This window comes from Xenopus tropicalis, chromosome 7 (assembly GCF_000004195.4).
Source record: "Xenopus tropicalis strain Nigerian chromosome 7, UCB_Xtro_10.0, whole genome shotgun sequence".
Lineage (NCBI taxonomy): Eukaryota > Metazoa > Chordata > Amphibia > Anura > Pipidae > Xenopus > Xenopus tropicalis.
In genome coordinates, this window is record NC_030683.2 from 109,089,582 (window position 1) to 109,161,670 (window position 72,089).

General features: G+C 41.9%; 1 protein-coding gene across 1 annotated transcript; it reads right to left on the bottom strand.

Annotated features, from left to right (window-relative positions):
• Positions 1-1,744: 1,744 nt before the first annotated feature.
• bcam (basal cell adhesion molecule (Lutheran blood group)) lies at positions 1,745-39,965 on the bottom strand. The gene is made up of 16 exons (XM_031905341.1): positions 39,727-39,965; positions 22,705-22,829; positions 22,272-22,488; positions 20,888-20,958; positions 20,603-20,699; positions 20,010-20,192; positions 19,041-19,165; positions 18,224-18,380; positions 17,777-17,892; positions 17,123-17,264; positions 14,150-14,277; positions 13,055-13,187; positions 12,550-12,585; positions 12,276-12,411; positions 5,008-5,116; positions 1,745-4,916 (listed from the first exon to the last, which is right to left on the bottom strand). Exons 1-16 carry the CDS (start codon positions 39,764-39,766, stop codon positions 4,911-4,913), a joined length of 1,821 nt encoding a protein of 606 aa, XP_031761201.1. The 5' UTR covers positions 39,767-39,965; the 3' UTR covers positions 1,745-4,910.
• Positions 39,966-72,089: the final 32,124 nt, after the last annotated feature.

The following is a 72,089-nucleotide window of genomic DNA, read 5'->3' on the forward strand; positions in this document are numbered from 1 at the left end:
TGAAATTGCTTTCATTGTTTAACCCTTTTAGTGGGAGCAGTTGGCTCTGTGATCTATGACGTGTGTTGCCATGTAAATGTCCATGTGGAATACCATAGAGAAACGGTAGAACCTACGGCACCGTCACTATGGTCTTTTTATGCAGCTGCTTTGAGTCTGCATTCTGAGACTGAACTAGCAAATATAGGTACGACTTCTAAAGTCTGGGTCTGTGCAGCTCCAGGTTGGCCAGTGGCAGGCCCTGACTGGCAATCTGTGGATTCTGGCAAATGACGGAGGGGCTGCTGTAAGATGCCATAGACCAGGGGTCGGGAACCTTTTTGGCTGAGAGAGCCATAAATACCACATATTTTAAAATGTAATTCCGTGAGAGCCATACAATATGTTTGGCCGCGGATGCTGTGGGGCAAGGTAGGGTGGGTCCCAAGGATGCCAGATGCAATGCAGAGGAGGGCATGGCCTGCACTCGGCGTATAGAAGACGTGTTCCAAGGCTTAGAACATGTCTTCTATCCGCTAAGCACAGGGGGAAGGTAGGGTGGGTGCTAAGGATGCCGGATGTGGAGGAGGGTGTGGCCTGCGCTCAGCGGATAGAAGACGTCTTCCAAGGCTTAGAACACGTCTTCTATCTGCTGAGCGCAGGGGGAAGGTAGGGTGGATGCCAAGGATGCTGGATGCGATGCAGAGGAGGGCGTGGCCTGCGATGGGTGGATAGAAGACGTGTTCTAAGCCTTAGAACACATCTTCTATCTGCAGAGCGCAGGCCACCGCCCCCCCCCCCCCCCCCCGTTTTTTTTTATTAAAGATTTGGCAGTGAGCCAGATGCAGCCATCAAAAGAGCCACATCTGGCTCCCGAGCCATAGGTTCCTCAACCCTGACAGTCACTATTTATTGGCTGGTGGGGGGCTGTTAGGACCTCTCTTGTTTGAATCCCTGTCGGAGCTTGGCCAATCAGATCTTTTGGCTTTTATCCAATGAGGCTGATCAAAAAAATCACATATTAGGAAGACTACCCGCAGATATATGTTCATAAAGTTGCATTTAAATTACAAAAAAAACACCTAAATGCACCACTTTTTTATGGTAAAAATTCCAGCATTTATTACAGATTTATCCACTCGCTCCCATAATATATTTGGTTGGTTGTCATTGTATCTGTCCAAGTTTCCTATATACAAGCTGTGGTCTCATTGTTACCAGCTTGGTGCTATAAGCAAGCATGTTTTTTCTCTTATAATTATATCCCATTGCGTAACTAGTTCAGTTGTTACTATGTCTGGGATAAGCAACCATACCTTTATGTTTACAAGTTCCTCTGCCAGTTCACCACCTTCCATCTATCCAAAGCCCTCTCTATTGAGCAAATATCTTTTTTAATAACTTTGCAAATATTTCCATTATGTGCACTTACAGACGCGTTGGATAAAGGCCCAAGTAGGAACATCTCTGTTCTCAATCTTCTGGCTCTTTAATCAGCTACCATCAATATAAGGCTTATAGGCTATTTAGCTTTTCCTTACTTGTCTGGGTTAAAACAGAGGGCATCACGCCTGGTTGCTTCCCACTGATAACAATGGCAAATGCCCCAAGCTTTATGGCACTCTGTCTGCTGATTTCCATTGTCACCATTAGAACCAACATGTACATTCATGTTATACTATCTATTATATATCTTGTGCTGATGTATCCGTAGCTAACTGGAATCCTTCAAAACATCAGATGAAAGAAAACACTAAACTTTACAAAAAAAAAAAAGAACACAAAGTTTATTGCTTGATGACTTTGCTAAATGACTCTCCTTTGAGACCATTATCTTAACCCCCCCCCCAACATTTCAGTGCCAAAAGCAGTAAAATAACATTTCTCTTTCCTATATATGTCACACTGACTGTATATATAACTGCATGTGCGTGTCCCTATCCAGCGGCATGTCCCCTGATGTTCCCTCATCAGAAGTCAATAAAAGGGTGCCCACGTTATTCTTCTTTTAGGCAAATTTCACTACTTGGGGATTTGTAGGGATGAGAAATAAAGGTAGCAATCGCAACAGTTTTTCTTACTGCACTGCTCCAGGATGAATATTTTAAATATTCAATCACATTCACTGGCTATCAATTGCCCCAAAAAATATATTTTGGTAGCTCAAAGTGGTAACTGTAATATTCCCTCCATACCAGTTACTTACTCCCTGTCTCATGGTTTCCCCCTCTACTAACTAAAATACAGAAATTGTGCGCAATGTTCATTCTCTCATTCAACAAATGGAGTTGGAAGAGGGAGGCAATAAGCAAGCTGCTTTGCCGTACGGTGGCTTGATCACTACGGGGGATCATTTGTCTTACTAAAACATGGTGCAACTACAGGGGATCATTTGTCTCACCAAAACATGGTGCAACTACAGGGTATCACTTGTCTCCCAAACCAGGGTGCAACTACAGGGGATGATTTGTCTCTCAAAACAGGGTGCAACTACAGGGGATCATTTGTCTCCCAAAAACAGGGTGCAACTACAGGGGATCATTTGTCTCCCAAACCAGGGTGCAATTACAGGGTATCACTTGTCTCCCAAACCAGGGTGCAACTACAGGGGATGATTTGTCTCTCAAAACAGGGTGCAACTACAGGGGATCATTTGTCTCCCAAAAACAGGGTGCAACTACAGGGGATCATTTGTCTCCCAAACCAGGGTGCAACTACAGGGGATGATTTGTCTCTCAAACCAGGGTGCAACTACAGGGGATGATTTGTCTCTCAAAAACAGGGTGCAACTACAGGGGATCATTTGTCTCCCAAACCAGGGTGCAACTACAGGGGATGATTTGTCTCTCAAAACAGGGTGCAACTACAGGGGATCATTTGTCTCCCAAAAACAGGGTGCAACTACAGGGGATCATTTGTCTCCCCAAAACAAGGTGCAACTACAGGGGATCATTTGTCTCCCAAACCAGGGTGCAACTACAGGGGATCATTTGTCTCCCCAAAACAGGGTGCAACTACAGGGGATCGTTTGTCTCCCAAACCAGGGTGCAACTACAGGGGATCATTTGTCTCCCAAACCAGGGTGCAACTACAGGGGATCATTTGTCTCCCCAAAACAGGGTGCAACTACAGGGGATCGTTTGTCTCCCTAACAGCTGTTTGGAACAGACCATTATTCTGTAGCATATTTTTTTTCTTAACCAATATACCAATGCTGATTCATAAATTGTCCCAATATGGCATTGTAAGATCACAAGACTTCCCTTAAACGCAGGACACATAATAAAACAATCATTGTGCCAAACTGCACGGAAATACATACAACCCTGCAGTAAGCTTTTGGGTTAAGTGTGATAAAGAATACATTCTGTGAGTGCAGATTCACCCACATGCCCCCTGACTTGGATGGATTCTGTTCTCAAGCTAGCCTTACGTCAACTATAGTCTTGAAGACAGAACCACCTGTTTGGCAAAGACCTTGTTTTCTGTGCTGAGAACAGATATTTTATGTGCGTACACTGGTAAACTGGTAACGCCTATGCTCATACATTTCTTATGACATATGCTACTGTCACAAAGTCTATATAAACCCTGTGCTGTCTTTGTTCTGACTAAGTGTTGCTCAGAACCCATATAATGTACGTGTCTAATAAACCTTACCTAATTACCTCAAACAACTATCAGTATCTGAAATTTCCATAACAAGTGTTATTATCTAGTAGGTTTATGGATGCCATTAAGAAACCTAGCAGATACTCTTTATGGCCAAAAGTATGTGGAGACTTTATCCTAAAGCCAAGGGTATCAATATGAGATTGGTCCTTGCTTTAATGCTGAAACAGACTTTACACTCTACTCTTCAAAGAAGGCTGTTCACTAGATGTTGGTGGGATTTCCTTCCAGTTATATGTAAGAGGTTGGGCACTGATAGCTCACAGAGGCAGGTGTTCAGTTGGGCTGAGGTACTGGCCCTGTGCAGACCATCAAGTTCTTCTTCTTCCATCTCAGCAAAATCCTTCACTATGGACCTTACTTTGTGCATGGGGTTATTATCCTGCTCAAAGAGTGCTCCCCAAAACTGCTGGCACAAAGTAGAAAGCATGGAACAGTCAAGCATGTCATTGTAGGATGTATTGGTACCTGTTAGGGCAATGCCGGCTGTGGCTTACATAGCCAGTTCTGGTAATTAGATGGGGGGGCAATTTAATTTTGGCCATACAGTATATAAACCGCGTAAAAATAATTCCGGGTATGTTTCTGGGAGATTGCAATGACAACAAACATAGAGACAAACTGAGGATCTAACCAGTGTACTGACAACAGGTAAATACATTATATACAGATAGGCCCAAACAAGGGCAGGCCAAGACCAGTGTAATTCAATAAAGTCCGCACAGTGCTACTCCCCCAAGGCATGCTGGGAAGGCAGCATCACCCAGCGGGCTTATGGAGATCTTTCACACAGAGTCTGGGAAATAAAAACAGGAATAAAATAAACTGAAAGCAACAAAAAGGGAAAAATAAGGCAAAATGGATAAAAATGAAGCAAATTGACAGAGGTCTGTAGTAATGCAGCAATGGCCAATAGACATTAAGGCAATGTGGGGGGCCGAGGGTGATTCCCCACAACAGACCTTATTAAGAGACCCCCACAACGAGTCATAATAAAAGTCAGATATCCTGAGGTTGGATGGGGGGCTCTCTCCTTTAGCATCACACAAGCGGTCCATAGGGCTTTCAGGAGCATCTCATTGAACTGAGTCCTTGCATTGATTTTTTCTTTTGTAACATTCTGAGACAAGTGCAGGGAGCAGAGAAAGCAGAAATCCACAGGCTGAAGACATGGAGGCAGCAAGTGAGTTCCAGGGCAGGCAAAGATAGAGCTGTCCATCCAAATGTCCTTCCATGGCTGAGCTCAGTGCTCCTTGTTGTTAACACTTCAGGAAAGGAGAAATGCATATGAGTTCATTTTAAATCTTTTATTGTGGAAAAGAAACCAATACTAGGCAATTGCAGTTGACCTCTTACCTCTGACGGCTGGCCACCTCCACCGCGGGAACCAAGAAGTCCTCGTTGCTCGTTACCTTTCTCTGACTTCAACTCAACAGCGAGCTCAGCTGAAGCAGGATCCTGGGCTCTGCGGTGGGACAGATAAACAGCTTCCATTAATCCCTACAGTGTAATGGTCTGCAATTGCTCACGTTTAGCCTTTATCCAATAAGTATATGGCTTCCTGAAATTCACTTTAATAATATATACTAAATCATCATTCACTTTCATGCACCAAGTGGCACTTGGATCAAATATCGATTAGAAATATGCCTAAAGGATGGGGCTTTCCACTATTTTAGTTGCTTCGAGAACATAGTGGTCGTTGACCCCCTAGGTATGGTAGTTAGAATCACTGACTTGATGGGATCACTGACTAATGAAAGGACATGTTTGAATTGTAATATAAACAGATAAACAGCTTGAGTGTTATAAAACACGTGTGCTGCATTAGACCACATGGAGTCAGAGACTTGAGCAGCAGACACCAATGCAGCAGGAATGGTGTTAGTGGGTAATGCAGTCTTTAATTGAATGAAAATTACATTAATTACACATTTTCAAAACAATAAATATTTTATATAGCTTTTCATGTTGAGTTAAAGTGCACTCCCAGCTCAGATGTAATTGACTGACAAAGTTAATGAAGCATTCTACCATTTTTTTCAGTTTGCCCACTAGGGGTTACTGAAGTCTATGGATGTGTTACCAGTTATCTATGAATGAGAACTAGTTACTGGGGAAGAGAGATACATGGATAGGCAGAAGAATGAAGAAGAAGGGAAGTACAGAAGAACACGTGCCACTAAACTTTAATGAAATCAATTGAGCTTATAAAGAGAGTGAATTGGATTTACTAATACACTGGAAGTCTCTGTAACTACCTTGTATGCTCCTCTATGCTATAATAGATGGGTAAACTTCACCAAAGTAATTCCCTGAGAAGCCTTTCAACCGCATTTAAGGGTATAACCAGCACTGCCCACTGCATGCAACCATAGCAGATGCTGATGTAGCTAGCTCCCAATGGCAAGAAGCTACATAACACAGATAAAACTTCTTTCCAGACACATCAGATGTTATTTAACAGCATCATAAAGGCACATACAGATGAGCATTTCTTCTGCAAAATAATGCATTCGGTGCTTACATGTGTCTATGTTGGTACAGCCCCATTAGAAAGAATGGAATGCGTTTCGCCCTGCGCTCCCCTGTGGTGGAGTTCTACATTTTACCCAGGAAGAAACACTTGTCTGTACAAGCCCTTAGAAAGTCTTTAGAAATTGCCTCCTGGGTACCATATATCCACCAATGGTATAATAGCAAGATTGAAATCAGGTAAAATGCCTTTCCAAACCTGTGCATGTATGGATAGAAAAAAAGAGGCACACTCTCTCCTTACCCAATGCAGCATATTTATCAAGGAGTCAGACAGTTACATATTGCTAGGCAACTAGGTTACAACTATGCTTCACTACAATACTTATTTGGCAATACTTAAATACCCATAATATCTGCACTGTAATCCAGCTTTCTACAGAATACAATGTGCAGTGATTTTCCACTTTCCACTGTAATGTGCATAATTCAGCACTAAAATGAATGCTTTATGCACATAGGAACATAGGCCAGCAGCTGGTGGGTATTTACTCAACGACCCCCATGCTACCAAACCATAGACTTTGGAATCTTGTATATGTGTTAATCCTAAGGATTCTTTCATAAGGGATAAAAGCCTTTCCCAGTAGGTGGTTATTTTGTCATGTGAATAAAGTCTGCTGCCGGAAACCTCCATTAGGAGCACAGTTGCTTAAGATAAAACCAATGAGCATGACTTTTGGGGTGGATAATTCCCCCTGTGAAAAATGTTTCGTGCTATTATGAACCTTAATGGGCAATAACCAATTAAGGGAAATATTCTTTTAAGGGAACCCCACTACCATATATAATTTAACCCAACAACTTTATAGAGTTATTACAGGAAGGCCATCTCCCACAGACTCCATTTTAATCAAATTTTAAAAAAGATCTCAACTAAGATATAATGAACCCTTATTGGAAGTAGAACAATACTATTGGGTTTAATTGGGTGTATTTTTTTTTTTTTAGTAGACTTAAGGTATGGAGATCAAATTACATAAAGATCCCTTATCCAGAAAGCCCCAAACATTCTGGATAACAGGTCCCATACCTGTGCTTATAAACCCCTCTACACCCCCTTCATCTCCTTACACCCCATACATCCCCCTGCATATTTTACACCTACAAGATGATTTACACCAGGTGTGTTACTTATTTGCATCTAAAAAATCCACCATTAATTTACACAACTTCAGATCACAACTACAATAACACATTCAAGTCAATTCGAGAAATTCAGGTGGCAAAGAATTTCTGGTGTGAAACTTTGTGAGACTTTTAAACGCCTTTTCAGTAATGAAGTTAGTAACAGAGCTGGCAGTCGTAGCGTCAAACCAGTCTCAGGTTAGAAGATGCGGATCGGCTTTATATAAATTGCCTTCTTTTTTTATTCAAATGCAGGGGCTTTGGGGTTAAAGCTACTTTCTGAATCCTGTCGCTCTATCAACTACAACATAATAAAGAGCTTGACAAGAAAGGCTGAGCTCAGTCAGCGCAACTGTGACCATTCCCTGCTGTGAGTTTATCAGAGGATGGAAAATTCATAAAGCCAACAGACAAATGTCATGTAAAAACTGCTTACACGTGACTGGCATGGAATCACACGGAGCATAAATAAACGCTGTTTTGAGTATAGTGAATGTAGATGAAGTATGTGGTATACAGGTATGGGATCTGTTATCTGGAAACCCAGTATCCATACAGCTCTGAATTACGGAAAGCCTGTCTCCCATAGACTCCATTTTAATCAAATAATTCAGAATTTTAAAGGAGAAGGAAAGGCAAAGTCACTTGGGGGTGCCAAAATGTTAAGCACCCCCAAGTGACTTTAACCGCTTACCTTGTACCCCGGGCTGGTGCCCCTGTTCGGAGAAAATAGCACCAGCCCGGGGTACCTGGAGCGCAGCACTTCCTCCTTCCACCTTCAGCTTCCTAAACTGCCGGTGGCCGGGCATGCACAGTAGAGCGAAAAAGCCGACTTAAATGTTTAAGTTCGGCTTTTCACTCTACTGCGCATGCGCGCGCAGCGAAGCCGGAAGGAGGAAGTGCCGACAGCTACCCCGGGCTGGTGCTGTTTTCTCCTGACAGCGGCACCAGCCCGGGGTAAAAGGTAGGCGGTTAAAGTCACTTGGGGGTGCCTAACATTTTGGCACCCCCAAGTGACTTTACCTTTCTTTTTCCTTTAAAATTGATTTTCTTTATCTAAGGTATGGGATCCCTTATCCGGAAACCCGCTATCCAGAAAGCTCCAAATTACGGAAAGGTCATCACCCATAGACTCCATTTTAGTCACATAAGGGCTCTGGTACACGGGGAGATTAGTCGCCCGCGAGCAGGGAGTTTTGCCGCGGGCGACTAATCTCCCCGTGTACCAGAGCCCTAATACAGAATTTTAAAACTGATTTAATTTTTCTCTGTGATAATAAAGCAGTACCTTGTAATTGATCCCAACTAAGATATAAATAATCCTTATTGGATGCAAAACAACCCTGTTGGGTTTAATTAATGTTTTATTGATTTTTTAGTAGACTTTAGATATGGAGATCCAAATTACGGAAAGACCATTTATCCGGAATACCCTTGGTCCTGAGCATTCTGGATAATGGGTCCCATACCTGTACTCCAAAGATGTAAAATGTAATTTTAGGGCAAGCCCCACTCTAAAGCTTTTACCTAGAACAAGTTCCCCAGAGGGTAAGAAGACTGCACTACAGAGCCCCATACAATGAGGGCTACAGCTCCACTTGAAGAACAGCTTTCAGTCTGGTTAGATGGGAATGGGATTGAGACAGATCATAATAGAACAGAAGCAGATGACTGTTTGCTGAGTGACTGTTTGCTGAGTGACACGTCACAGCCCAGTGGCATTTGCTTCCATGGACGTGACAGAAGACTATCGAATTCCAAAAGGGAATTTTGAGGCGAGGCCATGTCTGTTCCTTGCATACCAGCATTCACCTCTGCAGAGACTCTGTATAGTACAAGCCCTTCCTCAGCACAGGCCACCCTGCTAGGCTTTTTAAGGGATACTGAGTCCTTGAGGATGGAGGGTTGACCCTAAAACATAGCTGAGATATGAATAAAAAGCACCAAGGTTGCTGCTCATGTGAGTGCCATTTGATTTATTGGAGTTATGCATTCCTACTATGAGCAGCAGGAGCACCAAACACTGCACCACTTGTATGTTTAGAGAGTTATATGGCTACTTGCATGGACTTGTTGTGGTTGTGTTTTTAAGGGATACTGACACTGCCTAACTCATGACAGGATGAAATTCCTTACATAAAACTCCTCTAAATTGTGCCCGTATTTATCTTGTTCTACTTTGATTCATGTGCAAGGATGATTTAACACCATCAGTATGCTTTCTGCTGTATGGTGTTCCTGGAGGTGGGACTATCTCTAATGCAGATTGTCAAATGCAACTGTCAGTCAAGGATGAGCACACCCCAGAGAAAGAAAGTCCCGCCCCCATTACACAGTCCAGGTATAGGACGCGTTATCCAGAATGCTCGGGACCAAGGGTATTCCGGATAAGGGGTCTTTCCGTAATTTGGATCTCCATACCTTAAGTCTACTAAAAAATCAATAAAACATTAATTAAACCCAACAGGATTGTTTTGCATCCAATAAGGATTATTTACTGTATATCTTAGTTGGGATCAAGTACAGGTACTGTTTTATTATTACAGAGAAAAGGGAAATCTGTTTTAAAATTCTGAATTATTTGAATAAAATGGAGTCTATGGGAGATGACCTTTCCGTAATTCAGAGCTTTCTGGATAACGGGTTTCCGGATAAGGGATCCCATACCTGTGCATGGCAGGAAGCACATTATTTATGAAGAAGGGTGTGGAGACCATTAAAAACTGAGTAGTAAGGCTACTCATTTATTATCTTGGAATAGCAGCCTTTGTATGTTTGTGGTAAGCCACAAAAGCTGTCCGGGGGGGATAGCTACAAGTTATAGTGCAACAACCCTTGAAGGCTGTAGGTTTCTCAGTAATGCACTAGACTGCCCAATTCAAAAACATTCAAGGGAAGAAATCATTTGTCTTAAATATATCCCAGCTTCCTGATAAGAAAGAGTCATACAAAAAATAAAGAATTCCCAGGAAAACTAAAATTAACAAAGGCTATCTGAATTTGCCCTGAACAAGTGCAACATTTCATTTACATTTTTAAATTAGTCAAAATAATATTCTGATGTAGCTTTTACTTTAAGGTAGAACATAGAGGAAAGGAGGGCTCACAGCTGTTTCTACCAAAGTTATTTTTGTCCCGAACCAAGCGGACATAGCGGTCTACTGAGACACATGAAGGAAACACTAACATAGGAGGAGAGAGTGAAGCAGCGAGGGGAGGAATGAGGAAGGGAAGAGGCGCTGGGAATGTGAGGGAAGAACGAAATGGGAGACTGGAGAGAAATACTGAGCTTCTGTCCTCTTTAATTGGCCATTTAATTGCATTTCCCATTTGGTTAAATAAATAAAAAGGACACAATAAATTCTTCTGGGAGTCTGGGAAATTTCCGCCAACATGCACTTTTGGGCACTGATATGGATTTAAGATAACTTTCTAATTATATCTGTTCTCAAGACAGAGCTGGAATGTCAGGAGGGTGAGACGGACGAAGGTGGTGGTTACAGTAAACACACGCACAGAAGCCAAAGGACGAACAAAGGATAAAGATGTTAGGACTCTATAGGTGCTGTAAGTCAAGAACTTCCATAAAGGCAGAGCATGCTGGGAGTTGGCAGCTAGAGTGGCTAACCATGGCAGAGAGTGGCAGAGTAATCTGGAAAAGTGTAGGCAATTTACTAACATTATTAATTAATAAAAAACAATTGTAAGAACAGTATATTTTTGTATGAAAACCGTTGCCTTTATAGCAGGGGTCCTTACAATTTTTATACAGAGACACTTTTATTAAGTCAAAATTTGGTCAGGCCCCCTTAACTCGTATCACGGTTATGGATATGTAAAAACAGGGCTGTAAGGGCCACCCTGCTTTAGTTCCATGGACACCTAACAGTAATTCTAATAAGAATTCATCCCTACATCCCGCACTGACTGCCCTTAAGAGTTGGGGCCCTTTCCAATGTATTTGACCTGTGTAAATGTTGTGGAATTTACTACAGGCCATATAGTTATTCAACTTTTATGATGTTGCTGTTGTGACCTCATGATTATGATCAGCCTGTGATGTCAACAAACCAGCAGATATATATATACAGAATAACTGAAGTTACTCCATTGAACTAAATTGATACGACTCTTGTTTCTTGTTTATAAGGATATATATTACAGGCTATTTAAGGTTCTTCTGTATTATAACTGCAGCTTGTAGCTTTAGCACCTCTACTGTAGTTGAAAGTATATCTAGGCCAGCAATGTTTTCACCCCAGTTGGCCCTTAAGTTGACTGTCCTGGAATATCTATGGTTTAAAATAAGGATTCATTACATTAACCTAAATAGGCTAACATTCAAGGCCTCAAGTTCCAAAGGGGTATTTGCTACCCCAGAGTCTAGGGCCATAAAGGAAAATTAACCCTATTTTAAAGCAGAATTTATGCTCTATGACATTTTCCTTAAGCAGACAACTTGAAAAGCGTACTGAACATTCAAGCTATGCATATACAGTTGTACATATAAGTGAGAGCTGATATATTTTTGCTATAGCTTAGTGAATCTTTTTAGGACCCAGCAGAATACCAATATTTCTAGACTAGAGTTTGAGATTTATTGTGTTTGGCCCCCTCATTGGGGGGTTTCTCTGTGTCTTCCTTACCTCATAAACATGTTATAGATTTTGTTATATAATTACAAAAACATCTAGGCCAGGGAATGAATTTTCAAATTAAATACAAGTTTATCTGGCATTCAGGTGTGGTTATTAAAAACTGGAAAGTGTAAGCATTCATCCAATATATTGTCCCAGGTGGCCTTCAGGCTGGGCCCCCAACTACTACTATAAATCTATTATTCAATACACGTTTACTGCTTCTTCCATCTCCCACTCCATCTCCACTTCTCATCCACTATGAACTACACTACAAACCACACACTTGCCCTTCCCTAAAGACCAAACTAATGAATCTCTTACAATGACTGCTTCTCAGATGATCCACACGTTAATTTTCCTTTCTTCTGTAAGAAATAGAAGAGGGCTACGACCAGAAGGAGGAGAATGACACAAACAACCACTGCGATGACGGCTGTACTACTGCCACCGGTCTGCTCTGTAATTAAGAAAAACATTATAAGTGTGATGATAATAATATATGCCATACCTGTCCCTTGTTAATTGTTGACTGCACATTTGTTAAGAAAGGCACTAATTTAGCATTGATTCAGCCTTTCAACAAACCCCCAGTTACCTTGGGCCGGTCTTGCACTTGGTGACACCGGATTCACTGTGTAAAAAAAAAAGGAAAAAAAGAAATATTTAATTAAGGACTCAAAAAATCATAAGAAAGCACTTGGCCAGACTTAATGGCTATTTAAGGTTGTATCACACTCACACCACTCAGGCCTCAACCCTATGCATAACATACAGATGGTACATTCACACTCAGATGCTACACAACCCTTGGCAAGACTTAATAGATGTATGGGGTTCATATTACAGTTACCCCCACATGGTTCTGGTCCTTAGCTTAGATTAAACATGGTTAGAGTTTTTATCACACTTGGAAAGACTTACCTGATGGCAAGACCTTGCCTAACTGAGAGATGTTAAGAAGTCCATATTACACACAACACAGCCCTTGGCAAGATGTAAGAGTCCATATCACACTCTCCTGACACACAACCCTTGGTAACGCTCACTAGATGTTCAGAGTACCTATCACACTTGCCTACACGGCCCTCAGCCAAACTTACTGTTCAAAGTGAATTTTTTCTCAGCAGTCCCAATATCATTTCTTGCAGTGCAGGAAATATCATTCATCAGCTTAGATGAGGCTTTCATGGTTACAGTGCTTATCACGTGTTGCCCGTTTACTGTTTGTGAGCTCTGAGAAGGAAGAAAGAAGAGCAGTGACCATAAGGCACACAGTCTGTTTGGGTCTTTGTGAGTGAGCGCGGTGACCAATCGCACACCGGACCATGATTAACAGCACTAACAATGGCAAATCTCATTGTTTAACACAAAGACCAGGGACTGGTCAAACTTCCTGAGAGGCCAAACAAAGCATTTCTGACCTTGTTACTCATGAGCTATTACTGCACAAAAAAAAGAAGAGAGACCAGTATTCATGGCAGAGAGACTGCTTGGAGACAGCTCTAACTGTGGGGAAATGCTGAGTTCAATGAATGAAAAATCCACAATAGTCCCCTTTTTGAAAATGAAACCCTCCTACATTTTTATCACTCACAATTTACATTTTCCCACTATGGCAGGAATTGTAGCTTCTAATATTGCAGTTTTTGGCAGATCCAGCTGCCTTTACAGGCTTAAGGGACAATTTTCATGGAGTCATGGACTTTTTAGGGCCGTGACAGACGGGAAGATTAGTCGCCCGAGACAAATCTCCCTTTTCGCGGGCGACTAATCTCCCCGAATTGAAAATGTAAATCGCCGGTGGGATGGCAAACGCGGCGCCGTGATTTCCCAGATACCGCGGAAGGTGCCTTGAGAGGAAACTTGGGAAACTCGGAGAAATCACGGTGCCACCTATTCCATCGGACTGGCGATTTACATTCTCGCCGGTGGGATGGCATTTCGGGGAGATTAGTCGCCCGCAACAAGGGGGATTTGTCATGGGCAACTAATCTCCCCGTGTGCCAGAGCGCTTAGAGACTTTCATGGAAAATGTAATCAACAAAAAATGGGAGCATGACAGGAAGGAAGGATGAATAGATAGATAGATAGATGATAGATAGATAGATAGATAGATAGATAGATAGATAGATAGATAGATAGATAGATAGATAGTAATACTCTACAAATATACTATGATGCGCACAAATGAGTACCTTTAATTCTGGTGGGTTCCAGATGATCTCTGGTTCCGGGAATCCCTGAGCGGAGCAGGTTAGCGTCACCATAGAACCTTCAGAAAGTACTTCAACTACTTCATCCCCACGTTCCATCTGAGGGACTCCTAGAATTTTTTTAAAAAAATGTTTTTTTTCCCCTTAGATAGGAAGGGGTTGTGACCCCCACACATCCAACATATTTACCTCTGCTGGCAGTCTTGATCTAAATAGCCTGTAGGCCATTGGTCTAAGCTGTACATGTACATATGATTGCTATTTACAGAGATCTACCAAAACAATAATAACCTACCAGTAAAATACCAGTAAAATATGCTACAGACTTAAGCCGATGTAACAGCTACTGGAACCACCTTCTATTTATTATAATTATCCTTTACCCTAGCAGCTATAAAGGATTCCGGCAGAACCAGGAGAGCTATTAAATGGATTAACCAATCTACTAAAACAAACCTTCTTCTCCATTAAGCACCCAAAGGACTTCATCAGCAATTGTGCATCAAACCAGCTATACATAGAATAATACTCCTGAAAAGATGCAGTCAGTCATTGGTCCTAATGTACATAGCAACTAAATCCATTTACTCTATCAACTTATTATCTTAAACCAACCATTCAATCAATGTAAAAATGCACTCCTGCCATTAGAAGGCCACAGTTATCTTTCAATGGAACATTAAGGGATGTTGGCATTTCTGAGGCTGAGGCAGATATCAGTAATCTTAAAGGGACCACACATAGAGCAAAGGTAAGCCAACTCAGTACGTGTAGCCAGTGTTAGTCTGGGAAGCACCACAATACGACCTACAGGTGCAGCAAGCTTACACTCTACAATCTTGTACTTATCTCATACAATAAAAATGCATGGTCCTCTATTCTCCAACTTCTTGATTTTTCCTTTTGCAGTAAAACAGTACCATATGGGCAATTCCAAGCATTTTGTCATCCAATTGGTTTGTAGCTTACAGCTGGGGACAAAACACTCATAATACCTGACCACATCCTTTAGAATGGCAATCACCTAAAAGCACAGATTTTAGTTACCAAACCAGGCCTGCTAATAGCTGCCTCCCTTCAGAAGAAAAACGTTTCTGCATAATCCCATTTTTTTCCTACCCTGCAGGCTGATTGGCACTTACATGTATTGTTATTCCAAAGGCAAGTATCAAGAGCTGGCTCATACAACCTTCCTGCTTTGGAATTGTTTGTAATGCCGAGCCTTTCTCTGCATGTACACAAATCGTGCTCTTCAAATTTTCCTTTAAACTATACTAATTTACTCAATATCATGTTGTTTTCAGACATAAGCGTAGCATTACATTTAACCTTCCTACTTCAGTATTCCTATAACACATTCAGAATGCCACTTTCACTCTTCTAATTAATCCCATCCATTAAAATAGGAGACCTTGCAAGGCTGTCACCACCTTCCCCATATCTTTGGTGATCACTTTGTTGACTTCTTATACCCTTATTATTCCGTTAGAAAGGACGTAAACAAAGAGAAGTTAATAGCATCCCTTGCTCCAGCTGCTCTACAGCTTTTCACATATCCATCCCCTGAGCTGAATGGCAGCCATTATCATAGAATGGCACTTGCTATTTTACAACAGAGATAGGTAACCTTTGGCTTTTACTGCCCTACAGACCCTTGCTTGCAGGGCAGATGCTGGGAATTATAGTTTTGCTGCAGATTACACCCCCAAGGTTATGCTCCCTGTTCTGGGAGGCAAACAAGGATGTTGTATATTCATGGGATTTGAATATATTTCACTATATTCTTTAGTGTTCAGTCAGTCAGATTAACCAGTTTAGACACTGTGTTTTTAAAGTGGAAAATAGTAATCAGACAATGCATCGGAAAATGTAAGCCGCGGGCCTTACATCTGGTTTGCTATGGTAATGAACAAACCAAATGGTTGAACCGATAACATTCTCCAGATGCTGGGCCAGTCTGCCTACTGTGAATACACAGTTATAGCCACAAGTCAATCACCAAATACGCAGGTTTAAAGACACACACACCTAAATAATGGTGACTAAAAAGAATGCTTACAAGGTCCTACAAGAAAAAGCCCTCATGGCCCTACAGTAAGAAACCCTTATGATCCTACAAAAAGAAGCCTTCCTGTTCAACAGAAAGAAGCTTTTATGGCCCTATAAGAAGAAACCATCATGGCCCAGGAAGAAGCCCTCATGGCCTTTCAGAAGAAGCCTTCATTGTCCTACAGAAAGAAGTCACTATGGCCCTAAAGAAAGAACCTATTGTGACCCTACAAGAAGAAGACATCATGAATGAAGCCGTAGTCAATTTCAGAGAAGGGTTACTAAAATGATGATGTGGAAAAAATTATCAGTTTGGATCTGGTGGTTAGTGTACACTAGTATACTAATAAGTGACTGTAAATAACCTGACCCCAACGGCATTTCATTACTTCCCAGAATGCATTGAAGGAGAAGTAAAGCTTAAATCACTGAGAGGTGCCATAAGCCCCCCCCCCCCCATTGATTATAATCACTTATCTTATTAATTATAACCCGGGCCGGAGCTCTTATCAATAGGAAAAAGCACCGCCATGGGGTTCTTTTCAGCAAACAAATGTTTGGATCCTCTACTTTTTCATTCTTCAATGGCCCCTGGCTGACACATATGCAGTAGAGTAAAAAAAGCCAGCTTTTTGCATAACGTTCAGCTTTATGCTCTACTGTGCAAGGAAGGAAAAAGATCACTCTGTGGCGCTTGCTAGCATTTTCCAAGCTGGTACAATTTTCTTTTCTAAGAGCCCCGTCCCGGAGTAGCAGGTAAGTGATTATAATCAAACATTTGTCAATTGGCACCCCCAAAGCGATTCAAGCTTTCCATCTCCTTGAAGATATAAAAAGGGTAAACAGTATACACACGCATACTATAGCTACATGCATCTCCCTCAACATGCATTTTTTACGCCTCACCCTCAACTGTGACAGTGATACTCTGCTCCTTCATTAGTCTAGGCACTTCGGGTACAGTAGCCACACACGTATAAACCCCAGCGTCGGCGTATGAGACATCACGCAGTCGATATCTACTGGTGTCTGAGATCATCTTGTCACCCTGTTAATAAGAAATAAGGTTAAAATGCATAGCTATATAATGCTATATTCAAAGAGTATAATATATACAGTATATAGGAACTTTTACAATGTAAGCAATACAGGAGGGGACACTAAGTACCAAAAGGTACAAGAGAAGGGGAACTACAAGAATAGAAAAGTTGAATAGAAAGACTGTGCTGGAAAACAGAGCAGGAGATTTATGTTTACACTCGCAATATACAGTTTTGTAGTTCAACATATTTATAAATGTAGTTATTTTAATGTCAAACACACAGTAGCCCCCTTCAACCTTGCTAACCAGTGAGGGCGGGGTCAGGTTAAAAAGGAAAGTGGCTAGTGCTCCCCTGTACCTGTGTGTGAAGGTTACAGACCAGAAAGATACGACCCAGAGACCAAAGGCCTTGAGCACCAATACTACTTGGTCTGGCTCTAAATGCATAGGCTTTGGCCTACCAACCACAGTGTTCTGGTTTGAGGTTTTAAAGTAAGAATTTGTGGGACAACCTTTACCTTTTTCCAGCTCAGATGGGGCTTCTGAGAGCCATCACCCGAGCAAAAAAGCTGGAGGTCTCTGCCATGAGATACGGTGACTGGTTCTTGTGGGAGAACAGAAAGAGGATCCAGATCTGTTTGAGACAATTTGATGGCACAAAAGTTATGAAATAGTCAAATACTTCATGGAATCTGAAACCAAATGGGCATCTTCACATTACAGTTGGCAAATTTACATTTCTGTAACACACAACATATTTTCAGACTGTATTAAAACCAAATGATATTTTAGTATCCATGTTAGATAACTCATAAAGAACCACCCAAAGAAACCATCATGCTACAAATGTCTGGTAGAAAAGGACTTTTTTGTTGTTGTTTTACACGCATGGAATACAATCAAAACAAAGGACAAGCTGAACACTATGCAATATATCATAAGCAGTCGCCATCTCTCATACTTACAGTGCACAAAAATGCTCTGCTCTCGGACAAGACTGATCTCTGGTGGGGTGTCAAAGTCCAGAGCATGACAGCGATACGTCCCTGCGTCTTCTCTAGACACATTATGTTTTATGAAGATTCCTTCAGTTCCAGAATACAATTCTTCCTCTGTGCCATCCTGTCAGATAAGTAAAGAACACACAGTGAAAATGACTTGTTGATGGTTTGGTGGACTGTCAATAGGGACACAAGGCCACAAAGGGAGGCACTAGTAAAAGAGTAAAAGAGATAGAGCAGGTAATGGTCGCTTAATACATGCTTCATTATGTTGGATATCACACCCATAGCTGTCAATGGGAAAAAGACCGCAATGGTAGTATTATCGTGACACTTCTGCACATTTTCAGGTGAGAACCGCATTAAAAACAGGTGTTCTTCTAATGTAATGTGACCATAAACAGCAGTAGATGTCATTTTGGGCAGTATGATATCACCTTTGAAAAGAGATGACATCGTAATGACCAAAATGGGAGAAAATGGCGAAACAAGGGGAAACCCTAAACACAATTAAGGGGTCTTATCAAAAGAAAGGGGATAATCTACTATTACTAATTGTAAAAAATTCCAGTGCAATTGGCAAGCAATCATCAATTAGTTCTGATCAATCTACTTGGGAATTAAAAGGAAAGATCTAGGTAAAAGCACTGGTGCAATTTAGCTCCAGTGTTCAATCAAAGCAAATTAGGATAAAAAAAGAATTTGAGGCAGGGAATAGAAGAGACACAGGGTATGTGCAAACATATTAGTCAACAACTTCATAGAGAATAAGTCCAAATACCTTGATTCTGTCAATGATATAGGAAGGAGGAGGGTACCCATCCCCGGCACAACGAAAAGTCAAATCATCCCCCTCCTTAATAGGAACAGCTGATAGCAACTGGAAGTTTACATCCTCTGTGTAAACTAAAAGAAAACAGACAATTTAGAGCAGGTACAATACATTTACAGCACAAATTGGGGAGCAGTGTGTTTCGCACCTTGTTTTCCCTTCTTAATCAGCCTTTCTATGCCCTATATGCCAATATGTTTTCCATTTCAAGAGCTTTATGGACATAGGCTTCTCACTGCCAGGTAATTGTTAGATTTTTTCTGCCTTTCCTAATTTTAACATCCAATAAATATCTGTGCATTTGACACTATTTTGTAGTAGTGTTTCTGATTTGTACATTTTTGTTTAGGTACTATAAAAACAGAATATTTAGACAATAATAAAAAAGCTAATTTTTATCTCTGTGGTTTCCAATGCATAGTTAATTTGTGACACAGTGGAAAAAGAATGGGTATTTAAAGCACGGGACTATGCTGAAATAAGCAGGTCAAGCAAGATCACATAAGCTCTACTTTATTGCTCTCTTTATTGCAGGGACCATGATTGGCCAGCACTAGCACTTGCACTTTTACAGCTCTGCAAGAGTATTGCCAAGGCATTTTTACTTTCTCTTTAAGGTGTATATTCCAGACACCAGAATGCAAACACACAGAAGGGATTCCCAACAGCTGTTGGAAGATACCACACACAAAGAGACAACGTTCAAACTATTTTGGTTCTAAGTGCTATGAACAGAATGAATAGGGCATATACATTCCTTAAATTGTAATACAAAGTTATAGCTCTTTAACACAAAGTACACTACTGTCTGTTTTAACCCAAAGGGAGGGTGAAGAAATACAAAGAGAATTATTTGTTTTTGGAAGGCATGCAAGGAAAAAAGGAATAAAGGTAACATAAAGCAGTGGCCTCACTCACAGTGCAATGTCAGATTAAAGGAATAAGATTCCATAAAGCTGAAAGATCCCCCGGGTACAGGATATACAACTCTACAGGAAAACTGAGAATCGGCATCTTGCTTCGTTGGCCTTAAGAAGAGAGTGCTGGAGACCGTAAACAAACCAGAGGCTTCCCTGACGGTGCGAGAGGTCATGTACAGATCTGCCGTAGCAAATGCAGAAAAAGACAAGGTTCATTATTAGACATGCTCAGATTATTCTCACACACCAGTGTCTTATCTCTCTCTCTCTATGGCACCTTTAACTAATATCCTTGTTACTCACAGTTTTCACTAGGTTTAGTAACCTGTAGCAACCTAACAGATGTTTGCATTCAAACAGGTAACTACTAAAGGCAATTTGCTGAGTGGTTTCAATGGGTTACTGAACCCAACTTTTTTTTATTACATATAGGCTCCTAAAATGGCAGCCCGGCCCCCCATAGGGGTCCAACAAAAGTTTAACTAATTATTTTTTTTTTTATTTATTACATCATGACATGAACAACACAAGTGTTTGTAATCACCAAGAAATCTGTAAGAAGCTAAGAAGTCTGAAGACCTTTGCACATACCCTTGTTTGGGCTTTTTGGTGGGTTTAGGGATTGCTTGTCCTTGTACCACTCAATAGTTGGAGCAGGATATGCATTCCGACCGATACAGGTTCCAATCTAATCAAGAAGAGTTATAAGAAAGGAACTGAACATGTGAAGACATACAGCACTGATAGGTGTGTGAAGCCTCCAAAGAGAAGTATAAACTATTATAAATTATTATTAAAATATCAGAAACATAAATTGCTTGAAAGTAAAGGACTAAATGATATCGAATAAAATCACAAGAAGTAGATGTCACTCACCTCCACTGCATCCGATTCAGTGACTGACAATATTCCTGCAGTCAAGGAGACTTCTGGCATTTCTGGTGGATCTGAGAGAGGTAAGAAGAAAAGAGGACTTAGAATAAGATCTGAATATCCCAAAAATCACTTCCTTTACAAAACTTCCATAAACCTTGCAATTATCCCACTAGGCACCCACTGATTTGGTTGAATTTTGCAACTTTATAACTAATTAAGTCGTTGTTACATTAAAATGAGAATAGAAATAGAATTTTGGACACAAAGAATACTGCAATGCCATTGGACAGTGTGAATAAGTTGGCAGGAATTGAATACAGTGATTAAAAAAAACTTCAGGGTAATGGACAGGTATTGGCTAGAGAGAGAGAGATAAAGAACTCCACAGTGTTAGACAGATATAATAAAAATGTAGACCACAGAATGTTGTACAGGTGTTGGATAGATGGTCCCAGACTGTTGTTGGTTAGAAATTGGAAAGAGCGAGTAATTGGCCAATGGACAGAACAAGTAAGTATGTTGGCCAGGCACAGGAGAGAATGAGCAGGCAGACCCCAAAATGTAGGACAGAGTAAGATAGAGTGGATAGAGTAAGCAGGCTCTGCAAAGTATTTTAAACAACAGAGAGAGTAGTAACAGGCCACAGATGTCTATCCAGATTTGGATAGACATTTGATATTCTTGGTAATTTTATACAAGAATATTGGCCAGCCACAGAATACATGACGAGTGCAGCATTGAGCTTGCAGTACCCACCCCCTGCCCAACCTTACTCCATACACACAAAACCAGACAACAGGTTGGGAAGAAAATATATATATAACATTATAACTTATTGTAACAACATTGTTTGTACTACAAGATAACAAGACCTACATAACCAGGCCTGGAGCCTGTTTCTAGACTACTGTCCAAGGCCCTATCCAAAGTTATGCACCTTCCCCAGAACTCCAGGCCTACCATTTACCCCTACCTTGCCAACTGCCCATTTTAATTACCCCTGTGGCTCAGAATCAAGCCACTCCTGCCACTGCGACTTCAATAACCTGCTGTGGGGAGTCTGCTACTAAGGCCCACCCCCAATATCCTTCTACCCGAAGTACTGCTGACCAATCAGACCCCAGATGAACCTTTCATTAGGAGACAAGGGGGGGGGGGCTAGGACCTGCCCTAGCATCATCATGCCCTGCTTCCCTATATTGGTTGCCCTCCAGTCCATTGGGCCCCAGGACAGACACTAGATAGTGTATTCACAAGAATGCTAGGCAGACATTGGAAAGGGCAAGTAGGCCCCAGAACACTGTACATTCAGTTTGCCTCCATCTGATGGTTATTATATTACTATGAAAGGAAAGGAAATGTATCTACATCTTATTAAACTCACCGTACACTTTCATGTCAGCACTACCCTTAGCTGTGCCTTCACTCCCCGCATTCACTTTGCAGAGAAAGCTCCTTTCGTCCTCTACACGTACATCATTGATTACCAGGCTGAGCTCAGCGTTGACCGACACTCTGTCACTGTATTGTGTTCCTGGATCTGTGATACTTCTTCCATTGCTGTATGATGCGATGCGCTGGGGGTCCCCATACTGATCTGTCTGCATGGTATATAGCAGGGACATTTTACCCAAAGGCCCCATGTTAACCCATAGTAGGGAACTGTTAGTAAATAAATATTTAGACAGTACAGGCTAGAGGACCATGGTACTATGGACTATGATTTTATTATCTATTTTTTACATTGCTCTAATAGAGTATTAATTCTCACTGTGATATAGGGGTCTCTCACCAAAGGTCATTTGTCCATTACTCACCACAAACCATTCCACACTGTACTTGGGTGACCCGGCGGCCGATGGCTTACACTGGATGTTCACTTGATCCCCAATCTCAGCGTCAATTGGTGAAGGGACATTAACAGTCACCGCACAGAAACATCCTGTGGGGGAAAGGTTTAATACTAGTTTAATTAAAATTAAATTAAAAAGTTTTAATGAAAGAGAAATTAATACTCTTCAGGTAGTTGTAAAAAAAAACAAACAAATAAAACATTAGGGTTGTTTGTAGTGAATAGAAGGGCAAATACATAAATGTGGGAGTTTCATAAGCAACCTGGCCAAATAAAATGATCTTATTGACAGTTTTTCTATTAGTTCTTCCCCCAAAGTGTTTTTTTTAGTTTTCCACTGAAGTGTCTCAAAACTTGCAGGGTGCTGAGAAATTGCCTTTATTTTTACCCCTAAGACAATACCACAAAGCGCCTTCTAAAACCATCGATTGTTAGTTTAAGGATTAAAGGGGACCTGTCACCCTAAGAAATAATTACAAATTCTTTTCTATTGCGTTTGTCAAGCAAAATAAGTCACTTACACTATATAATGTAGTAATCTTGTTTCCTTTATTCTTGAAATTACACAATCACAGTAAGCAGGCAGGCGCCATTTTGCGGGCATTAAGACAAGCTATGTATCACCCCCAAAATTTGTTTATGTGCCAGAATGGGGGACCTGATGCCCAGGCCCATGCACTGGCTACACAATTGATGATGATGAGAAGGGAGGGGGGAAAGTGAAGGTAATTGTCTGCCCCGCCTCTATGCCTTATATGAAATATATGATTGACAGCTGGGATTTTTAAATGCCTTTATAGTGGGTATGGATGTGTTCATAAAAAAAGGAATTTAGGTTTCATTTTTCATTTGAAAAGGACTTTTAATATACAGCTTTTATACTTTTTATGTCTGGGTAACAGGTCCCCTTTAATATAGAAAAACAACATAAAATTTGAATTAAAAAACAATATAAAGGACTATTAAGCCCGGGACAAAATATCATAGGCCACACAAAGCAAAGACTGTGAAACTGATGTCATGCAAGAGAACTGAGCAAATAACCCCCTTAACTTTCCGGCACTTGGCACATTCACAAGACAAGAGCACTTTGTGTGCACACAGGTTGCCAGAGTTGGCTCAGGGGAGGGTAAACAACAGCGGAGACCTTCACAGAATAAAAACAACCAGAAATATCCAGATTGGGGGGGGGGGGTTCTCAAATATCACAGGGCTTATGTGCACAATGGAATGCAATACATCTCTTTGTAACAAAATAAGCATTGTGGCTAACAAGGTTAGTTTGCCTTTAAGCACATGGGCTGTAGTTGTGAACTTTGTGCCTGTGTATTATGTCGGCAAGCCCTTGCATAGACTGACCTCCTGTTGTTCAGTACAGCCGACAAGCGGCTACGGCTGCACTGCTGGGACAGAACCAACAAGATGGCCTATAGAGGAATCATATTCTCCAATAATATGTTGTTAAAGGCATTCCCCCATTGTGTCCCTATTGCCAACACAGAAGCCATAAGACTGAACAGGCCCAATGTAAATGTAATTTGCAAGTCAGTATCTGTCTGCCCTAGGCAATTCCCTCCACTGCTCCTCCTGACTACAGGTCTCCTCCAGCCAAGACTCCAATTCTCTAAAATGCCCTGCATGCTTCCGAGTTTCTCCTTCATAGGTCTGTTAATCACAACACTCAAGGCATTGTGGGAACTGGAGTCTTGGCTGCAGGAGAGCTGAATAGTAAATGTTTTTAATATCAATTAGAATGAATAATTTATCATGGGATGTTGTTTTATTAATTTTAATTAATTATCTGGGAGGAGTTCCACTTTAAGAATAAGTAAATATAGGCAGCAATTGGTGAGCAAAATATACTTTTATTATGATCTGTATATATTATGTCCAGAGTTATTGTTGCACTATATAGATTCCCCATAGGGCTAACAATCTAATCTGAAGAGCAAGAGGATTCAATGACTAAAGGTCATGCAAATTTTAGATGTCAATATGGGTCCTTCAGACCAATTTGACAACTTATCTGCCTGTGTATGGGCACCCCCAACAGGCCTACCCAGCCTAAAATTGGCCAGATTTTGATCAGGCAGGTTTGATTCTCTGTCGGATTGGGGACTGCATCAGCTTGTTGATGTGGTCCTGGGTCCAACTGCCCTTATACCTGTCGTTTAAATTCAATCGTTTGGACCAAGCCAGATTAGCCCGTTATAGGGAGAAGAGCAACTTGTTTGGCGACCTCACCAAATGACCGATTCTTATGGTGTATACCTTTACTGAAGCTCACAAACTATATTTTGTATAAATTCAGACCTCCCAGAGTTCTGAGGCTTAACCACTGTGCCAAACAGCAACCCAGTGTCAGTCATCATTGGCTGTGATCATCTCACTGGCCACCAAAATAAACACTACCATCATTCCTAGTGGCCGTGATCATATTACAGAACGCCAAAGATTCAGAAAGTAATCAGCAATCATTTCATCACCCTAAATATAGATATAGTGAATGGGAATGCAAAGCCACAATCGTCATGTGGTTGACCTCCAAACACACAGAAAACAATTCCCAAGTGGCAGTGATCATTTGATAAACCACTAATTACACAGCACTCACAGGGCAGTGCTCTCCTGGTCACCCAAGAAACAGATAAAAGCACAAGAAACCCAGTTAAAATCTAGTCCGAGCTGAGCAAATAGTGAAATGCTTATGACTATCTAGAAACTATACGGTTTAATATGGTCCCAATGCAATCACTTTAAACAGCCATATTCCAGACCATTGCTATCCATCTCTGAGTAGAGTTAGCTGATAAACTACATGTTTGTGGGTCAATTTATATCAAATTGATGATGTTATTCATAGCAGTCTATGAAGCCCATAGGCAGACAGAAAACCTGTCCATATCCGGCCTGCAGGCCACTAGTGGGGCAGTCCTGCTCCAGACCAATAAAACTCAGAACAAAATAACAAGGAGCAATTTATAATGATTAAAAAACTGCCTTGATTTCTAGTAGGCTAAAATAAATAGGAGTAAACATTTCTGCAATAAATCTGGAACCAGCCCTGTTTTCTCAACAAATGGAGGAAGCAATGGGTGGTACTTTGAACAAAGGAGTTTTTTTTAAAAGAAAAAGAAAGAGCAATTATATTCTTATTTTAATAATCAGCTAAGCTTTAGAAAGCCATAGCTCCCAGTGGGCATAAAAGAATCCTTGATGACCAATCAATAAATGAACATTGTGCCCTGTACAAGGTGTGGGCAAGTTAATTTGGAGATATATCATCTTTTTATGAAAGCAATCACTGAACACAGCCCTTCCTTGATATTCAAAAAAATAAAAGTCTATTAATAGTAATAGTGCAGGGTGCCTGGGGGTGTTTTTTAGCTATTTGTTTGAATGGTGTTTTTTAGTCCTGTTAGTAGAAGACATAATGGTCAAATTTACCTGCCCCTCATATACTTAACTGCCAGTCACCTGTAAGAGCAAATGCCCTTTTTTGACAGGTTATTCTGGACTTCCACATCCAAAAAATGCACTTTCAGGTGAATACTATTTTAGTGATAGAGGAGCAATTTCATGTCTTTTGACCTCCACCCACAATATGTCTGACATCCTCCTGTGTGCTATAACTCTTCAAGCAAAAGTTCATCTTGGATTCTATACCTACTGTCTCCCTACTATACCAGCTATCCCCCTGTTGCTCCCAGTGGCCATTTTTTAATTTCTGACTTGGAGGCAAGTTTTGGAGGCATAAAAACCAGAGCCTCTACTAGTCTGCCAGTCCACATTGGGCTACTAATTAACCAATCTGAGTCCTTATTGGTAACATACTAGGAAAGTTTTTGTGCTTGTGTTGCTCCCCAGCTATTTTTTTTCATTGAAATTTTGTTCAAGGGTAAAAAAAGTTGGGGATCCCTGCTTTAAGCATACATTTCATGTTAGTCTTGAGATCTTCGAATTCCCTCATTAAGTCATTGTTCTCTTTTCTTTTTTTAACTGAAGAACTTACTCCTAGAAAAAGAAAGAAGATTTCTCTACACCGAGTACAGAAAATAGCCGTTTGCATTGCTGAGGTTTAATTACACTGTATTTGCACTGTACTCTCCACTGTTTGCTCGTGGAATGCTTTTACCTAAGGACTGCGAGTGAACCCAAAGGGGAAGGGGGGTCAGCTACTGCACTAGAGTAAGAAACAGAGACTTACAGATGGAAGGAGAAGAATAAAGGGAGGAAGTTATTTCCTGTAGCACAACATGGCATGCTTTAACATTACAAGCTTGTTTCCACGAGTTTCAAGTCGCTATTGGCATGTCTGTGGGCCAAACTCATCGTCCATCTACTCCATTGTTGTTTTTGGACTAGAGCCATCCCTTATTTTCTCATGTGTCATTTTTAACATGTCTAACCCTTTCCCTTCCCATAGTAAGGATAATTTACAAGATCCAAGCTGATTGAAGATCTTTCTAGCGCCCACCCCACCGTGTCTACAAACGTTATTTATCTAACACCAATATTTTCACTACCACATTTGTTTAGAAGACTGCTGACCTGGCTGCAAGTTTTTGGAGGAAACCCATACAGACAGAGGAAGAACATACAAACCCATGACCTAAGCAACACAAGGCAGCAGCAGTGCTAACCACAGAGCCACTGTATAAACCCAATGCCAAATCTAGAGCTGCATATAACTAAATATAACTTGGCTGGAGTTTTGTAGAGTCTGTTCTACTGCTGATATCCTCCTCAATGCCTGCCTACACCAGTTATTTGCTTTAATATCACCTGAACACTGAAGTTCTTTACCAAACCATTTAGAACTAGACATTTTATCACATTCCCATATCCTATTATGTCTATCTGCAACATCCCTAGTAATAGGCAGGGTTGGCACAAAGAAGCCATATTTGTCTCAATGAAATCTAGTAGATAACATAGCCAAGGTCCAAGGTCAAATTTGTACTCTGAACCCAACCTTCATGCCTAGATCTGCAGCCCATCCTTCAGTCAACAACCTATCCATTGAACTGTTTTACAACTTAAATATTAGCTTATGGCAAGGGACAATGTGTGAGGCTTTGATGACCTATAAAGTCTATATAAACAGCTCCTTCCAAGTCTACAACTTAAGTAACACCATTAAATATGTAATTTGGCCTTTTTTACATAGGCTTAGAAAATGTTGGCGCCTTGGGCCTACTACTGATATGAGACCTATTGCTCTGTAATACCCAGGTGCTTTTTTGTTAATCTTTATGAAGTTCCTACAATATTACAGGCTAATTTACCAACATATGGGTTGACCTGTACTATTGCCAATAGCAACCAGTATGCTATTAGTTTTGATTATTCTCCTAAGGGCACTTATACAGTGGAGCACCTATTTAATTAAAGAAATCAGATATAATATTACAGTGTTAATCAAATGGAGAAATCATGCTCTCCCATATACTTGAGTCAGCCAATGTTCCTGCATTCGTTTCCCTTCTCCCTTTATCAAATAAGTCCTAAAGCCGGGCAAGTGTGATAAGTTAAAAGGATATTGTAAAAGCGCAGCGCTCATCATTCAAGCAGATAAAAAAGATGTATTCACTTAAATGTAAGGGAACCCAACGTAAAGTTTATTGAGTTATCTCAAAGGGACAAAGGGAGCATTCATCAAGCTTGAAGGACCGGACCAACTGTTTCAGGAGAGAGGCTTCTGTCCCTTCCTCAATGGACCCATAGAAAACAGATGCCTTCAGTACTTTGATAAATAATGCTGAACAGTTATAATAAATGAGGATCATACGACACCATCAATCAAAAATTCCAGTCCTGTTGGTAATATATATCTATATATTTACGAAATTCTGATCCAGTAGGTTTGAGAGTGAGATCTGGGATGATTTTTTGTTTTCTATAGTATATATAGAGAAAATGTAACCCCTGTTGTAAATTACAAGGATATTATGACCATATTTAGGCACAATGTAAAGGGCTAAAGCATATTATATGCTTATTATTTTGCTGTTTGCATTTATTATCCTGGAAAGAGCTGCCATATTGCTTTCTTCCGCTGATCTTAGGCTGAATGTTCCCAGCAGACCCAAACGCACAGGGGCAAAGACTGTGCGGTACAAGGGCCACACAAAGCACTAAGTAATCTAAAGAGAAGGGATTACCCTGTTTAACGAAGTGACAGTGCTAAATATTTCAGGGCCTTCCCAGTTAGCTGACAGTTCCCAGTGCAATTGCTTTTTGTCTATAGGGGGATTTCTGCCTTGGCAGCTCCATTCATGCCTCACATACAAATGCAAATTTGCAGGGAAGGAATGCTCAGAGCGCACAATAAGCTTAGTCTTCAATTTGCTGCCCAGTTAATAGAAAAATTAATGGTGGATCAACCCAGTAGCTAAATAAGTTGTACTTTCTTATTTTTAAAGCAAGGAGCAGAGAACAATCTACTGCAGCACCCTATACCTAGCAGGGCTTTGCAATCCCCCAAACTACTGCATCCTTTGGCTGTCAGTGCATGCTGGGAGTTGAACTTAGAAACTACCGTATTCAAGGAGAGTGATTCACTAATGCTGCTCTATGCACAACTGGACCAGAATTTTATTATTTTTCAGTTGGTTGCCCTGAGAAATATTGAAGCATGTAGCACTAGTTTACAGAGTATGTCTGCCTGGGGCACAGGGATGGGCAATGTAATAATAAGTAAATGGGAAGCACTGTGGTTAGCCTTACGCCCACCTGTTGTATGAAATGGTGGATGGGGGTTTTCAAGACATGATGGCGTCCCGGGGGCTCCTTGCAGAAGAAGAAAATTCCAAAGATTCCAGACATTTTGATTGCCGCTGCTCTGTAGGTGATCAAGTCACCTTGTGTGCTATTCCCCTTAGAGATGAAAGCTTCCCTACTTTTATTAAAGGGCAAGCGACGCCTTGGATTACTATGGGCTGCTCTGCTTCCCATGGCCAGTTCTCATTCAGCTGTATATTCACATCACCTATTTAACAGACCTAACCTTATAGGTTCTTCCACCGCAGTGGTGGGGTTTTCTGGACAAGGGGTCTTTCCTTAATATCTAAGAGGTAAATTAGTAAAAATTGAAAAAATTATTGTTTTTTTTTATATACAGACTTATGGGAAATAGCATTACCATTTTTTTGGATCTCTCTGAATAATGAATAATTGATAACTGATCCTATAAATTACATAACATTATCATTTTCACTAGCCAGGTGGAAACCCTAGAATGCTGTAAGGCTCCTGGCATACAGGGCATTTTGCCCACTTTTGCCTGTAGGTGGAAAACAGATTTCCCCTCCTTCTGTCACTGCCCCTTACCCCCATTTTTTCCTCTTCTCCACAGTGGTGAACAAAATGTTCCGTGTACCAGGGGCCAAAGAGTGGCGGTGTTCCCTTGCCTTAAAACTATATAACAGAAGGCCATCACTCCTCCTCTGCAGACCAGCTAAAGTACAATATACTGGGATATTTCCCCTGGGAGATCATCAAATTACAGCAAAAAAAGGGAGTTTTGTTTCTTTTCCCACACTCCAGTGGTTACCAGCGCCACATAAATTCCAAATATGCCACATTCTGCAAGAACATGAAAACTGACCGTCTTTCCCATAGAAAGAACATGTCCTAAGTGCGAGTTCCCTTGGCATCCCCATAAAGTTCTTCACGCAGGGTCGGCATTGCAGGTTAAATGACATGGTGGAATCTTGCTATTCTGATATTTCTGTGTAAATATTTTACTATATTTGGCATTGTTGGAAATGGAACTTGGACACACACATAATTTGGGTCCATGTATAAACAGATATTGCTACAAAAATTCCCTAAACTGAAGTTATAACCAATCTAAATTTTACTTTCATTAGTATTACTGCAGTTGCCCATTCAGAGCTAAATGCTAATTGGTTGCTGTAGGTTCTGACTGTCAGATAAAGCTACCGAGAATTAGTAAAATCCCTTGAGGTACAAAATAAAGGAACAGACCTTCCTCCCCCCCCCTTCCAACCCCCACCTTTCACTATTCTGCACATTCTGCACCTACTGTCACCAACTGGCCCCATCCTGCCTCATAATTGAGGCTTTAAATCCAAAAATGATTAGTGGCTGAAAGGCAAATATTGGCCAAGACTGCTCCAATCATTGGGGAATAGGAAATCAATTAAGCTGTGTAAATACCAGCAGATATGTAAATTGTAACCTTTTTATTGATAACTCATTCGTCTCATTCGTCTGGGGTGCATCCCACACCCCAAATATTAGATTTCTGCCAGTCAGATATGTGGACATTTTAAAGGTGATAACTTGCCTTAAAATGATATGAATTTCAGTGATAAGATTTGAATCTATTCAATGATAAGATAATTCTAAAATCAAATGCAGTTTATTTCTTCTCTTATCCACTATGTCTGGTTTTGTCTGTTTTTGCTGCTCTCCAGTAGGGAATTAAAACTGGAAATTATCCGGTTACTAGGGACCCAATGACCCCAGACACTAGGCAGCTTTTTATTGGCAACCAGCTTATGGCTTTAATGACAGGCACGGATACAAACAGAAAAGGATGTGGAGTAAATGTACATAAAATAATAGCAATTAAACATACTTATTGGGGCCACAGACCTTTTCCAATCATCATCATCATCATCATTTATTTATGCATTACACCAGAAGGTTAGGCGGCACTTCCCACTCATTTAGAACAAAGAGGGGTTACAATATAAAAATAGGACTAAAGGGTCCTTCTCACACGGCTTATCATCTAAATCAGATACCTTATTACACTTCATCTTAGAGACAGGCAGAACAGGAATACAAGTCAGAACCAGCAGTGCAGGGAACATAAACAGCCAGACAGATATTGTTCCTAATAGGAATTACATTTACAGATAATTAAAAAAATCACTGAATGTTGTTAATGAATGTAAATTGGAAAGTTGCTTTCATTATGCAAAGATATGAATAATATGAATTATTTAATATTAACAGTAACTTGCATTTAGCACCTCCTCTGGAGTTTTTTGATTTAATACCTAATTCTAATTCTTGGTTGCTATGGGTAACAGATCTGTGCAATGTAATTTTCAGTCCCAAAAGGGTTTAGGGGGGGATAGAGAATAAATTCTCTTTGGGAAAGGGAAACAAGGACAGAAAGGGGAACCTGCAGGGCCTGATTTAAAAGGGCTTGGATACTACAGGTGCAACATAAGGAAAAAAGCATTATTGGGGGTGTCCAGCTGTAGTCGGGATGCTGGTAGTTGCAATCAAAAACCAGCTGAAGGGGTGCATATTGCAATATATAATAGAAATAAACCAGGGTCCCCAGTGATGCTGGGGTCATTCCTTCTATCTAAGTTAGTGAGTTCAGTTAAGGGAGAACTTGGCTCTGGTTAAGAAATTAATTAAGTGTTAAGCCCACTGGACAGTGAAAAGAAAAGGAGTCCGTTACTTGGGGAACCCCGGGTCCTGCCAATGGCACTGACTAGAGTGGTCCCTCAGCAGAGCAGGGGGAGCCTGAGACTTGCCAGAAACCCTGTGAGGCCTCTCCCTGAGAGCTGGATAAGGAGGGGTGAGGATTAAAGATTAACAGGTGCAGAGAGGGAGCAAAGAAACAGATTCCAGGAGCAGAGGGAAAGACATTTAATGGCGGGACAGCACAAACCGCAAAAAGCAGGGAAAACATGAATGGAGCTTTAATTTATGGGGGAAACCGATGTAAAAGGAAGAGGGGCACAAAGACAGCGTGGGAATAAGTTAAGCACTACAGGAGGGCACAGAGTGGCAAGGAGAATAGCAGCACAATAGGGGTCCTACCCAGTAAAATATGAGGGCAAGTGTTTTGGGCCACTAAATGGCACAGAACCGAGGCACTGAGCAAGGTACCAGCACAGCCTAAGCACTCGGACTGAGCAGGGAGATGGCAGGAGGGAGGGACGAAGACATTATGTGGAATAGGCACAGAGGGGGTGATGATAGGCGAGGGCACGGAATTCTAAGGAGGGGAGGGTGAGAGGGGGGTGGGGGTGAAAAAAAAGCTCTTGTCAGGAGAGTCACTTCACAATAAGAGCGTCTCACAGTCAGTCACATGGTACATTGTTGAATTCTAAACACTTCACCAGGGGGGTGCAGGGGGGAGAAAGAAAGGGAAAGTGAGAAGGAGTAAAATTGAGAGAGAATGAGGGAGCGGAAGAAGCTAAAAATGAGATGATAGGGGGGGTTAAAGAGAGCTGACATTGAAAGGGTTAAGCCACTGTTGCCAGGCCCCACAGAGCATCAGCTGGAAAGGAAGAAACTCCAGTGTTTTATCTCTTTTTAGGAAAGGGTCTGCAATGAGGCCTCCACCTGTTATTAAACTACAGTTCCCAGAATTCCTTGCAAGTGCTGTAGCTCAATACCAGCTGCACAGTTATTTACATTATGGGCCCCCATTGTAATATAAATTCCCTATATTAAGTTACTATGGACAATTTTGATTGGGAAAATTTAGCAGCTGCCACCACTGCATGAAATCAATGGCAGGTGAAGGGATGCGCCTGAAGGGCAGGCAGCGGGGATGCTAAACAGGACACTCAGGCCTACTGCATATGCATGTGCACAACTGGGTTCCGCAGGAGAAATGTCTTTGTTCTAATAGGGTAGGTACAAAATGGGCCTGACAAGGAATCAACATGGCTGCCAGCTACGGCACATCATGTAAAGAAATATGCGCCCTAAGGCAGTCCCACAGATGTGCCTGACACAAGTAATGAACATGGCCACTGGCTACAATGTATGATTAAAACAAAATAAATAAGTGAGGCCCACCTTTTACGGATACCAGACTGGGCACGGCTAGTTGGCTCCTCACACTGTCACAAAGGCAGTGCCAGTAACTGAAGAGAAAGCACAGCACTCAGAAATTATAGGGGCCCAAGGCGTGTCAACACCTGCAACACTGCCACCCCTGCAACAGTAATAATGTATAGGGCTCTGCAATATTATCTGGAGTGGGAGGAAAAAAGCTCCACTGAACAACACTAAAGGTTCAGATTGTGCAGAAGTGGTAACATTGCTCCTGAAGGTGGGTATATGCGGGACCCATGTTTGAAAATCCTGACCCTCTTCCAACAGGTCTCCCTATGCCAAATGACTGATCGTCCCAATATGGCCCAGCTTTGGCCAAATCAGAAGATTTGCTCATTCAGCGACCTCCCCCAAAAGAAGTCATACAGCGTAGGCCCCGCTTGAGACAGTAACAAGAGATATTAACACTGAGACTCAGGCACATGGGGAGTGTGCCCATGTCCTTTCCCTGCCCATGGCACTGGTATCTGAAAAAAGCAAGACCAACATCTCAACAAGCTCTGATGTGAGGAAGGCTATTGTTTCTACACACTAGGGGGATTATTTAAATTCAGGGCAAAGTGTAAAAAGAGACCACCGTGTTTTTCTGCACTTTGAAAAAAAAGTGCACCTTAAAAAGTTGTGGTGAGCAGCCCTGTAGTTAAGAGAGGTGGGCAATAAGGCGCGTAGGCATTAGAAATTACCCCTTAGTGATTTTACACTTGGTTCAAAATAAAAAATAAATGACCCCTTCTGTCTTTAATACTAAGGCCAGCATTCTCCTGTTGTTAGGCAGTAATTCCCTATTGAATGAAAAGCATTGCATTATATAACAAGTCCCCATCCAAGTAACATTACCTCAGACCCAACCATTACCCTTACCTGTCTGTATGTATGCATTTATATTTATATATTTATATTTAAAATGCTTACAGCCTTGTGCTTTCTAGAAGTTGCAGTTCACCCTATGCTGGAAGATTTCAGCTTGGAGACACCTAGAAGTTTTAGGTTTTAATCCCTAGTTGGTGTTTGCCACATTAGCATGGCAGTAATCCTGTTAATACATAGGCACACATCTCTATGAATTCCCCGGGCAGAGTTCAGCCTGTTTAGCAGATATAGGCTGCGGCAGACAGAGTGGGAGTAGAGTCCAAGGAGGGGGGAGACAAACAACTAGCAAAGTTCTCAGCAGCAGAGACATTCGATAACTCCATGTCATCGGGGAGATAAAGGTCCAGACCCGGCTGTTTTCAGACTGTTTCCTTTTTTGCACTTCTCTGAAACCAGTGCACTGAGCAGCACAAGTCTAAATTGCTACTAAGCCTTGTACAATCCATCCCGTTGCACCTCTCCCCAAGTCATCTGCATCTGCCACAGGTTGGCGTTATTCTTTAGGCCAGCCACCCCAGATTCAGCATTGAGCTACTCCCAGTGTACCCTGCAGCATTAAAGGACATATCCATGTCTAGCACAGAGCAGCGTTTCAGCGAGCACCCAGCCGAGACTCAGTGCTGCACCCCATTAGCAAATAAGCCTCAGTCCCTTCTCATATTTACTGCATTCTTTTACCTTCCATTAAAAAAAAATAAGACCTAGAGGCGCAATTTAGAATTTGCCTTCTGGGCGTGTGTTAATTGGGGTCAGTTGGCCATTCACTGATATCTATCAGTTGGTTGTGACTCTCACTCACCCTGTCAGGTAAAGAGCACAAAGTGGGAGGAGTCACACAGACCTGGTGGTACAAATTATTCTTTTTTTAAAATTTATTTACTTAAAAAGGAAGTCCATGATAAATCATTAGTCTGCCTAAAACCAACAACAGAGCATGGACTGAAACAGAACACACAGCAGATGGTTTTCTCTAGTAGTCCTGAAATCTATATCCACATAGCGCAGATCCGGCGTATGGCTCTCTGGCCATTCCTAAAGGTTTTTTTTGTATTTGGGGAGGCTAAATAAAGACACAGATTCCTTCATACAATACCAGGGCTAATTCCATGTATAAATACCCCAGGACTCATCACAAGATAAATAAAATAACTATTTCATTCTTCTTGGAACATATGGCAAAATAAATACTGTGCCATGCCCCCAGATCACATGGTAGTACAGGTATGGGACCTGTTATCCAGAAGGCTCTAATAAGGATTAATTATATCTTAGTTGGGCTATTGTTTTATTATTACAGAGAAAAAGGATATCATTTTTAAAAATTTGAATTATTTGATTATAATGGAGTCTATTGGAGATGGCTTTCCTATAGTTTGGAGCTTTCTGGATAACGGGTTTAAGGATAACTGGCCCCATACCTGTATTAATGCAGGTATGTATACCGGTACATGTATAATAGCTTCACTATGTGTGTTGTAGGGAAATTCATTGATGATGGTTTACTGAACTTATCGGATCCCCACAACAAAATCATTCTAGGGTTACCTATAATTTCAATAAGGCATTTTCCATAAACATATAGGGAAGCTGCTTATTAGTCATTGTCTTCTGTGCCCCCTATACCTTTTGGGGCCCCCAGCACTGGCAGGGTTTGCTTCCTCTATTATTACTCCCCTGTTTAAAGGTAAGTCATCCACCTTCTATTTCAGTGCATCACTACAAAGCTCAGCACAGAATCCATATTTAAAACAAACCTCAGCCGTCTCTTGGACTAGAAGGCAACATATGAATCTAATCTACAGAATATGTCAGGACTATATAAAGGATAACAATAATAATAATATTCTCATGCCCTGCAGGAACCAATTCTATATTGCAGCCCGGGGCAGAACCAAGAAATTGCATGTTGCACAGTGGAGGGAGGCTCACACCTGGCAGCACGTGAAGCAAGAGGAGGGGCTGTGTGATCCTTTGTTGTTTGAGATGGGGGTGTCTGCGTGTCTCTGTGGTGGGGAAGGGTGCTGTTTTGCCGTGTCTGGAATGTGGGAATTTGCTGAGAAATGACAGTGTACACACAGCAGGTCCTAACCTGTTCCCCGTGCACCCACCGAACCACACTGTCATCCCATTAAAATGCAGTGCCCAAAAGCACAAGACGACACTTGTGCAACACAAACATCTGAGGCAAAATTGTGCATTCGGCGCACGCGGAGGCCTCACAGCAGGGAACCTGCTTTTTATTCAGGCACACAAGGAGGAGAGAAGGCCAATACATTTGTATTTTTGGCAGATTTACAGAGGCTTTTGGTGTGAATGAAACACATTTATGGCAGATTTATCCACAGCTCCTAAAGCACAATAACATCAGGGGAAGATCAAGTGTCTCTTTTAGGTTAAAGTGAAAGGCTGGAATGATGGACAGTGAGGTTTAGATATTTAATATATGATACGCAAAGCTAAATGAAACACAACAGCTAAATGAAATAAAACAAGCTGCATTTATGCCTCACTTCTGTTGTATTTTACTAGACAAATACTTAATAGAGCTGGTCTGGAAGGTAAACATCCAGGTACCAGAGCCTGGAATGCCAATCTGTGGATTCTGGCATGCTGTAAGATGTCATGGAGGGGGCTTGTTTGGTCCTCTGTATACTTGAAATGCTAGGGCCTATTTTGAATCCCAATCCATACCAGCCTAGTAACAATCATGTGGATTTTGCCACAAGGGCTATTAGGATATTCTAACCACCACTGTCAGGGCCAATCCTGTAATGGGGCAGGGTGAGAACCTCTGGTGGCACAAACCAAGGGCAGCAACAAGCCGAAAGCAGAAGAGGTAAGCGTGATTGGGGTGGGGTGAGGCTATGTGAAATCCTGAAATCCAGTTAGCCACCGCTGGTGCCAGGAAGGTAAGAAGTGTCCATAGATGCTGTAATCCAGCCAGAAAAAGTATTGATAAAAACACTCCTGTCTGTCACTGCTTCCCACAGACAATGATGGGGAATGTGGAGTATAAAGTACAAGTACAGAAGACAGCTGGACCCCCACTTAGAAGCAATGAGCGTTTGAGGATTCCAATGAAGTCAATGGGAGGCGGTCGAGGTGGCACTGCTGCACCAGGTAAAATATACCAGGGGGGAAACCGCCCAGTGCGCCTTTAGCTTTATCATAAACTATCACACAGTGCAAGAACAGATGCATGAAAATGATAAGCATCATTAACTGTACATAGTAAAGGGAATAGATAATACACCACAACCACTGACTTTTTCCAGTCGCTATGTTCTAAGAATTTTCTAAAATTCTCATTTTAAAAATGAATTTGTTTCTTTTATCCCACCTCTCGTGTTTTCCAGGACGAGTTCAGTAATCCTGGGCACGGACTCCCTAAACTGTTATTAAACTATTACATGTGCTGTTTGTTGCTGTCTCAGCATCGGCTTTGGGAAGAGCAGCTCCGTATGTACAGCACATAGAGACTGGAAGTGAGAGGGTGTGATGTGCAAAGGCAAATATATTGTTATAAGGACTCATTCTGCAAGATCACTGTATCTGAAAAACACTAAAAAAAAACGCATCCGACCAATAGAAATCAATGCAAATTGCAGGGGCCCTTGCTCCTGAGAGCTTTCTAATGGGCAGGGAACAGAAGGGACCCGTATTTAAAGAGGGAACAGCTATAAAATGAGGTGGTGCTCATAATGGGAGGGTCGGGGGCAAGTGACAAAATAGTTCCTAATGGATTAATGATAAAACCTACAAGCCGAGGGCACAGACTGGTACCTGGGGACTGTCGCCAGCGCAAATGATGCCTTTATAGGACGGATTGACCAGTCTGTATAAGCAGAACACATTCCAAAACTCAGAAAAGTCCAGTTGTTTTAGACTTAATTCTACTAGATACTGTATATCATGACCTGGATGAATGAGAATCTTCATAGACATTCCATAGTTATAAATACAATTTGATTTTATCCCCTTGAATGGAAATAAATGAGTTACAGGGACGCGTAGGGGCTCAATCAGAGCATCACTAGACTGCGTTAGCATTTAAATGCGTTTGCCCATGTGACAGTTTGGTACATATGGCTTTATGCATCATGACGGTGCATTCTGTAGTGCTGCATCTGCCAGGGGATTCCTGCACTATTACACACACTGTTTCAAGAAACTCCTTTCCTAAAGAGATTGGAAGTTCTTAGACCCAGTCTTACAAATAGAAGCAGTATGTATGTGTGCAACATTGTATCCACCTATAACACTGTAGCTTATATAAAGTATTCACATCCTATATACATATATACGTATTCACATCCTATATACATATTTACGGTATTCGCATCCTATATACATATATATGGTATTCACATCCTATATACATATATACGGTATTCACATCCTATATACATATTTACGGTATTCACATCCTATATACATATATATGGTATTCACATCCTATATACATATATATGGTATTCACATCTCAACATCCTTCCAATCTGGGATATCTGGAACGCCACAGGTATTAACCTTCCTACATGCACCCCACCCCAACCACAGGCCAATATAAATGGCACGGTACAACAATCTTGACCTTTTAGCATATCTTACATATCAGTGCCCAATACATGCAAGCCAATTCCTCCCATCCCTACACACCCTCAATCTGCACCCTGCTGGCACTGGGTATCTGTGATAGGCAAGAATTCGCACATTTGCGACCAGACTGACAGATGTATGGGAATTCTGGGGTTGTTAGAATGTGCGTGGGGGGGGGGGGGGGGGGGTAGGGGGGTGTGCCACCATGTTACATGCAGTTGTGCTGCCAGCACATCCAGGGTGGCAGTGCCCAGACTGAACTACTATGTGTGGGGCTGCATTATTTCTGTTCCAACCAGCAGCTCTCCAGCTGTTGTCAGACTATAACTCTCTATGGATGCTGGAAGTTACAGAACTAAACCAGCTGGATGCTGCAATTGCACTGCCCTGGTATCAGCCAGTTGGCCACATTGGACACTGGGTACCATCACTTTGCATGAAACTGCCCTGCGGGGGCCCTGAACCTGCAAGCATTGGGAAGCTGCCCCTGGGTACCTGGGTGGCACATTTAATAGTGGTGCCAATGTGCTGCCATGTCAGATACAGAGCAAGCACTGTGCCAGGGCAAGAGGCTGGTATGTAAGGGGCAGTGTATAGCTGAGTGTGTGCCCATACAGTTAGGGGCAGCAGTGTGTGCCAGCCTAGCCCCATGCCCACTACAGTGCGCACTCACCTGGCAGCAGCAGCAGAGTTACCGACCACAGCAGATCCATATGGGCAGCGAGGGGGCCACAGACTCTGAACTCCACGATGTATTGGGCTCTCAGGGTGACTCCCAGCAGGTGTATGGGGGAAGCCTCTGTGCCTCTCTCTCACTGCTTTGTCCCTCTGCTCCGGGGAGGGGTCTCTCAGGCTCTGCGCACCGGCTCCGGATAGCGAGAATAAAGGGAGACAGAGAGGAGCAGCTCCAAGGGAGACAGGGACACGCCCCTAGCCACTGCTAGACACGCCCACAGCAGCCTGATTGGCATATGCTTGGCACCGACCCCCCAACACACAGCTGCCCTCTCCTCCCTCTCCGGGGGTATCCCAGGCTTTCCTGCTGTACTTTCTCCTACTCGGCTCATTGCTGGACTGTCTGTGTACTTGCCATTAGTTTATGTGCTTAATGAAAATACATTGCGCTGAAATTGCGGTGATTGGAAATATATTGCGCTGAAATTGCATTGATTGGAAATATATTGTTCTGAAATTGCATGGTTGGATATAAATTGCAGTGTTTAGCAATATATTGTTCTGAAATTGCACTAGTTAGATATATATTGTTTTGAAATTGTGCTGATTGGAAATACATTGCTCTGAAATTGCACAGATTCATAAACCCTTCCTGTTTTATTATTAATCCCAGCTTTCTGAAAGAGCTGCCATGCCGTATTAAAACTAATTGAGGGAGGTTAGGCCAAGTAATGGGTGGTATAATGACCCTTGGCATGAAATGTGCCCTTTGTATGAAAAGTTAAAACATATATATTTAACCTTCCCTGCTCTTGATATCACTGTTATTTATAAATGTATTTTTAGAAGCCCTAGTGGTAACTAGTAATGTGCATTTCAATTTTTTATATGGCAAATACGTTCATGTCTTGGTCTCTGGGAAGGGACTGTGGCTGTGGGATAGCAGGTATTAGTAGGGAGAGATGGTACCTATAGTAGCAGTGGGGGGATAATAGCCTCTGGGAAGGGACTGTGGCTGTGGGATAGCAGGTATAGTAGGGAGAGATGGTGCCTATAGTAGCAGTGGGGGATAATAGCCTCTGGGAAGGGACTGGGGCTGTGGGATAGCAGGTATAGTAGGGAGAGATGGTGCCTATAGTAGCAGTGGGGGGATAATAGCCTCTGGGAAGGGACTGGGGCTGTGGGATAGCAGGTATAGTAGGGAGAGATGGTGCCTATAGTAGCAGTGGGATAATAGCCTCTGGGAAGGGACTGTGGCTGTGGGATAGCAGGTATAGTAGGGAGAGATGGTGCCTATAGTAGCAGTGGGGGATAATAGCCTCTGGGAAGGGACTGGGGCTGTGGGATAGCAGGTATAGTAGGGAGAGATGGTGCCTATAGTAGCAGTGGGGGATAATAGCCTCTGGGAAGGGACTGGGGCTGTGGGATAGCAGGTATAGTAGGGAGAGATGGTGCCTATAGTAGCAGTGGGGGGATAATAGCCTCTGGGAAGGGACTGTGGCTGTGGGATAGCAGGTATAGTAGGGAGAGATGGTGCCTATAGTAGCAGTGGGATAATAGCCTCTGGGAAGGGACTGTGGCTGTGGGATAGCAGGTATAGTAGGGAGAGATAGTGCCTATAGTATCAGTGGGGGGATAATAGCCTCTGGGAAGGAACTGTGGCTGTGGGATAGCAGGTATAGTAGGGAGAGATGGTGCCTATAGTAGCAGTGGGATAATAGCCTTTGGGAAGGGACTGTGGCTGTGGGATAGCAGATATAGTAGGGAGAGATGGTGCCTATAGTAGCAGTGGGATAATAGCCTCTGGGAAGGGACTGTGGCTGTGGGATAGCAGGTATAGTAGGGAGAGATGGTGCCTATAGTAGCAGTGGGGGGATAATAGCCTCTGGGAAGGGACTGGGGCTGTGGGATAGCAGGTATAGTAGGGAGAGATGGTGCCTATAGTAGCAGTGGGGGGATAATAGCCTCTGGGAAGGGACTGGGGCTGTGGGATAGCAGGTATAGTAGGGAGAGATGGTGCCTATAGTAGCAGTGGGATAATAGCCTCTGGGAAGGGACTGTGGCTGTGGGATAGCAGGTATAGTAGGGAGAGATGGTGCCTATAGTAGCAGTGGGGATAATAGCCTCTGGGAAGGGACTGTGGCTGTGGGATAGCAAGAATTATCATCTTTGTAGGCTTTCTTCTGTCAGCCACTATTCCCTACTGTTGTACAAATGTAGAAGACCCCAAAACAGATACAGCCCCCCCCCCCCAGCTGATAGATGTGCCTATGCTGATACAGTACCAGGTACGCAGACATCCCTTCATAGATCCGAGGTACATGGAACATGTACATAGTAATCTCCGGCATGGGGACAAAGGTTCTGTTGTCATTCTGAATCCTCTGAGGTTGTTTTGAAAACTATATATATCTATATATTTAATCAACTTCCTGTCATTCTTGTGAGCGTGTGCTCTCTATTCTCTTTAGATTGCATTCTCCTTGGCTTAGGAACTGACATTCTCTGTCATGTCTCTCTCTGCCCCCCTGACCCTTGTGTTACAATGTACCCATTTGTGATGTATTACTGTGCTGTACTGTGCCACCCTAGAGTGTAAGCTCTTTGGAGCAAGTCTGTCTTTTCAAAGATAACTATAAGTATAATGCTCCTCTCTGTATTTTACTGCTTTGTGTTGCATTATAATTCAGTCTTAGGGGGGCCATTTACTAACTGTAGGATTTTTCTTTCCAATTCAGATTTTTAGCGCTAAAAGTAGCAGATAAAAGGAAATATGAGTTTTTCGAGATTTACTATGCGTCCAAATGGCTAAAAATCCGAACCTGACAATTCGCCAGCTAAAACTTGCCAAGATCATATAGAAGTCAATGGCAGATGTCCCTTCCGTTTACTGAAAGATCCTTCTTTTGCCTCGAAAATGTATAGGTTTTTGATATTTGACCCTGGTTTTTGTGCAACAAGTTGCAGTTTCTACAACTTTTTCCCACAAGGACCTTTTCAGTTCAGATTTTTTTGTAAATGTCAGACGTTCATGGAAATGAGTTTCGTTGAATTTTTAAAAATAAACAAAATGCCCCTTTAGTGTAAATGCATAAAAAGGTGAAAGTATGCGCAGGGGGTAAATGTATAAGGTGCAATGTGAACCCTGTGGCCACCATACTAATAGGATGTAATATGAAATAATAGTGTTCAGTACCACAAAGCAGTGCAACTTTATCATTGTGTTGGGCTGAGCTAAGGGGGGCACTTTAAAGGGATCCTCCGCCTAACAATTATTTTTTGTATAATGAGGATTTATAAAACTACTGAATTTTGTAGAATGTATATTAGAAATCTAACATATTCTTTCATTATGCAATTGGGAAACCAAATGAGGACAAGAGGTTGTATCTCATACAGACATTCAGACATATCCGGCAGAGGGGCACACCTCCCTTTGGCAGCATGGGAACTATATCCTGCTGACTGGCAAATCTCCTACTCACACCTGCTGCTACACACATGGCACAGAGTAAGGTACCTGCCAGAGCCAGAGATTGTGTAGCAACAAACTGAAGCTCTTCTGTAGATATCTACTGCCACCTAGTGGTGCCTGGGATCTATAGCTGCAATCCTACATACAAATATATGTACTTTTCTTATTAAAGGGATCCTTGCATCACATAATTCCCAATGTTTATAATTTATTTATTCATGTTATGTATTTAAATAATGCTCAATGTTCTTTGTCAGTCATGTAAGGGGGTTAATATTTCATGTATTTATGTTTTGCAATAGTTCATTAGAGTTAGAAGTCTTATGTCTTCAGCTCTCATGTCTAAATGGAACAAACACACATCTTCCCAGGCAGGAGGGCAGTAAATGTAAATCAGTCAGACAGGCTCTAATGAATCCTGCCTTGTCTTGCAAGACTCTTGCTCTGACCCGACTGAGACTATGTTTAGGTTCCCCACTATAAAACAAGGCAGGGCTGCTGCTGTTGTGCCAGAAAGGAAATAAGAATAATAACTTGAGAACCAGTAAACCAGTAAATTTACTTTCTATTCTCTATTCTGCAGCCCTTTCAAAACTGGACAGGTTGCAAACCTACTTAACAGGTGGTCCAAAGAGTTTTCTAAAGTAGGGTTCTCTGGCTCCTACACTGTCGGGCATTGCACCTTGCTCCTGTCTGACAGTGGTTGGCCATAACAATGGAGGTAGCAGGTGCTGCATCTGCTGGGAAGCCCTGGGCTACACAGAGACCAGTTAGGCCCTCACTAACTTTCAGGGGCCCTGCACCCCCCCAGTCCGACCCTGATTCTAGCTGCTATAATGTTATTGCTAAACATGAGAGTGCCATGGCATATAAGCATAATAGGGCAACTTAATGTTAATGTCATAATTGTTACATTCGTCATGTTGCCCCATGTCTGCCTCACCATACACACATTACATACTTACACTTTCAAAGTACAATGATCCAAAGTACAATGGTCTGGGAGGTGACGGACCTTTAGCCCCCGTAAAGAAAGCTCTAGGTGTAAGCCCTTATTCCATGAATTCATTTAGTGAGTTTGTTCTTATGTGCACAAGTATAAGCTGGGGTGGGTTGGCCACGTTAGCGCAGTCAGTGGCATCACACTGCCTTTATCTGTTCTGGGCTGCAATATTCTCTCATCCTCTCCTTTTGGGCAGATGTAGTTACACTGTCAGCCAGTGGGACTCCCTGCCAGGAGAGACATTATCATTCTGTGCTATGGGAAATGATTCAGAGCTCTGTTTCCCGGATAGTAATGAAAATGCCTAAATTGGATGTGTGATGCCTGCCCAGCACTTACGTCCCACCAGTAGAGGCACAGCACCGGTACCTGGAGGAAAAACATGCCTCATTTATAGGAAATTGCTACCATCGCTTAATAGAAAAAAAAGGTTTTATATGTTTCTCAAAACAAGTCATGTTTTATACAATGCAATAGTTTGGGGTAAAATAATTTGAAATAGTGAAACTAGAGTTTACTACAATTTGCTGCTGCTCTCCATTCAGAAATTTTAGGGGCATATTTCTCAAAGAGTGAACCCCCACTTTAATTTCTTTATGAGATTTTTAACTTGCATAGGGATGTATAACTTAACACTGAAATCTCTTTCCATATGCTGATGGGCAGCACTTCAGTACAGCTGTATGGCTAAGATTCTAGCTATCCTTATTTTTGCCACAGTGGTCGAGGCTGGTGTCAGGGCTGTCACAATCCAATAGAACAGGGAGCCAAGAGGGTTAAGCAGAGCAAATTCTAGTAACCGGGCGAGGCCAGGCAACAGTTAAACGTAGCAGCACTCTGGAACTCTTAGTAGAAGAGTCCTACACTATATGGCCAAAAGTATCCAGACCCCTTGTATAAAATCACATTCCCTGCTGGAACACAATGCTGAGTTCCTGACGTAATGGCAGTACAGCAACTATTTGTAGGAAAGAAAATTAACGTCACCATGTGCAGTGCCAGGTAGTGCCGGAACTCGGCTAGGCTAGGGCGCAACCAAAGGGGGCGCTAGGCACAAACCTCGTCTGCCTTTCCCTAGTTCAGATCTCTATAAGTGGAGCTGCCCCATTGCCTGGCAATGCAAGGCATGATGGTGACAGGAGAAGGGATGTCCCCACTGTTCACATCACACATTACATTTATCACACATCAAAACCGCCCACATGTGACTGCTTGGCCCTTCGCTCCTCAGCAATCGTCCCACCCCCACTTGTTACTTCACTATGGCAGAGGGGGCAAGTGAGCCTTGGGGCCACTTACACTGGAGCAGTAGAAGCACATCTTCTGGAGGGATAAATGGCAATTTACCATGTGGCATAAAGTGTGGGTTTAGCAGATGCCAGGAGAACACTACCAGGCTGAATACATAATACTAGCGGTATAGGTTGATGCAGTTGGATTAACGAGCTGTATTGTGTTTACTGGTTTGGGCTAGGGCGATCAAAAGCCAACCTTAAAGCTACAGTTCACAATTACATTCATGACAATTCCATGCTTTCTACTTTGTGGCACCAATTTAGGCGCTCTTTTCTCAGCACCATAATGCCCCCACGTACACAGCAAGGACTCTACAGAATGGGTTAGCTGAGATGGAAGAGGAAGAACAATGAAAGATTAGATCTAAACTATAAAAGAGATTTCTAGAGCAAAAGTGAAATTCTTCATTCTGTTTCCATTCTGCATCTAGATTCTTGCTGCCCAAGCTGGAGTTTGGAATGTTAGATTACCAGCTTATAACTGGGTATAGGAAGACCAATCAAGCAAAGGCAGTCACTATATACCATAATTTGCTTTTTTGTACATATCATTTTCTATTGGTTATGTTAGAAAAAACTAATTTTCTGTTTTTTTCTGTTATTCGGTTGATTCAGTTTTCATGGAAACAATTTGTTTTGAGTCTTTTCTTATTACCACTATATAAAGAAGTATTATCCATGCCCTTATCATATCATGTCTAGACTATTGTTGGTATCTACAATCTTCCACTCTGCTGGCTCTCATCTCTGCCATCAATAATGAATGTGCCAGACATAACCACCTCACCAGCCACTTCTCTTCTCACTCCTTTTCACTCCACCGGTCACTAATAGTTTCTTTCCACCAGTCACTCCCTGTTCCTTCCAGAATTCCATGTAAAATATCACTGCCTATATTTAAAGCGCTCTGCACGCTAGCTCCTAGCTCCTTTGAATTTCTCCACCCTTGTATAAAACTACTACCGTTAACTGTCCCTTTGGTTCTACTCCTGATCTTCTCCTTTTGTCCTCTCTCATGATCTTCAACCCTGCTGCCCTCCAAGGCTTCTTCAGAACATCACCCAAGCTCAACTGCCTTCCTATACTTTAAGACTGTGCTCCTCCTTACCAGACTTACACATTCCCTTAAATCCCATCCTTTCCAATACTAACAACTCCACCTGCTCCACCTCTTCCAAATTTCAGTGCCCCTTGGAGCCCTTGTAACCCAGTTTACCAAAGTGTCCCTACCATACCCTATATCTGTTGAGCAACAATGCTACAATCCCATACCTCGTGTGTCCCAGCCACTAGATTGTAAGCTCTCAGGGCATTTTGATCACATGCCATACATTTTTTTGTTGCAGCATCATCATTAACTTTTTGTTTCTGTCCTTCATACTGTTTTGTGTTCTTTTTGCGATCTTTATAAATAAGCTATCATACAAATATGAGCAAAGAAGGACTTCAAACCACTTGTAAAGTTGGGTCAAGAATTATGGAAGACTTTCAAGTGAACCAGTCCAACTTTAATTGCTGTAGCTCAGGGATCCCCAACCTTTTATACTCGTGAGCCACATTTAAATTGAAAAAGTTTTGGAGAGCAACACAAGCATGAAAAATGTTCCTGGGGGTGCCAATGAGAGCTATTAATGGCTATTTTATAGACCCTATCTTGACTGGCAGCCTACAGAAGGCTCTGTTTGGCAATTACACTGGGGTTTTTATGCAACCAAAACTTGCCTCCAAGCCAGGAATTCAAAAATAAGCACCTGCTTTGAGGCCACTGGGAGCAACACCCAAAGGGGTTGGGGTACAACATGTTGCTCACGAGTCACTCCTTGGGGATTACTGCTATAGCTTCTTGTTACAGACTGTTGCGGGAAATCTCTTTCGCCTACCCTTTCCCTGACACAGACTTTAGTCCATTACACTCTCACTGCCAACACAAGTCCTGTTTCTGTTTCCTTTATGCACATTTTATTTGGAAATAACTTTATTACTTTCCTGGTTACCCTTAGGATTCACTGCCACCTCATGGCCAAACTGAATATGCTACAACCATTAACACCAACAATTTATATTTTACTTCCTTACGCACAGAATCTGTCAAGAAAGACTGACCTGGGGGTCTGACTGAAAGTAGATAATATGGGAATAGGAATGGCCCAATGCAAACTTCCTGCTCCAACCCTCGCCATTATCCACTAGATTAAAGCTACCCTCCACCAGACCCTACAAACTTCCCCCTTGTCGTTTACCCACCACCACTGACTCCTGTACTCCCATCCCCAGTGCTCTGTGCACAGACCCGGACTGGCAATCTGTGGGTTCTGGCAAATGCCAGAGGGGCTGCTGTAAGATGCCATAGGCAGTCACTATTTATTGGGCTGGTGGGGGCTGGTTGGGCCTCTGTGTATTTGAAATGCCAGGGCCTAGTCCAGGCCAGGCTGTGCAGAGAGCGCATGGAGGAAGGGGTACAAACTTTGCCATTTTTTCTCTCCTTAGTTGCACCCAACTCAGGGTGCCCTGGGCAAGCAAAGTTCTTTCAGGCAATACTTATCAGGGCCATGGAAGGGCTATTTCAGGCAATTTGTGCCTTTATTTCTGTGTTACTACAGGCTGAAATCTCAGCATGTGCTAATTCTTTGTACACCAGTTTTACATAGCAGTTTTTTAAAATTGTTTTATAATTTATGATTGCCCAAAGACCCCTGCTTAATTGCATGTAGGTCATCCAAGTGTCTGTGCTGTGTGAAAGTATCCAGACCTGCACCTTGGAACTCTTCAGCACTAGGGGCCATGTGTTCTTCTTTCAGAAATCTGATTTCACATTTTGGTTGAATTCTGTTATATTTATTGTAATTCTGGGGTGCAACAAAAAAAAAACATGATTTCATGTGACTGAGCTGGAGTAAAGGAAAAGTGGAATGGTTATGGTACGTGATGTAACCAAGGCAACGGCAATTCTGATTCTGTTTGCACATCTTGCCGGGGCCGGACACATGCTGAGCAGGTGTGTGTAGTTGCTTAGTGTTTCATATATTTACCAGTTCTACTCGAAATGCTGCTGTTCTTTAATGGAGGGAGATGGAATAAGGCCATTATATTTAATATACAGTATGTTACTTAAGTGTGGTAATAATAGGTGCAGTTTACAAACTGGTGATGGAGGTGAAACTGGCATTCTTCAGGTCATTTATGTCAATGTACTGACCCTTTATGGTTTTTGTCCCTCATAATATAAAGACATTAGGGTTGTCCAACCACCAAACTTTCAGCCGTTGTTTACTAAAACTCCCAGCATCTCTCCGCAGCCCTCCTCTCTCTAAACCTTCTCATCTAAACCTGCAACATCTCTTTGGCCCTCACCAACTGCAACATCTTGAGTTAGATGATCTGGTTCAAGCACTGGTACTGAAACTACAAATCATTTGGGGCTCCGACCAGATCCTCCTAATTCAGGACCCCCATGGTTTGTTTCCTCTACTGTTATAAGCATGGCCAAGAAGTGCCACGAACCAAGGTACCTTTACTTTTCCCAGAGCTATTTAAAGAACTAGGGTGGCATGCCTGTATGGAGGGTGAGATACATAGAACTAGGGTGGCATGTCTGTATGGAGGGTGAGATACATAGAACTAGGGCGGCATGCCTGTATGGAGGGTGAGATACATAGAACTAGGGTGGCATGCCTGTATGGAGGGTGAGATACATAGAACTAGGGTGGCATGCCTGTATGGAGGGTGAGATACATAGAACTAGGGTGGCATGCCTGTATGGAGGGTGAGATACATAGAACTAGGGTGGCATGCCTGTATGGAGGGTGAGATACATAGAACTAGGGTGGCATGCCTGTATGGAGGGTGAGATACATAGAACTAGGGTGGCATGTCTGTATGGAGGGTGAGATACATAGAACTAGGGTGGCATGTCTGTATGGAGGGTGAGATACATAGAACTAGGGTGGCATGTCTGTATGGAGGGTGAGATACATAGAACTAGGGTGGCATGTCTGTATGGAGGGTGGGATACATAGAACTAGGGTGGCATGTCTGTATGGAGGGTGAGATACATAGAACTAGGGTGGCATGTCTGTATGGAGGGTGAGATACATAGAACTAGGGTGGCATGTCTGTATGGAGGGTGAGATACATAGAATTAGGGTGGCATGTCTGTATGGAGGGTGAGATACATAGAACTAGGGTGGCATGTCTGTATGGAGGGTGAGATACATAGAATTAGGGTGGCATGTCTGTATGGAGGGTGAGATACATAGAACTAGGGTGGCATGTCTGTATGGAGGATGAGATACATAGAACTAGGGTGGAATGTCTGTATGGAGGGTGAGATACATAGAACTAGGGTGGCATGTCTGTATGGAGGGTGAGATACATAGAATTAGGGTGGCATGTCTGTATGGAGGGTGAGATACATAGAACTAGGGTGGCATGTCTGTATGGAGGATGAGATACATAGAACTAGGGTGGAATGTCTGTATGGAGGGTGAGATACATAGAACTAGGATGAAGCCTGACAATGTTAATGCAGACAGAGAAATGAAAAACAGGGCAGAGATAAATAGAGGGAATACATGCAACATAAATTGAAATGAATGTGGAAATGAAGCCTGGGAAGAGGCACAGACAGAGGGGCACAGAGGGGTGCCCAGGGTGCTCGTACATCTATTGTACAGAGGAACACAGGGGCAAAGGGCGCCTGGGAAGCAGCAGGTAATGGAAAGATTCACATTCACTGGCACAAAAAGTGACAAAAGCCAGATGACTGTACTGATTAGTTTAATGCAGGGTGATGGCATACATTTAGCATACATTAGAAACAAAGCCGACATGAAATGCTGATGACAGAAAACTGACTCAATTCCCTAAATAGCAAACTTGGTGGTTAAATCTGAACACAGGCTTATTCCATAGTTTGTAATTGTTTGGATTCTGTCTGTCAAACTGTTTGTGTTTCCCCAATTCATATTACAGGGCTGCAAAATATTGCTGCTTCCTTAATTAACTCTTATAAATACTGTAATAATAATAATAACAGTAGCTACGAGCTGTTACATGAGCTGAGTGCATGATGCAAACTCTAGAGCATGTACTCACTTTGCCACTATCCATAGTAAGTACTAGAGCATGTACTCACTTTGCCACTATCCATAGTAAGTACTAGAGCATGCACTCACTGTGCCACTATCCATAGTAAGTACTAGATTGGACATTGGTGGCTCCGCTCACTTTTTTCTAACCCAAAATATGTAGTCAGCCAGTGACTGATTGTACAAAGTCTAACTTTCTAACTTTTTCTAACGCTGAACCACAGTTACCTAGTGACTAATTCTGCAAAGTTTGGGGACCTTAGTATTAATATTTAAAGAATGGCAGCAGCTTAAACTTAGCAACAAAAAAAGCAAATGGCACTCAGGACTATAAACAAGGGTAAAACCCTTTTAGAAGTTTATTGCGGAGGTGCAACGTTTCGGGGCAATGTGACCCCTTTATCAAGCATGCTTGATAAAGAAATCTTATTTGCTGTTGTTGGCCCCACCCACTTTTCTAAACTTGGAACATTGTCACCCAGTGACCAACTGTGCAAAGTTTGGGGACCCTGACATTAAACATGTGAGAATGGCAGCAGTTAAAATTTTCCCACTGAAAACAAAGACAGAAATGTGATTGGCTTTTGGCGGCCCCACCCACTTTTTCTAACCTTGCGTATGTAGTCACCCAGTGACTGGGCATGGTATTGCACATGCTAAACTTGATGTTTGGTAGCACGTTATAACAAATATAAAGGGTCATTGTTCTAATTTAATGGAAAAATCTCACCTTGTTCTGCACAAACCTGCAATTAGCGCTAGTAGTGTAGGGGTATCATACGACCTGGGTTCGAGTCCCGGCTAGCGCACAAGGCTTGTGAAAGTGGCTTCTTGCACAATTTATGGGGAAAATTCCGAAATAGAAATCAACTCTTGAATTTCAGACTTTGGTCTATTAGGTAACATTAAATGACAACTAAAAGAAATAACTTTGGGCATGGTATTCCACACGCTAAACTTGGTGTTTGGTAGCACATTATAACAATTGTAAAGGGTCATTGTTCTAATTTAATGCAAAGATCTCACTTTGCCCTTAACTCACCTGTAATTAGCGCTAGTAGTGTAGGGGTGTCATGCAAATTCCCATTCTTGTAACCCGGGTTTGAGTCTCGGCTAGCGCACAAGGCTTCTGAAAGTGGCTTGGCTTATGCACAATTCATGGTGAAAATGAGTTTGGGTGTTGTACCCCTAAAACTGTAGGAGGAGTAGCGTTTAGAAAATGGGGGGCGCTAAGAATAAGATGAAGAAGAAGAAAAAGCGGAAGAATAAGATGAAGTGGAAGGACAGTAGGTTGGGGTTTTCAACCCAACATAATAACATTGCAACAGGCAGAAAAATGTCCGTACAGTCTCTGATCTGGCTGCCTCCCCTGTACTTGTAATGCTCTGTTTCATCCAGTAGGTGGAAGCACAACAATAGCAGATTGGGGTGGGAGCACTACTGACCCACTAGATACCATTATGTATTGCAGCCACAGCTGAACCATATATTTCTGAGTAGATGCTTTGTTCCAGAGTGATTGTTCGGTAGGGTGGGGAAGGGAGTGTATTGCACTATTCCCACTAATGGTTTTGTATGACATTCTGCCTTTTGCCACATCATGTACATTACCGGATTGACAGTCCTGATATAAGCATTTACTGACATCTTCTTGCCTTACTATACACACTGTCCTACAGCTGCAGCCCTTTTCCAGTTTGCTGTACAAGTATGGGACCTGTTATCCAGAATGCACAGGACCTGGGGTTTTCCGGATAAGGGATTTTTACATAATTTGGATCTCCATAACTAAAGTCTGCTAAAAAACATTTAAATATTGAATAAACCCAATAGGGCTGTTCTGCCCCCAATAAGGGGTAATTATATCTTAGTTGGGATCAAGTACAGGTACTGTTTTATTATTACAGAGAAAAGGGAATCATTTAACCATTAAATAAACCCAATAGGACTGTTCTGCCCCAATAAGGGGTAATTATATCTTAGTTGGGATCAAGTACAGGTACTGTTTTATTATTACAGAGAAAAGGGAATCATTTAACCATTAAATAAACCCAATAGGGCTGTTCTGCCCCCAATAAGGGGTAATTATATCTTAGTTGGGATCAAGTACAGGTACTGTTTTATTATTACAGAGAAAAGGGAATCATTTAACCATTAAATAAACCCAATAGGGCTGTTCTGCCCCCAATAAGGGGTAATTATATCTTAGTTGGGATCAAGTACAAGGTACTGTTTTATTATTACAGAGAAAAGGGAATCATTTAACCATTAAATAAACCCAATAGGGCTGTTCTGCCCCCAATAAGGGGTAATTATATCTTAGTTGGGATCAAGTACAGGTACTGTTTTATTATTACAGAGAAAAAGGAAATCATTTTTAAAAATTAGAATTATTTGCTTAGAATTATTAGGTATTCCTGGAAAGAAATCCTGGGGGCTCATTTACTTGCTAAGTGCAAAGATATTGGAGTAGTACACTATGTTTTTTCCCTAGAATGCACTGTATTGTAGAGCACCTCCAACTGATTCAAATGTTGGGCCAATCCTAGGGAAGGTTTTATTCAAAGGATACTGCATATGGCTGGGCTTACAAGTGTCCTGAATTTTAGAGTGGATTAACAGGCAAAACTGCCTATACTGCCTCCCAATAATTTAGGGTGACTTTAGGAATTTCTCTGCCAGCTAAAATACACTGTGGAAAAACTACCCCATGTGCCCCATTAGCCTCAGTTAGCTTGTACAGTAAAGGAGATTTATATATATAATATGCACTTGTAAATTATTGAATATTGACTTTTATGAACGATAACTCCAGATCCTAAATACATTATACAGCGAGGGGCAGAAGTAGTGGCACCTGAAACACATTAAATATAGTGAGATGCAGTGGTATGCAAAAGAGATTAAATACAGTGAGAAGCAGTTAGAACTTTATCCCCAAACACATTAAATACAGTGAAAAGCAGTGGGAGATTTTTAGCCCCAAATGCATTAGGAGAAGGAAAGTAATTTTGGCATTTACATTTTACTTACATACTGTATTTACATTTTACTGCCAATAGATTTGCCACATTAGTGCCACCAAGAATGCTATATTTATTCTGCAGAAACATTGCCATACCTGAGTAGGGCTAAAAGCCCCAGATAACATATATATATTGTAAGCTCTACAGGGCAGGGACCTCCATCCTCTTGTGTCTTTGACTCTTAACTTATTGCAACTGTATGTCTCTTGTATTTATCTGTATTTATTGTTATACTTTGTATTTATCTATTATCTAACTAATACCCTGTTTGTATTAATGTATTCTACCGTACAGCGCTTCGTACATAAGTAGCGCTTTATAAATAAAGATATACATACATACATACATACATACATTACACAATCTTAAGGGTGGGGGGAGAGAGTTTTATGAATTCTTATGGGAGCAGGAGAGAGGAGAGAACTGTGCAGACTCGGGCCCCGGCAATGAAGTATTTTTCTGAGAGAGGAAGTCAGATACCCAAAGAACATGTTTACAAAAAAGGAGACAAGAAATCCTGTGTTTTTTTTGATAGTGTGCCTTTTCTGTATTTACATAGACCTTTCTAATAAAGCTTACTTAGTTTTTACCTTTCCTTCTGCTTTTAATACAATAAGAAGCAATGATTGACACCCCAGCCCCCCTTACCCTTCTAAAAAGTGGGTTACCTGAAGGCTGGAAAAGATTTCAGCATTGGAGAGTTTACAAATTGTATGCATTGCTAAACGTGCTCACTTGCACCTAGTGGTAGACATAGGAATAGCACCCAAACAGGAGAAGCCTGGGTTTGCTGTTATACGGCTTGGGTCATATTTAAGTACATTGAGCATGAGAAACAATAGGTTATCTGAAAGTAATTCCATTGTGTAGTGCTGCCTGCTTCGGAAAGCTCAGACTCAGGCACAATGCACTGAGATGGCCCCTACACACCAATATTACAACTAAAAAATACATTTGTCCAAGAATAACATTTTAAATTTGCTATGTTAACAGTGTAATTTAGAAATAAAAAGTACACCATACAAATCATGACAGAATCCCTGAATATGAATGAATTTTCTCACAACAGCGTCACCTGCTGGTCAGTTTCTGACTATGTTCCAGTAGAGGAAGTTGTCAGAAGAAAAAACGAGGGCTGGTCTGATGTTCTTCTGGTTAGGAAAGACTAGAAAAGTTATCTGAGGTTTCTAATGCTTTTTCTAACTAGAAGAACATCAGACCAGCCCTCGTTCTTTCTCCTGACAACTTCCTCAACTGGAACATGGTTGGAAACTGACCAGCAGGTGGTGCTCTTCGTATAAACAGTACATATTTCCCTTAATATCTTTGAATCTTCAAAAAAATAATGACTGTAAATTGCAAAAGTGCTTAGAATGGCACTATCATCAATTTTACATTCACTTATTTTAATGTATTTTAATGTATTACTTGTACTGCACTTTCCCCAAGTGGCATCATTTGCTCAATAAATTCACTGTAAAACCCTCCCAGTTCAACATGATGGCCCTAGGAAAAGGCATTGTGTATCTGTCACAGTTTATGGCACCACATTCCAGGACTTCATATCTAATTCATTGCAGAAATATAACAATCCCTACTCTGTATTCTCATTTAATCTCTTGCACAAAATAATCTTTTTGTTTTGATCTCAGTTTTTAATTTCTACCATTTCCTTGAGAGAAACCAGATCAGATTCCAGGTTTATGTTCTGGGTGCAAATAGCCATGGATTCCATCTGCAACTAGCACAGGCAGGAACATCATATGTACATACAGACATTTATTTGCCATGCAGGCACTGCCATAGGTAACATTTTTTCATAATCTTTATTTAGAAGGCAGGAAGGCAGTCTATATCAAACATATTCCCCACAATACCATTAATACTGCAATGTCAATATCAGTTGTATTTATAACAGCTAGCTAGAAATCTATAGGCACCATCTCTCCCTACTATACCTGCTATCCCACAGCCCCAGTCCCTTCCCAGAGGCTATTATCCCACTGCTACTATAGGCACCATCTCTCCCTACTATACCTGCTATCCCACAGCCACAGTCCCTTCCCAGAGGCTATTATCCCCCCACTGCTACTATAGGCACCATCTCTCCCTACTATACCTGCTATCCCCCAGCCACAGTCCCTTCCCAGAGGCTATTATCCCCCCACTGCTACTATAGGCACCATCTCTCCCTACTATACCTGCTATCCCACAGCCCCAGTCCCTTCCCGGAGGCTATTATCCCCCACTGCTACTATAGGCACCATCTCTCCCTACTATACCTGCTATCCCACAGCCACAGTCCCTTCCCAGAGGCTATTATCCCCCCACTGCTACTATAGGCACCATCTCTCTCTACTATACCTGCTATCCCACAGCCACAGTCCCTTCCCAGAGGCTATTATCCCCCTGCTACTATAGGCACCATCTCTCCCTACTATACCTGCTATCCCACAGCCACAGTCCCTTCCCAGAGGCTATTATCCCCCCAATGCTACTATAGGCACCATCTCTCCCTACTATACCTGCTATCCCACAGCCACAGTCCCTTCCCAGAGGCTATTATCCCCCCCACTGCTACTATAGGCACCATCTCTCCCTACTATACCTGCTATCCCACAGCCCCAGTCCCTTCCCAGAGGCTATTATCCCACTGCTACTATAGGCACCAACTCTCCCTACTATACCTGCTCTCCCACAGCCACAGTCCCTTCCCACAGGCTATTATCCCCCCACTACTACTATAGGCACCATCTCTCCCTACTATACCTGCTATCCCACAGCCACAGTCCCTTCCCACAGGCTATTATCCCCCCACTACTACTATAGGCACCATCTCTCCCTACTATACCTGCTATCCCACAGCCACAGTCCCTTCCCAGAGGCTATTATCCCCCCACTGCTACTATAGGCACCATCTCTCCCTACTATACCTGCTATCCCACAGCCACAGTCCCTTCCCAGAGGCTATTATCCCACTGCTACTATAGGCACCATCTCTCCCTACTATACCTGCTATCCCACAGCCACAGTCCCTTCCCAGAGGCTATTATCCCCCCACTGCTACTATAGGCACCATCTCTCCCTACTATACCTGCTATCCCACAGCCACAGTCCCTTCCCAGAGGCTATTATCCCCCCACTGCTACTATAGGCACCATCTCTCCCTACTATACCTGCTATCCCACAGCCACAGTCCCTTCCCAGAGGCTATTATCCCACTGCTACTATAGGCACCATCTCTCCCTACTATACCTGCTATCCCACAGCCACAGTCCCTTCCCAGAGGCTATTATCCCCCCACTGCTACTATAGGCACCATCTCTCCCTACTATACCTGCTATCCCACAGCCACAGTCCCTTCCCAGAGGCTATTATCCCCCCACTGCTACTATAGGCACCATCTCTCCCTACTATACCTGCTATCCCACAGCCACAGTCCCTTCCCAGAGGCTATTATCCCACTGCTACTATAGGCACCATCTCTCCCTACTATACCTGCTATCCCACAGCCACAGTCCCTTCCCAGAGGCTATTATCCCACTGCTACTATAGGCACCATCTCTCCCTACTATACCTGCTATCCCTCAGCCATAATCCCTTCCCTATTATCCTGTTACTATCCGTATCACAGCTACTATGGGAGCTGCTTGGACCTTGCTTAAAGCTCTCAGCAGATATATCTCCTTAAACACCAGGGATCAGTGTACTGAGCATTAGCCATGCTCACTCTAAAGCCCACAATTAATTCCAGTAGTATTAGGCATGGGAATCTCAGAATTTAATATAAAAATCACATAAATCTTTAGATTAAACTGGGAGAAAATAATAACTGAATAATACAATGCTGATATCTAGTATAATCACATTGCAACGTGTATATATTATAAACTAAACTTTTATTTCCTCTGGGCTTTGGCTTTTCTTAAAACCAGCAGAAAATCGCTGCCAGCAAATGAGCTCATCAGATTATTGATGCAAAGCAAATTCTGTCTGGCTTGTGTTTAAGGAGTAATCTTCCTTGGCTCGCTGAGAATTATGAGTTGGCTCACCCTGCAAGGTCGCATGTCTGACAGGTATAGTGTTGCACTCATACCCACAACTGTTGCACCCACCTATCTCTCACCTTTCTATTGGCTTTCTATTTTTTCTACTTCTGTATTTGTTAACATTCCATTTAAAGGCCAACTCAGGGAAAGTCTAGCAATCTTATAGAGATATATTTAAGTAAAGAAATCCTATAGTGGCAAAATTGGGTTCTGACAGTTCCACCACTTCAATTGGGCCCCTGATGTGAATCCTGATTGTTACCCTTTGATGGTGCTTTTGGTCAACTTAACCAGCTTTCTGGCACACTCAGGGTTAACTTCATTATCTCTGCTGAAAACCAGGCAAAGGGATCAGGGGAAGGTTGGGGAGATTTGCCCAGTGTTGATAAATGGCCCTCACTTCTACACAGGTTCCTTCATGCTCTGCCAGATCCAGTTCCATGTATGATACCCAGAATACATCACAAGATAAATAGAGTGTCAGTTTCATACACCTAATTAAAGATGGCAGAACAGTTGTAGTTCTGTATATAATGCCCGAAGACGACATAGTTACATAGTTACATAGTTACATAGTTACATAGGGTTGAAAAAAGACCTGTGTCCATCAAGTTCAACCCATCCAAGTAAACCCAGCACACCTAACCCACACCTACCAATCTATACTCACATACATAAACTATAAATACAACCACTAGTACTAACTGTAGATATTAGTATCACAATAGCCTTGGATATTCTGATTGATCAAGAACTCATCCAGGCCCCTCTTAAAGGCATTAACAGAATCTGCCATTACCACATCACTTGGAAGGGCATTCCATAACCTCACTGCCCTCACCGTGAAAAACCACCTACGCTGCTTCAAATGGAAGCTCCGTTCCTCTAATCTAAAGGGGTGACCTCTGGTGCGTTGATTGTTTTTATGGGAAAAAAGAACACCCCCCATCTGCCTATAATCCCCTCTAATGTACTTGTACAGAGTAATCATGTCCCCTCGCAAGCGCCTCTTTTCCAGAGAAAACAACCCCAACCTCGACAGTCTAACCTCATAGTTTAAATCTTCCATCCCCTTAACCAGTTTAGTTGCACGTCTCTGCACTCTCTCCAGCTCATTAATATCCTTCTTAAGGACTGGAGCCCAAAACTGCACTGCATACTCAAGGTGAGGCCTTACCAGGGACCTATAAAGGGGCAAAATTATGTTCTCATCCCTTGAGTCAATGCCCTTTTTTATACAAGACAGCACTTTATTTGCTTTAGTAGCCACAGAATGACACTGCCTGGAATTAGACAACTTGTTATCAACAAAAACCCCTAGATCCTTCTCCATTAAGGATCCCCCAACACACTACCATTCAGTAGATAGTTTGCGTTTATATTATTTCTACCAAAGTGCATAACTTTGCACTTATCAACATTGAACCTCATTTTCCAGTTTGCTGCCCAGTTATCTAATTTTGTCAAATCGCTCTGCAAAGCGGCAGCATCCTGCATGGAACTTATAGTTTTGCACAATTTAGTGTCATCAGCAAAAATAGAAACAATACTGTCTATGCCCACCTCCAGGTCATTAATAAACAAGTTAAACAGCAAAGGCCCAAGGACTGACCCCTGCGGTACTCCACTAACCACACTGGTCCAATTAGAAAATGTTCCATTTACAACCACTCTTTGTACTCTATCCTTCAGCCAGTTCTCTATCCAATTACAAATATTATGTTCTAGGCCAATATTCCTTAATTTGATCATTAACCTTCTGTGAGGTACTGTATCAAACGCTTTAGCAAAGTCCAAGTAGATGACATCAACTGCCATTCCAGCATCAAGGTTCCTACTCACCTCCTCATAAAAGGCAACTAAATTAGTCTGGCAAGATCTGTTACGCATAAAACCATGCTGGCACAAACTAATAGTATTGTGAACTGCAATGTATTCAAGTACCCTATCCCTTATTACCCCTTCCAAAAGTTTTCCTACTACTGATGTCAGACTAACAGGCCTATAGTTTTCAGGCTGAGAACGGGATCCCTTTTTAAATAACGGCACCACATTAGCAATCCGCCAGTCTCTCGGCACCATGCCAGACCTCAATGAATCCTGAAAAATTAAGTGAAGAGGTTTGGCAATCACAGCGCTCAGCTCATTTAATACCCTGGGATGAATCCCATCCGGCCCTGGACCTTTGTTTACCTTTACATGTTCAAGTCTCTTTTGAATTTCCTCCCGAGTGACCCATGCGTCAGTAGCTAAATTACTAGAACTGGGCATATTACAAGGGAAGCCTTCATTATCTGGCTCCTCAGATGTATATACATTGTCAGTTTCACTTATAATAACCCAGGACACGTGGCAGGATGAAGGCAGTGTCAACTTCACATATAATACTTTGAAATTTATTGATAATTGTTTGGGGGGGGACTTACCACTCCTTGTCTTCAATAATATCTGCCCATTCATTTATTTCTTGGAAATAAGGAGCTTTCTCAATAAAATCAACTAAAAAGTCTCTACCATTTTTCAAATCGTCATGAGATAATGCTTGAATTAAATCTTTAGGTTAGTTCCCCTTTAATACTGAGCTGCTATAAATACATTAGCTGCGGCATTCTGGTCATACATAATCTATTCAGTCTGAATTTCATCAAAAGATATATATAAGAGCTGTTCTGTTCTGCTGGAGCTGAGACTACTTAGTCGAATCGACCACTAGGTGTCAGTGTTCCACTCTCTCTGACCACTCTTAAAGCGATAGCCATATTTAATATCTATTGCCCTAATCACGTTGGCCCTCGTCCAGAAATCACATTTTAATCACACGCAGAAAACCCTGTCGGATTGGATGTGTTTAAGCCAGTTTTCAGCATATGCTTTCCTTGATTTGTAAGCAAAGGGATTAATTAGCGGCATTTGTAAATGGAATACTAGCTTTTATAATCATTTTCACACCCTAAAAAAATCTTCTGAATGATAAGAACAACCAGAACTGTCCAGAGTGAGAGAAGTAATGCAGGAAGGCCGCTGTCATAATTTAAAGTGGAAATAAATGGGTGTTGGTGGTAAACTGTAATTTTCAGGGAGTTGCAGTTTTACAAAAGTTGGCAGGGAATATGGGTCCTGGAATACAGTCTGTCATAGTGCTAAAGTGGCTGCAGTGCCAGATGCTGCCTATCAGTGCCAGATGCTTCACGTCTCTAACAAAGAATACGCTGTACAGATCAGAAATCAAGTTTATTTGCCATAAATATGACAAACGTGTTTACAAAACTGTGCGTGCTTGCTGACAGTACTTTAGCTATTGTTTTTATTGTTCATGTTCTCTGTCTTATTCATGGATCAGCGCCGTGCGTTGCGCCTCCTCTGTGACTGTGTGTGTGAGCGCACGTGCATTTGTGTTTGTGCAGCCAATTGTGTGTAATCCTGTGGGATTTAATGGCGTGAATAAGCATAATAAAGATTTGTGAGTCTGCAACTTCTTGTGATTAATATGCTCTCTTTTGCAGAACTTGCTGGCTTATATCAATAAATGATGACGATGATGCTGATCAAGGATACCTAAAGCATTGGAGGCTGTTTCATGGCTGTATAGGGCATTGGAGGCTGTTTCATGGCTGTATAGGGAACTGGAGGCAGTTTTATGCCTGTATAGGGCACTGGAGGCTGTTCCATGGCTGTATAGGGCATTGGAGGCTGTTTCATGGCTGTATAGGGCATTGGAGGCAGTTCCATGCCTGTATAGAGCACTGGAGGTTGTTCCATGGCTGTATAGGGCATTGGAGGCTGTTTCATGGATGTATAGGGCATTGGAGGCTGTTTCATAACTGTATAGGGCATTGGAGACTGTTTCATAGCTGTATAGGGCATTGGAGGCTGTTTCATCGCTGTAAAGGGTATTGCAGGTTGTTTCATGGCTGTATGGGGCATTGGAGGCTGTTTCATGGCTGTATTGGGCATTGGAGGCTGTTTCGTGGCTGTATTGGGCATTGGAGGCCAGGGTTGTGCATGACACCAGAGGCCGTTCCTGTGCTGTGAATTGCACAAGGTGGGGGGGACTGTGCAGGCATGGGGGGGGGGTTTGCTGGTCTGGACAGGGTTGTAGCTTTGTGGACTTTACATCAGCAGTTCTGCTATTGGGGACAAATGTAACTAATGAACATGCAAAACTGCATAAGTGCAAAAATGTCATTCTAGCAGGTCTACCATTAACGTAATGAAAGGCCAGTGAGAGCTGTCTGTATGCACAGACCCATGGCTGCAGATACACATTCCCCTTTTAATGATATTAGAAAGGAATTCTGTAAATAGGACAAATGTCAGCAGCAACTCATTGGCTGTGGTACTGGGTGGTCATTCAGTTCAATTAATTTGATTTATGCCCATAAGCCAAGTGCAAAGCCCAGAGGGAGAAGGACACAGCAATAGACGGTTACCATAATAAGATGCACAAATGACTCTTCTACTACAGAGAGCTAATAAGGGCACAGCTCATGCACTAATAATGTAACCAAGGAACCTCCATATTATATACAGGAAAGAAAGTGGCAGGGGCAGGATAGGCTTGTCCTATGGGGCATTATAACATGGACAGCATACACCCCCTTTTTTAACATGAACAGGGCCTATGCTGAACATACTTTGTTTTTTATTATTTAAGAAATATGTATGTTTTTGTGATTTGTTGTAATAAACAGGACTTCAAAAATCTGAAAATGATTAGAAAGTTACAGGTATATTCCACATATGCACGAACAAAACAAATTTGCAATCCGTCAGAAGCCCTCTGTAAAAATGAACCCCTCCCTTTCCCAAGCTGCAGCCTGATACGCTTTCAGATAGGCTCATTATAAAGAAGTCTTCTCAATGAACTGGTCATTCAGACCTGTAAGGTGCTATAGACACCTGTGGGACTGTTTGGGCCTCTGTGTACCTGAAAAACCAGGGCCTATTTGGAATCCAAGTCTGGACCTGCCATTCATAATAGCCTCAGGCAGGCTAAGTAATAAATACCCCCCCCCCCAGAGTGTATTTTATTTATATACCAGATGAATCTATACGATACAGTGCCGACTGCATTACAGGTCTGTATTACATTGAATAGCAAGAAGCAAGATGTGAGTGAGGAAGGTAAGGGAAGAACGGTGACACAGTACCAGCCTTAAGTCCAGTACATCAGAAACAGTGACACCTCCCCGGGGAACACCGTGTGCACTAGATTGTGTACAGAATGTAGGTTATTTCTATAAATAATATTGGAAGGCACGGTATTTAATTCATGCCTCACTGGCCAAGACTCTGCATAGTCTGTCATTTAGAGGAGAGGAAAGGCAACATTCTTTGCTCCCACCTCACCCTGCCGTACTCTCTCTGGTCTCTGAATGAGATCAGCTCTTTATATAGAGAAAATGGCAATCATTAATAAGGGCATCCTTAGTGCTGGGAAATATAGTATATAAATGTACTTCCCAGGATGCAGGTGGATACTTGGACGTGGTTTTTAAAATGGACTAATAGGAAAGGACAATTACCAATGAGCATCATCTAATGGACAGGTGCCCGCTAGGCCTCTATTTTTATTTGGAAGAAGGAAAAGGGCACCGGATTCATGGTCACAGAGTTAACTGAACTCGCTTGGTAGATACAGGGCTCCCAATAGCAGAAAGTGCACTATTTAGCAAAGTGTTCTAAAAACATTGTAAAAATGCAGTGGTGCTGTGGCTTTGGACCCTACATTACCCCCCAAAAAAGCCCCAGGTCAATTAAATCAGGGAAATTGCTCTGAAAAATATAATATCCAAAATCTTGGTTGATATTATCTCTGCTGTGTCATTATTATAGAGGTGAGGAGAGATGATTGTTTGATCATTGTGACATAACTCATTTGTCATAATAATGAATGTACCCCAAGTAGTTGTTTATAAATTCATAAGGACTAAATACAGGCGTGTCCGACATGTAGTTCTCCAGCCGCCTTCCATCAGCTTTTGACATTTATAAGTTACAATATTTGTTGGGAGTAATATTATACTTCTCTCACACTTATAGAATAGGTAAAGCTTTAAAATAAGTGAATGTAACATTGATGAGAGTACAATTCTAAACACTTTTGCAATTTACATTATTTTGTTTTCAGAATCAAAGATGTTAAGGGAAATATATACTGTTAATGTGAATACATTGTCTTACAACAGCGCCACCTGCTGGTCAGTTTCCAACTGTGATCCAGTTGAGAAAGAGATAGGGCTGGTGTGTTATTCTGATTAGGAAAAACATTAGAAACCTCAGATAAATTTTATAGCTTCTTTCCTAAACTGCAGACCAGGTTTATTTATCCTTTAATATAACCCACAGACTGACAAAGTAGCCAAATAGCACACAATTCAGTCAAGTGGAACTGACTTTAGAGTAGCCGCCGCTAGATTGTAAGCTCTTTTGGGCAGGGCTCTCTTCACCTCTTGTATCGGTTATTGATTGCTTTATATGTTACTCTGTATGTCCAATGTATGTTACCCACCTATTGTACAGCGCTGCGGAATATGTTGGCGCTTTATAAATAAATGTTAATAATAATAATAATAATAGCCGCCAAGCAAAGCATTGCACTCCTTGTCCTGTAGTCTGGTGTGAGCTTATTGCTTATATTAGCACCGGCACTCCCAGTAGGTTGAGCTCAACTGATTACTATGTATTTGGATAACCAGTTTCAGCCTTCATGTCAAGAGTATTTCAATGTCCTATGTGGCTTTTGCTTTTTTAACCTTGAGATGGGGGAAAAAAAAAAAAAAAATATATATATATATATATATATATAATAGAAGTAATAGAACAGAGTACCACACTCATAGGGACTTGTGAAAAAACAAAAAAATTTATTGAAAGAAATATATATATATTCTTTTTTATGTTCATTTTATGTGAAACTGTGTAACTAATATAAAAGCAACCGGAGTAGACTAAAAAGAAACACCCTTTCATCCAGGACATAGAAAAGAAATCATATAATTTACTTGTATACTGTAGTATAGAGGTACCTGTCTATCCTACAACCCATAGGTGGCTACTTTCACAAATGTATTTTTATCATGCATTCTCTGTATGACAATGATTAAATAAACTACAATACAATATTATCAGGCAAAATAGACTCCAATGTCCCATTTCAGTGATGTTGACCATATTTAATTGGATCTTGTAGGCTAGAGATTTTTAGACCTTTTGACTTCAAGACCCCCCCCCCCACCCCTTTCCTATGGCAATAGTTTCAGATCAGTAATTGGTCAAATACATGGATTCTAGTTGACCCCATGCACGTGCTGATAGGACCCTTCTGCCAACCAGGTTTTGAGCACTCAGCAATGGCTGTCACACCACAAGCAACATTGTTAACAGTGTTTTTTGGAAAGTTCACGCATTGGCTATCCAGTTTATACATGGGTTATTCAGAGACCAAACTAGATGACCTAGTTGCTCTATGTAACCTGCTTTAATGGAAGCAACAGAGAAGATTTCACCATGGGAGACAGAGAAATATAAAGCATGTGAAGCAAGAAAAGTATTTAGAGAAATGGATAATTGGTTTCCGGCCAGTGGACCTGACATCTGAGTAGAGATCTGGAGTGAATAATTAGCAGCAACCTTGTTTTGAGGTAGGAGGTCGCTAAGCAAATGTTGCATTAAACTTGAAAAATCTCCAAACCACTCAAATAGATGAAGGTTAAGTCCAAGCTGGTAGTAAAAATATAATATAACAGGCCAGGGAGGCCATGGTAGGAAGAGTACATACCAAGGCACCTTGTAGGCTAAACAGAACTTTTATTTTAGGGATAAAGGAAGGAATGAGCCAAGCAAAATGTATCCAAGCCAGACATTCCTCCTAAAGAAAAGCAGATATCCTTCGGCAACTCAAATGATACAAAATATACCAGATTGAGGGGTAAAAGGTGCCCAATCATCACTGGGGCACATAAAAACCACAAGGGTCCATGGGGTAATAATTGAACAACACAAACATATTCTGTACTCAAATTGAAAATGCAAAAACTTAACTTAAACTTAAAAAATACATACCAGCCCCACAGGATGCAGCCTTATGTGTTTTGTACCTGCATGGTACTTAATCATAGGCAGTAAGGAACTCTGAGCATTTACAAGTTAAAAAGCATTAAACCATTGGAAAGGGGTTTAGTGTTTTTTAACCTGGGAATATTGCTAACACTCAGTACACACACTAGGGTGTTGCAACACAATTATGTGTGTGTCCAGAGCCATAGAAAGTCTATACACAGATTTTTCTTTGTTGTGTTAAAGTGCTTTCTCCAAGCATTAAATAACACAAAAGGAAGTGCTATAGTGATTTCTTAGAAAAGTAAAATGAAATAAAGCAAAGTGATCAGGAATCTTGCAGCACCAAGGTGTAATTCACAAAAGACACTGCAAAGGGGAAACAAATGGATATATGACTTTTATATGCAGACTTTTATTCCTTTAGGTTTGAACATTGATATTAACCTAAGAGATTTTTATAGGATTTTCTAATGTTTTAAGGATTGGTATATTTGTATATGTAATTGTTACACTTTGGGTTTTGGAAGGCATATATTTATTATTTTATTCATAGATTCACTGACTGGACACTCAAATAATTGTGTCGTGACACCCTGGTATTTGTACTGAGTGTTAACAATATTCACAGGTTTAAAAGCAATAAACCCCTCCCCAACAGTTTAATTATTTTCAACCGTGTTCATTGTGTTAATTTCTGTTATTTGTTTTTATTTTCCATAGCCTGTGGCGCTGATCGGTATTTTGCCTTGGACAGGCTTAGAATCAACCCCAAAGCTGGCATCAGCCTCTCCCTGGTCTTTTCCCAGGCCAATGCAATGGCGCGGACACATTGAGCAGATTTTGGCCCCGAAAGAAGCAAGCATGCATTTCAGAGCAGAAATTGGCTCTGTGTGCTTGGACCCGGGCTGACACAATGGCACAATAGTGCAGGCACAGGGAAAGGCTAGCGTAGGGGCTGATTCTCAGCATCAGCACCAGCACCATCTGGCATTAGCCTAACAACTACCAGAACATCTTTCAGGATTAATGTACGGCCAATCTCACCACAGAGACACACGGTTGCATCATATATAATGTTTCATATTTAATACCCCAGAACACAAACAATACTCCTGATACCCCATTAATGTACGTCAGGATAAATATAGTGTAAATAATGGCAGGATAACTGCAGCGACAGTCTTATCAGTAATCACCAAGTCTGTTTGTTGTAGGAAATTCATTGGTGTTGGTTTGGGGAGACTAAACCCCCCCAAGCCCTGATTAAAATTTGCCCATGTGTGGGAACTAAAGCACAAAGATCACGATAGGTTATGTCCATGCAAGGCCATTATAGAGTATAGGCAATGCAGGAATAAACTCACATAGAAACAAACAGCCCTGGCCATTGATGTTATTTCCTGTGCAGAAATGTAAATGTGCGACACTGCGGGTGTAAAAATGAAGGAGCATTGCAGGAAGATAGTGCGGAGAATTGTAGCTGTGTCTGGAGATGCGCAGTGTAACACAAGCACCCCCATAGGAGGATATTCAACAGAATTATTCCATGAGCGACTGACAACTTGGTTCAGTTGTTACAGTTCATTCGACCATTAACTTGCTGTTTTAATTAGCATTTTAATCTAAAGGGATCTCATTCAATTAAGATAAGCGCTTAGATTTTCTCTAAAAATAATTTAGAAATTTGTTTTGTGGTTTCATTGCTGACACAGACATTCCAGAATACCAGGCCATTTTTTGTATGTCTTGCCTTTATCAGAGTTGTCCTTAAAGGGGGTTCAGATTTGGAAGACTGTCTTGGGCCCCAGACATAGTGTTTCCACAGAACAGCAGTGGAAGTGTGTGAAATAAAAGATATTGTAGCACAAGATGTCAACAGCAGTGTAAGTTGGAGGCAGTAAGGAAAAATGGAAACAGTAGAGTAAATTGGAGCCAGTGGGGTGAAATGGAGACAGTGGGAAAAGATGGAAACATGAGGACAGTAGTGTAAGATGGAGACAGCAGGGAAAGATGGAAACTGCAGAGCAAGATGAGACATTAGGGTAAGATGGAGACAGTAGGAAAAAGGTGCAAACAGTTGGGTAAGATTGTGACAGTAGGGAAAGATGGAAGCAGTAGGGCAAGATGGAGCCAGTGGGGAAAGATGGAAACAATAAGGGCTCTGGCACACGGGGAGATTAGTCGCCCGCGGCAAAACTCCCTGTTCGCGGGCGGCTAATCTCCCGCAAGTCTTTTTCGGTGATTTCCCGAAATCGCCCAGCCGCATCTGCCATCCCGCCGGCGACTTACATGTATAATTTTATATAATATAATTTGTTTCCATCGGCTTTCAGAAAATAATTGGTATTTTATTTGCAAAGAACAAGACTATAATCTCTTCCACTAGACTGTCATTTCTTGGTATCGATACCATTGACAGGCAATTTAGACTTCCCATTGAAAGTTAATGAGGCCTAAAAGCATTGATTCCAGTAGCCTTGAAGATAACTAAGATTTAGCTTAAACAGTCCCAGCCGCTAGCTGGCCACTTGGCTTTCACTAATGTGATTAGGTTCACGTATAGGATTCCTTTTTTACTAATTGTTTTATTAGCTGGGTTCATAGAAATAAATTGCCACACGTGGAACCCTCAAGTTTTGAGAATCTTGGGCTGCAGTTTTCTGTAAATGTTTCAGCACCTTCCTGAACATCTGCACTACTCCCTGTACATGTAGAATTACCAGTTTCTTGAAGGTGGAGCTCATGTAGGGTTATGCTCATGTAGTACAAGAAATTATTAGGTTAGAAAATCATCCCTGTTCCATTAAGGTCGCCATATAATGGATGACTTTAGTTATCTCAATAATCAGACTCAATGCTGAATGATTGGCTCTCGGGCAGTTTGCCCCAACCAGATTATGAAGAAAGGCTTTGGGAGATTACATTTGGACAGATAGACCACCTCCCTGTGGTGTGATACATAACAAAACATCTGGCTGTATGATCATCATTGGCCTAAGCTGCCCAAACTAAGTGTAATCAAGCATGCCCACCTTTACATTTACCGTCACTGTTGCCACTGCATTAATAATACAGAAAGGCCTCTTTGTTAATAATATTCTGAGCCAATATAGAGAAACATAATTTTCATTAGTTTAATGGAATACAGGACACATTTGGGTGCTTTGGCACCTCAGTTTTGAGCTGCTCAAAGCACCCTGAAAACACCCCAACGTGCCATTTCCCTTATAGTTGGGGCCACTAGCTGAGTTCACTTGCTAGCTGGCTCTCTGCACCCTAATGTAGAGGTGTTGGCAATGACCCTGTTATGGGTCTGCCAGATCCCCCCAAAGCTAGCCAAGCCTAGAATGAGGCCCCACAGTCTAGTCCATTGTATCTGCTGCAAACACACTTGTTAAAGCCGCACACCTGTTAATGTTATACTCACTGCAATAGTGGTGCAAGCCTTCCGCAGGACTGACAGGTCCTTATCCTCAATCGAACTGTTTCTGTAACGGAGCCGCACACACAAACATATACAGTCGGGGAGCTTACCCCATTTATTATGACCACCTTGATCAATGTTTCGGGGGGGATACACCCTCCCTTCGTCAGGATGCTGCCCAGGACTCTGTGTAGCATGCATTTAATATTGAAGGTTGGCAGCCAGGGCACATCTCCAAGCCCCTTCCTGTGTTGCACCTACACCTGCGACTGACCTGCATCCCATTAATCCTAGGCTCACAATAATTCCAGTGGTGTGAGTGCTGGAAAGGACACAATTTGCACCTCGCGACCAATGGCCAATAACGTATATGTGAATGCAGCTTGCAGTTTGCCACTGCATAAGCAATTGATGCTGGCATTCTGGGAAGCAACACTGCATTGGGGGTAAAATAAAAATGGAAATTTTTCTACGTTGCAGTTGCGTCAGTAAATTAGCCGCTCTCTGTAAAGTGCTGTTTAATATGACATTTATACAGTTACATCGATATAAGTGGCGCTGCCGGCCATGCCGAGCTCATTTCTTTTCATAAAATATCTGTTGTGCCTCCCAATTCTTGCCCCTTGCCCCCAGTTAAAGCTTCACTCATAAACCTGTCAGGGCCAAGGGCAGCTCCGCCATTCTGTGGAACAGGCATCTTATACTGAGCTCATTTATTTTCCCCAACTGATTGTTCTCGTGGCCACTTACAGTTCGGCCCCAGACTGCCCATCTGCTGCTTTTTATAGCCGACATCAAAGAGCGTTCTCTTGTTGCCCGGCAACCATTTTTCTGGGCCTGTTTCCTTGGTAACCTAACACTACACATTCTTCAAAAGCACACACGTACACACACAAAAAAAAGAAAAACGTAGGATTTTCACCGGTTACACAATGCGGTCAGTTTCACATTCTCGCCGTGGCCCCTTGGCTGGCAAAATCAAACAGTGGCACTTGATAACAATGGCTTCTGGCTGCTATTCTCTCCCTTCCTTTCAGCGCTGTGTGTCTTGCCTGCTGGATTAGCCATTGCTACAATGCGCATTCTGTAATTCTATTAAAGTGTGGGATTTTCATTATCTCTCTGTCTAAAAATCACTGCAGGTTGTTTGGGGGGGGGGAGTTGGAAACAAAAAGGGAAACAGGATAAACACTTGTAGGCGAATGTTACACGCTCACAGCAGGAATCAATCAGCCCCAGACTGATACAGAACTAATTACATTGAAATAATAAGCATAAAGCTATGAAATTGTAAGGGCAATGGCACATGGGGCGACTCTAATGTTTTGTCCCTGCAGCAATTAGTTATTCTATTGGCTGGGGACAAAGAACTCCAAACTGCCCCCAATTCACATGTATTTATTTTTGTTACAGTGCATATTTTTAAATATTGTACTTCCCCCCTCCCTATTGGTACTGTTACTGTATTGTAATACCATACAGTGATGGATACACAGCAAAACTACTATGTAAGCATATACATACATATCTTACATTGTATAGGAATGGGATGGGTGCACCACTTGCACCGCACAACACCCATAGGTTCCTTTGCACAGGCCCGGATTGAGATTCAAAATAGGCCCAGGCATTTCAAGTACACAGAGGCCCAGCAGCCCAATAAATAGTGACTGTCTATGGCATCTTACAGCTGCCCCTCTGGCATTTTTCAGAACCCACAGATTGCTATTCCAGGCCTGGACTGTGATTCAAAATAGGCCCTGGTATCTCAAGTACACAGAGGCCCAAACAGCCCCCACCAGCCCAATAAATAGCGACTGTCTATGGCATCTTACAGCAGCCCCTCTGGTATTTTCCACAATCCACAGATTGCTAGTCCAGGCCAATGAGTGGTGATGCCAGTGTTTCAGCCTATCCTGGTCTTTTCAGGATCAAAGTCTCCATCTTTATCATGGTATTTGCCAGAACCCACAGATTGCCATTCCAGGCCTGCCGCTGCCTATACCCCTAAAATATAAAGAGAATAAATGTCCCCAATTATTGCTATTGTTACAATCACAACTATGTATAAAGCACCAGCATATTCTGTAGCTCTGTACAATAAAAGGCTATATAAAATACAAATCTACTGACATTTACAGGAGGTAGAGAGGGTCCAGCTCATTTGAGCTTACACACAAGAAAGCTGGCCATATGCTTTAAGATCCGCTGCATCGATACGGTCATAGCCGACCGATTGGATGATGCCATTGGCCTTTGGAAATCATCAGATAAGGATTACATTAATGCATAGATGCACTCCTTTCCCCTAATTATGCAATTTAGAACATGGTTGTGTTACCATTATAGCTAGAGATCCTTCAACAGTTCAAAAGCCTGGCAGCTCATATAAACCTTTCTTCATTTGACTTAATCCTGAGTTAAGTATGTAAATGCTAATTGCCACCACTATTTAATTTTTTAACCTCCCATAGTTTTACTGACAATTACAGAATTAAGTTAGCTGTCTTGCTGATGGAAGGCTGCTATGATTTAGTGCTGACCCATGCAGCCTGCATACCTGTACAACTAGTTCAGTGCCACCAGACACTAAAGCTGCCCATATTATAAAAGATCTCACCAAACGAGTGCATCTTTTACTTATATGCCCACCTTGAGGTGGGAGATTTTGGGCTGATGCGATTGTTTGGCCCTAGGTCCAAATGATCACATCACTACAGAGGGGATATAAGCCACCGGGGCAAGGGCTGCATCAATTAGCCAATTCGGTCCTCGTTCTGACAAGATTTTAAACCTGCCTGATCAATATTTAGACGATTTTTGTCTGCCCATGTATGGCCACCTTTATTCAGCACTGTGCATTCCTACATTGAAAGCCCACTCATACTGTAATAAAGCCTCAGAATCCCTATTGTGCTATAGTGATTCTCCCCATTAACAG

What these genes read in the sequence shown, in the direction of transcription:
- bcam (XM_031905341.1), bottom strand. Translation starts at nt 39,766, where the DNA reads ATGGATCTGCTGTGGTCGGTAACTCTGCTGCTGCTGCCAG. An exon ending in CTGAATCGGATGCAGTGGAG is followed by an intron (nt 20,700 to 20,887) that starts GTGAGTGACATC and finishes CTTCTTGATTAG; the next exon opens with ATTGGAACCTGTATCGGTCG. An exon ending in TATCACTGTCACAGTTGAGG is followed by an intron (nt 14,278 to 17,122) that starts GTGAGGCGTAAA and finishes AAAAAATTCTAG; the next exon opens with GAGTCCCTCAGATGGAACGT.